Here is a 72,089-nt window from a genome sequence, read left to right as displayed (position 1 = left end):
GAAAGAAAGGGTTAGCCTTAACATACCTTTACGTCTCCTTAATTACTTAACGTTCTCCTCTCAAGTCTGCAAAATCTACATTTAAGAGGATTCATACTAAGATTAAGTCTTGAAAACACTCTTAAGTTCAAACTAGCATAATTAACGAGCTAACGAAATTTGGGCAGCACTTCCCCTATTTTATCAACTTCCACCATATCATAAAACAACTCCCAAACAACAATAACAACATCCACAATATCATAATCAAGAAGTTATATTCAATTTAGTCTCGAATTTATCCAAAATCCCCTTTTCGAGTTCATCTCATAGTCATCTTCTTCACTTCAACACTTATGGCTTCTTCACTTTAATTCTTTTCCTCTCCAAGAGTTAAGAGGATTCATACTAAGATTAAGTCTTGAAAACACTCTTATGTTCAAACTAGCATAATTAACGAGCTAACGAAATTTGGGCAGCACTTCCCCTATTTTATCAACTTCCACCATATCATAAAACAGCTCCCAAACAATAATAACAACATCCACAATATCATAATCAAGAAGTTATATTTTATTTAGTCCCGAATTTATCAAAAATCCCCTTTTCGAGTTTATCTCATAGTCATCTTCTTCACTTCAACACTTATGGCTTCTCCACTTTAATTATTTTCCTCTCTAAGAGTTAATAAACTCTTACATCAACTCAATCATATAAATAATAGGAAGATCATACCTTATAATATAGGACTTCACCTTCCTCAACTCCTTTCAAGACCAAGTTTATCACAACTTTGAAGAGAAGCAAGAACAATCTCCTTTCATGGATTATCTTTGGGTTTTGATGTTGGTCTTCTCTCTTGATGATATGGAAAGGTTTGGAGTGTTATATAACCTTCAAGAACTCTATATAAGTGTGGGGAAATAAGTGTGGGAGGTTGATATGAAAATGGGGTCTTTGGGGATTTAAAAAAGGTGGCAAAATCGCTCTCCCGCACCAATTTGTGATGGAGATGCGGCTCAGCATATTGGATATGCGGCTGCATCTCCCCTCCTATCCTTAGGGAGGAGGTTCGTCAGTGAGGGCTACCATTTTGGGGAGTTTCCTGCCCATATGCGGTCCAGCATACTGAGTATGCGGCCGCATATGGCCCTATTTTCCCCGGTTTAGCAAAAATGCGTTCTTTTCGATTCATTTGACCTCCAATCCTTATGGAACCGTCTTGGCACTTGTATAAAACTTCATTAACCATCTAAGGGGCCCTATATATCCCCCCTTAAGGCAATGCTAATGTTACATCTCGGAGATTTTGGATTTATTGCATTGTGAGTAGACCAACGCGAGCTTAAGATGAACATGAAGTCCTTATGATATAAAGGAGAGTATTTGATAACCTTAAGTGCGTACCATGAGATTTTGAAGTCATACGAATCGGTGGAGCTAAGTTTGTCAAAGAAAGTGAAACGCAAGTTATGTTGAGAAGGTTTCGTAACAATTGAGTTAATAATTATTTAGTAATGTCTTGAGGAGGAGCTATAGGGATCCTTAGATAGTTAATGAAGTATTACATAAGTTCCAATAAGGTTCCATAAGGATTGGAGGTTGAATGAATCGACGCGAGAAAGTTTCGGCTAGTGTTGGGTTGTACGACCACTTATACGGACCGTATAAGTTATACCGCCCGTATAATGGTCGGTATAACCCTTTCCAGAGAAGGGTAATTCCATGGTGGGATTATACAGTCTATTTATATGGACCGTATAAGTTATACGGACCGTATAAATGGCTATATAATTGGTCGGGCCAGTTTTTTTATTTTTATATATGGTCGACCCTTGCTCATTTATTTCATTTCCAACATTTCCCCAAGTCTTAAAAGCTCTAGAACCTTCTCCCAAGCATATTCCACACAAACCCAAGGGAGATTATAGATCAAATAGCAAGCAAGTGTTAGAAGGCTCACTAGGGTTTGTAGAACTCAAGATTTTCTTTGGTGTTACAGTTGGGGTTTCACTCAAGTGAATGATTTGATTCAAAGCTTGCTCTTGAGTGATTAAGGTGAGTTTTTATACTTGTTTCCATGTTATTAAGAATGTCTAGTTGTTGAATAAGTTGATTGACGAAAAGAAAGCAAAGGAGGAAGTTCAAATGTGGGTTTGATGATGTTATGAGTAATAAATTGACTTGAGTGGTAATTGTTGGAGTACTTTGGGTATAATCTTGCTATGAATGATAGTAATGATGATGAGGAAGTGTGGTATACGAGTGTATATAGAGTTGTATTCAAATTGTTGTTGTGTGTTGGTTATGAAAAGGAGTTTTGAGCATGTAATGAAGTCTCTCAACTACGAAATGATAATGTCATTATTGATTGGGAGCTGTTTTATGATATAATGGAAGTCGATAAAGCAGGGGAAATGCTGCCCAATTTTCGCTAGATAATAAATTATTCTAGTTTGAACTTAAGAGTGTCTTTAAGACTTAACCTTAGTATGATCCTTTTAAATGTAGATCTTGTGAACATGGAAGGAGAACGTTAAACGATTAAGGAGACGTTAAGGTATGTTAAGGCTATTCCTTCTTCATTTTGGCATAATCCTATGTTATGAGCCAACAAGCGATTAAATGAGCTTCCATATTACTCTACTCTTAGAAACACTGGGAGTATTTCAGTCTTTGATGTCCCTATACCCCGTATGATTGCTCCTTTTGTTCATAGGCCTTGAGATTACTTCTGTTGATAATATTAGCTCAAAGGTTGTCCATCGGAGGTAATATTACCTTATGTCACTCCGAGAGTTCTATGTATACCTTTCAGTTATGCATTACATTCATATACATATGTATATTGACCCATGACCAGAAGGCATTATATACGCGTATATTATATGTACATGGGGTATCGGAAAATAGATAGGGATTATATAGGCATTACCACCTAATCAGCTGGTGCACCTTGATGATGATATATGGATCGGGCCATACGTTCCTCGGCATTATTATATGATATATGGATCGGGCCGTACATTCCTCGGCACTATTATATGAGATATGGATCAGGCTGAACGTTCCTCAACATTATGACTTATACTTATATGCATGAGCATGATTATAATTGAGAGCATTCAGATTATGTGCCCACAAAGGCATTGTCAGTTATGCAGATACTTGTTCATATGAATCTATGCAGATAGTCAGTTAGCTTTGAGTTCCAGATTCCGTTCATGATTCTTATGCTTATACTTATGTTACTCATATACCTTACATACTCAGTACATTGTCCGTACTGACTCCCCTATTACTTGGGGGACTACATTCATGCCCGCAGGTTCAGGTAGACAGACAGGCGGTCCCGATCAGTAGGACCTTTACTCAGCAGTAGTTGGTGCGCTCCATTTGATCCGGAGCTGCAGTCTATTTTGGTATGCCATTATTTTAGAGATGTATATGCATATGGGTATGGCGGGGCCCTGTCCCGTCCTTTCTACAGTTTTCTATTCCACTAGAAATTTGTAGACAGGTGTATGTGTATGTCAGATGATGTAGCCTTGTCGGCTCCTATTATTTTGTGTACAATATATGTAGCGGCCTAGTTGGCTTGCACTGTTCTTTCAGCTTGTATGTACGTAAATGTACAGAATTCATGATGTCACCCCTTCATGAGGTAGTATGAGATCAGTTTAAGTCACATATAGACCCTTGATGTTTAGATATGAGTGCAGGGGTGTTTGGTCACTAGAGGTCAGACACTCGTCATGACTCATCGATTCGGGTCGTGACAGAAGTGGTATCAGAGCAGTTCCGTCCTAGGGTGTCTGCAGACCGTATCTGGTAGAGTCTTGTTTATAGGTGTGTTGTGCACCACACTTATAAACAGGAGGCTACAAGACATTTAGGAAATTGTCATTCCTTCTCTCTTAGATCGTGCGATAGAGTTATGTGTTAAGAGTTCGGCTTCTAATTATTTGTTCTGATTTCAACGATGCCTCGCAAGAAAGCTACAGCTGCCCAAAAGGGAAAGAGAGTGTTTGGTGAGGCCACTAGCCGTACCCCGCGGGCTACTAGGACTCGGGATGAGATTCAGAGTTAGAGCCCATCTCAGACTTCACATACCCCGCCTCCAGCACCTGCCCCAGTTCCTCAGCCAGATGCACCGGGCCAAGATGTGCGGGATGCTGTACAGTTATTGACTAGATTGGTAGTTGCCCATGCTCAGCGGCAGGGGGTTGATGTTGATCAGGAAGATAGGGCTGGTATTTCGAGGGTTAAGACTTTCCTCGGATTAGACCCGCCAGAGGTTTTGGTTATAAAGCAAAATATAGACCCCCAGGACTTCATTGATGGTATGTAGTGGACCTTGAGGGTTATGCACGCAGATGAGGTCGAGTCTGTGGAGTTGGCTTCGTATGGGCTTTGTGATATTGCAGTACAGTGGTATCAGACTTGGGAGCTATCTAGGGGAGAGAATGCCCCTCCAGCTATTTGGCGAGAGTTTTCGGATGCTTTTATTCACCTTTATTTACCTCCAGAAGTCAGACGATCCCGAGCAGATAGGTTTTTGCGTATCGAGTAAGGCAGTATGAGTGTCCGAAAGTATTGTGTGTATTTTGATTCTTTGGCTAGATACACCCCAGCCATGGTGGCTGAGATGGAGGACATAGTTCATCGTTTTGTGGTGGGTTTAGGGCCGCATTTAATAGATGCTTGTACGACTCCCGCATTACAGCCGGGCATGGATATCTCCCGTATTCAGGCATATGCACAGAATTTGGAAGACCGCAAGCGTCAGCGAAGAACAAAGTGTGACCGTGACCGGGGACATGGCAAGAGGGCCAGATCTTTAGATATCTGGGGTGAGTACAGGGGAGGACAGAGACAAGAGGAAACCCGATATCCATTCCATTCGGCAGGAGTGCACCTCCGCAGTTTTGAGGTTCGAGGTTTGATCGGTCTTTTTATTCCGGAGTGGGTCAAATTTCTAGAACTTTGAGTTCTCAGCATAGGCCGAATTCAGGCCTAGATGAGACCCCCTTTGCCATGGTGTGCCCAGTGTGGCAAGTTACACGCAGGTCAGTGTCGGCTGGGATGCAGCAGTGTCCGATGAGAGAGAGTAGGGGTATGGTTCAGCCTACAGAGTCTATGGCTGGTTCTTCTTCTGCAGTACTCCCTTCAGGACAAGTTTTCCATACACCAGCAGGATGAGATAGAGGGAGTGGAGCATCCAGCTCGAGCGGACCATCCAGCTCGAGCGGACCTCAGCACCGCGTGTATGCACTAGCCGGTAGGCAGGATCATGAGTCATCTTCTGATGTCATCACATGTATATTATCAGTCTCTTCCTATGATGTGTGTGCACTGATTGACCCAGGTTCTACTTTATCATATGTTACTCCATTTGTCGCCGACAAGTTTGGGATAGAACCGGAATCGATTAAACCGTTTGAGGTGTCGACACCAGTTGGTGATCCAGTTATAGCTAGGCAGATATATCGAGGTTGTGTAGTGATCGTTTGTGTTACACCCCGTATCTTCAAAGAAGCACTTATTAAATTTGAAACATAAGTACGTTGAGTTATGGTTAAGTAAAACCACTTTGGAATATAAGGAGCAAGCATTATTAATTATATTTAATGAGGAAGGATGTATATAAGGTATACCGGAAGGTTTTATAAGGAAATGAGTGGAAGAAATGGAGTAGTACGACTTTGAAAAAAGGATGGGTAATGTTTTGTGTGAAAATTTTGTTCCAACTTGGTGGACGAATATCTCTTAGCATATGAAGTGTTTTAAAGTGAAACAAAATCCTAAAATGAAGTTCGTCGAGTCTAGTTTCCAACTCAACAAACCCCTCGTTGATTGGACTTCGGAGTAGAGAATTATGGACGTTACAAGTTCAGTTGACAGAGCAAAAACGCGTGCTACAGAACTGCTACAGTAACCGACTTGCTACAGTAATTGCTACAGTGAACCCGACCCAAATTTGACCCCTATATAAATGGTAATAACCCCCTTTTTCCATCATATTTTGCTAGAAAATTCTAGAAATTGAAGAGAGAGAGTGAGGAAAACAAAAAGTGAGCAATTTTCAAGTAGCGGAGTAGTAGCTTAGGTTCGGGTAATGCATGGTTGTGATTCTAGTGTTGTTTTGCGGTGAATTTTAGCGTGGATACTGAGGATATTGCAGTCTTAACAAGAAAGAAGGTATGAATCTTTCTCTTTTGGTATTATTTAAGACTTAATTACGGAGATAAAGTCGTTAAATAATTGTGTAGTAAGTTTGTTAGTTATGGAAGTTGGAAAACAGCGTGTGGGCTGTTTTATGGTACATACTGGTGTTGGAAATGATGTTATTGATGTTGGTATTGTTGTTGTTGTTGTTAGTTGCTGAATTGAGATTTTGGGCTAGGCATATAAACAGGGGAGATGCTGCCCGATTTTCGGCAGAATATAAAATAGTTGATTTGAAAACTTAGGAAAAGTGTACGGTGATGAGTCTAACGTTGGTGTAATTGCTCTCAAATGTAGACTTGCGAGCTCGGGCGAATAAGTGTAGAGAATTGGAGGCTGAACAGGTATGTACGACTCGTCCCCTTTCTTTCAAAGGCATGATTCCTATGGTATGACTTCATAAATGCTTCCGTAACCTTCTTGTCTTCAAAAGCTAAAAGTCCATGGCTCTTAAAACTTCTGATAATGTCAAGGGTAGGAATGATTTTATGATGGTGACGACGATAATGATGATTTTGTATTTTAAGAACTCAAGTGTATGATTTCAAAGTGAGTATGAGAATGTGGAGCTACATCTAGATTTTCTCAATTTTATTCATTGATGATGACTCTACTTCTAAAGGCTCCAAAGTGTATGTAAAGTTACCCTTTCTTTCTTTATGGCATGAATTACATAAACTGAGCGAACAACGAACATATATGACTCCAAGGAACTCTAGGTCTCAATAGTGCTTGACATGATAGTTGTCCTTAATTCTCAAGTGTTGGTTCATTTTGATTATTCTATTGAGTCTCAGATGATGATTTAGTTTGCATATGGTTTCTCATGATATTCTACTCGTGCATACCGTTAATATGTCATTCACCGAGTCCCGGGCCGGGTACGTAATCGTGCACAGTTTTATTGCATTGTTCACCGAGTCCCTCACTAGAGGGCCGAGTATGTATATTATATATTTCACCGAGTCCCATAATGGGCCGGGTACGGTATATGACTATTTCACCGAGTCCCTCACTAAAGGCCCGGGTATGTATTATATTTCACCGAGTCCCTCACTAGAGGGTCGGGTACGGTATATATATGATTATTTCACCGAGTCCCTCACTAAAGGGCCGGGTACGGTATATTGTATATGTATGCATGACTCATCTTATAAGGCATAGATGCATTGGTATCTTTGATTATCTTACTCGTCTCCTGTCAACTTTTTGCTCAGTCATGATCTTCATTATTGTACTTCATGCTTTACATACTCAGTACATTTTTCGTACTGACCCCCTTTCTTCGGGGCTGCGTTTCATGCCTGCAGGTACAGATACTCAGTGTGGTTATCCTCCAGCTTAGGACTGCTACTCAGCTGCTTGGGGAGCTCCATTGTTCCGGAGCTTGAGTCGTTTGGTGCAGATTCTTTGGTAGAGGCTTTATTACACTCTTAGAGGTCTGTAGACATATGTGGGTTGTGTATATACGGTTTGATCAGCTATATCGATGTAGTCCGTCTTGGATGTCCTCGTGTATAGTGGCAGCCTTGTCGGCTTGCATATTTGTTATGTTTTGGTTAGCTGTGGCTCCTCAGGAGACAGGTTCATTCTGATATATGGCATTATGATTCTACAGCATGCTTTTACAGATTTCCACATTGTCCTTAGCATCAGTCTGATTATATCTAACAGGTTCGTATACGAATGTCCAACTCGGGCACTAGTCATGGCCCACCGATTTGGGTCGTGACAGTTTGTGATCACCGTACCTTAGAATATTTGATTGAGTTAGACATGATCGATTTCGATGTGATCATGGGTATGGATTGGTTGGTTTCCTGCTACACTAATGTTGATTGCAGGACGAAGGTAGTTCGATTCCAGTTTCCGGGCGAGCCAGTCCTTAAGTGGAAGGGCAAGGCTGCTTCGCCGAGGGGTAGGCTTATTTCCTACCTTAAGGCAAGGAAAATGATTAGAAAGGGGTACATTTATCACTTGGTTCGGGTTCAGGACGTATAAGCATAGTCACCGACCCTTCAGTCCATTCCTGTGGTTAATGAGTTCCCAGAAGTGTTTCCAGATGAGCTTCCAGGCATTCCGCCAGAGCGAAAGATTGATTTCACTATTGATTTATTGCCAGACACTCAGCCAATATCTATTCTTCCTTATAGAATGGCACATGCGGAGTTGAAAGAATTAAAGGAGCAGTTGAGGGACTTACTGGAGAAGGGTTTTATTAGGCCCAGTACATGGCCACGGGGAGCACCAGTATTATTTGTAAGAAAGAAAGATGGCTCCTTGCGAATGTGTAATGATTATAGGCAATTAAATAAGGTGACTGTAAAGAATAAATATCCAGTCCGGAGAATTGATGACTAATTTGATCAGTTACGAGGCCAAATATTTCTCGAAAATAGACTTGAGATCGGGGTATCATCAGGTTAGAGTGAAGGAGGAATACATTCCGAAAACGGCATTCCGAACCAGATATGGGCACTACGAGTTCCGTGCTATGTCATTCGGATTAACTAATGCTCCAGCTGTGTTCATGGACTTGATGAATCGGGTATTCAGGCCCTTCCTAGATATGTTTGTGATTGTTTTTATAGATGATATTCTGGTTTATTCGCCATCAGAGGTGGAACATGCAAAACATTTACGAGCAGTGCTTAGAATCCTTCAAGACAGAGAGTTGTATGCTAAGTTCTCCAAGTGTGAGTTCTGGTTGAACACTGTGGCTTTTCTTGGCCACATTATTTCAGATGAAGGCATTAGAGTGGATACTCAAAAAATTGAAGCTGTAAATAATTGGCCAAGGCCCATGACACCAACGGAGATACGTAGTTTCTTGGGTTTGGCTGGTTATTACAGAAGGTTCGTAGAAGGATTTTCTTCTCTTTCGGCCCCATTGACCAAGTTGACTCAGAAATCAGCCAAGTTCCAGTGGACAGATGCATGTGAGTGGAGTTTTCAAATATTGAAGAACAAGTTGGCCTCAGCACCCGTGTTGACTCTTCCAAAAGGAATAGATGGCTATGTGATATATTGTGATGCATCGGGTATTGGTTTGGGATGTGTATTGATACAGCACGGTAAGGTTGTTGCTTATGCGTCTAGGCAGTAGAAGAAGCACGAGAAGAATTATCCAATTCATGATCTCAAGCTAGCTGCGGTGATCCATGCTTTGAAATTGTGGAGACATTATTTATACGGTGCCCATGTTGATATCTATACCAATCACAAGAGTCTCCAGTATATCTTTAAGCCGAAGGACTTGAATTTACGTCAGAAGCGGTGACTAGAGTTGCTAAAGGATTATGATGTTGACATTCTGTACCATCATGGGAAGGCCAACGTAGTAGCTGATGCTCTTAGTCGTAAATCTATAGGTGGTTTGTCATATTTGCAGCCAGGGAAGAGGGAGCTAGCCCGTGATTTTTGCCAGATAGCTAGTTTGGGAGTCCGATTGATAGACTCAGGTGATACAGGGGTTACAGTTCAGGATACAGCGATGTCTTCTTTGGTGGCAGATATAAAGGAGCATCAGTATGAAGATCCTGTTCTTGTCCATTATCGGGATACAGTTCTTTAAAAAGAAAAGACACCTTTCGTGATTACAAGAGATGGAGTACTCAGGTATCGAGGTAGGTTATGCGTTCCTAACGTTGCAGACCTTCGTCAGCAAGTTATGGGGGAAGCCTATTATTCTCGCTATTCTATCCATCCGGGTACAACAAAGATGTATCATGATCTCAAGGAATTTTATTGCTGGGATGGTATGAAAAGAGATGTAGCAGAGTTTGTCGCTCAGTGTCCAAATTGCTAGCAAGTTAAAATAGAGCATCAGAAGCGTAGAGGTTTATTACAGGCTATGGAGATCCCGATATGGAAATGGGAGGTAATTAATGTGGATTTCATTACAGGGTTACCCCGTACTCAGCGGAAGTATGATTCAATATGGGTCATAGTTGATAGGCTCACAAAGTCAGCTCATTTCCTACTTGTCAGAACTACTTATTCAGCTGAAGGTTATGCGAAGCTCTATCTAAGAGAGATTGTACGACTTCATGGGGTCCCTACAGCCATTGTCTCAGATAGAGGGGCACAGTTCACAACTAATTTCTGGAGATCTTTTCAGGATGGATTGGGGACTCGGGTGAGTCTCAGTACCTCTTTTCATCCGCAGACCGATGGATAAGCTGAGCGTGCTATACAGACCTTTAAGGATATGCTAAGAGCTTGTGTACTTGATTTTCAAGGTAGCTGGGATGACCATTTTCCTCTTATTGAATTTGCTTACAATAACAATTACCATTCCAGTATTCAAATGGCTCCTCATGAGGCTTTGTATGGACGGAGATGTAGATCCCCTATAGGATTGTTTGATGTTGGAGAAAATCAGTTAGTTGGCCCAGAATTGATACAGCAAGTAGTTGATAAAGTGAAAGTAATTCAGGAAAGATTGCTAGCGGCTCAGAGTCAACAGAAATCCTATGCAGATAATCAACGACGCAAGTTGGAATTTGAAGTAGGCGATTGGGTTTTCCTAAAAGTTTCACCTATGAAAGGAGTAATGAGATTTGGAAAGAAAGGAAAATTAAGCCCTCGATACATAGGACCATACAGAATTATTCGTACAGTGGGTAAGGTGGCATATGAGTTAGAGCTACCTTCTGCGTTGGAGTCTGTGCATCCGGTTTTTCATGTGTTGATGCTTCGTAAGTGCATTGGGGATCCTTCCAGAATTGTACCTGTAGATGATGTTCAAGTCATCGAGCAACTATCTTAGGAAGAAGCTCATATTTCCATTCTAGATAGGCAAGTATGGAGACTCAGAACCAAAGATGTAGCTTCAATTAAAGTCTTATGGAGAAATAATAATAGAGAGGAAATGACATGGGAAGCGAAAGAAGACATGAAGTTCAAGTACCCAAATTTATTTCCACCTCCAGAGGAGACTCAGGCAGAGACACCATTTTTCTTCAGGTATGTAATGCTCTCTTTGATGTTTTCTTGGTCGTGTGTGGCCATGGTTGTTATTGTTGTTGTTGTAGCCCTGTGAGGTGATATATTTTGGGTTTTTGTGACAGGATGGTAGTGCCATATTATGGGAGAAACTCTGACGAAATTTTTGTAGAATCCCCAAGAGTCTATCATTCGAGGACGAATGTTCCTAAGGGGGAGAGAATGTTACATCTCGGAGATATCGGATTTTTTACATTGTGAGTAGACCAATGTGATCTTAAGATGAACATGAAGTCCTTACAAGATAAAGGAGAGTATTTGATCACCTTAAGTGTGTACCATGAGATTTTGAAGTCATACAAATCGGTGGAGCTAAGTTTGTCAAAGAAAGTGAAACGCAAGTTATGTTGAGAAGGTTTCGTAACAATTGAGTTAATAATTATGTAGTAATGTCTCGAGGAGGAGCTATAGGGCTCCTTAGATAGTTAATGAAGTACTACATAAGTGCTAATAAGGTTCCATAAGGATTGGAGGTTGAACGAATCGACGCGAGAAAGTTTCGGCTAGTGTTGGGTTGTACGACCACTTATACGGACCGTATAAGTAATACGGCCCATATAATGGTCCGTATAACCCTTGCAAGAGAAGGGTGATTCCATGGTGGGATTATACGGTCCATTTATACGGACCGTATAAATGGCCGTATAATTGGTCGAGCCAGATTTTTTTATTTTTATATATGGTCGACCCTTGCTCATTTATTTCATTTCCAACATTTCCCCAAGTCTTCAAAGATCTATAACCTTCTCCCAAGCATATTCCACACAAACCCAAGGGAGATTATAGATCAAATAGCAAGCAAGTGTTGGAAGGCTCACTAGGGTTTGTAGAACTCGAGATTTTCTTCGGTGTTAGAGTTGGGGTTTCACTCAAGTGAATGATTTGATTCAAAGCTTGCTCTTGTGTGATTAAGGTGAGTTTTTATACTTGTTTCCATGTTATTAAGAATGTCTAGTTGTTGAATAACTTGATTGAGGGAGAAAAAGCAAAGGAGGAAGTTCAAATGTGGGTTTGATGATGTTATGAGTAATAAATTGACTTGAGTGGTAATTGTTGGAGTACTTTGGGTATAATCTTTCTATGAATGATAGTAATGATGATGAGGAAGTGTGGTATACGAGTGTATATAGAGTTATATTGAAATTGTTGTTGTGTGTTGGTTATGAAAAGGAGTTTTGAGCATGTAATGAAGTCTGTCAATTACGAAATTGATGATAATGTCATTATTGATTGAGAGCTGTTTTATGATATAATGGAAGTCGATAAAGCAGGGGAAATGCTGCCCAATTTTCGCTAGCTCATAAATTATTCTAGTTTGAACTTAAGAGTGTCTTTAAGACTTAACCTTTCTATGATCCTTTTAAATGTAGATCTTGTGAACGTGGAAGGAGAACGTTAAACGATTAAGGTGACGTTAAGGTATGTTAAGGCTATTCCTTCTTCATTTTGGCATGATCCTATGTTATGAGCCAACAAGCGATTAAATAAGCTTCCATATTGCTCTAGTCTTAGAAACACTAGCAGTATTTTAGTCTTTGATGTCCCTATACCCCGTATGATTGTTCCTTCTGTTCATGGGTCTTGAGATTACTTATATCGATGATATTAGCTCAAAGGTTGTCCATCGGAGGTAATATGACCTTATGTCACTCCGAGAGTTCTATGTATACCTTTCAGTTATGCATTACATTCATATACATATGCATATTTACCCATGACTAGAAGGCGTTATATACGTGTATATCATATGTACATAGGGTATGGGAAAATAGATAGGCATTATATAGGCATTACCACCTGATTAGCTGGTGTACCTTGATGATGATATATGGATCGGGCAATACCTTTCTCGGCATTATTATGATATATGGTTCGGGTCGTACATTCCTCGGCACTATTATATGGGATATGGATCGGGCTGAACGTTCCTCAGCACTATGACTTATACTTATATGCATGAGCATGATTATCATTGAGAGCATTCAGATTATGCGCCCACAGAGGCATTGTCAGTTATACAGATACTTGTTCATATAAATCTATGCAGATAGTCAGTTAGCTTTGAGTTCCAGATTCCGTTCATGATTCTTATGCTTATACTTATGTTACTCATATGCCTTACATACTCAATACATTGTCCGTACTGACTCCCCTATTACTTGGGGGACTGCATTCATGTCCGCAGGTTTAGGTAGACAGACAGTCGGTCCCGATCAGTAGGACTTTTACTCAGCAGTAGTTGGTGCGCTCCATTTGATCCGGAGCTACAGTCTATTTTGGTATGCCATTCTTTTGGAGATGTATATGCATATGGGTATGGTGGGGCCCTGTCCCGTCCTTTCTACAGTTTTCTATTCCACTAGAAGTCTGTAGATAGGTGTATGTGTATGTCAGATGATATAGCCTTGACGGCTCCTATTCTTTTGTGTACAATATATGTAGCGGCCTAGTTGGCTTGCACTGGTCTTTCAGCTTGTATGTATGTAAATGTACAGAATTCAGGATGTCACCCCTTCATGAGGCAGTATGAGATCAGTTTAAGTCACTTATGGGCCCTTGATGTTCAGATATGAGTACAGGGGTGTTTGGTCACTAGAGGTCAGACACTCGTCACGACTCATCGGTTTGGGTTGTTATAGCTAGGCAATGAATAACTCAAATGATATAAAACCTTCCCAAAACATGACTCACTCCAATTTCTCCAACGAACTTGCTTCCATCGCTTCATATGACTCTGAAACCTTAAGGCATACACTTAAAATTATCAAATAACCTTCTTAACCTTATAAGGGCTTCATGTCCACTTTAGGCTTGCGTTAGTTTACTCATAACGCAAACGATATGAAATTTTCCAAGGTGTAACAAGAAGGAGTAGAGGTTTTTGAGTGAAAAGGTTTACCTCCATCTTTGGCCTCCATTTCCCTTGCCTTTATCATCTTTAGTTCTAGGCATGGATTTCTCCCCTTGAGTCGGCCAAGTCTTCTTGGGAGTATGTATTGTAGTGTGGCTTTTCCATGAACTAGTTGACTGCTTTCTCTTAATCCGCTTTTCTACGTTTACAGCAAGTTCAACTAATTCATCTAAATTTACATATTCTTGAAGCTCTAATACATCAGAAATGTCGCTATTTAAGCCATTGAGAAATCTAGCCATAGTGGCTTCCTCGTCTTCATTACAACCAGCTTGGATCATGGCCATATCCATAGCTTTAAAATAATCATCTATAGATATAGAACCTTGCCTAAGAGCTTGAAGACGTTGCTGAAGATCTCTTTGAAAGTGTGATGACACAAATCGCTTCTTCATAATTCTCTTCATCTCGATCCATGTAGAAACGGGTGGCTCTCTATTCTCACATTCGTCTTTGCTAAATTTCACCCACCAACTAGCAGCATAGTCAGAAAATTCAACCACAACAAGTTTATCTCTCACTCCTTCAGAATCGGCTATTCCCTCTTAGAACTCACCTCTCTATCGCTCTCTCTTTCACTCAAATCAACACTTGATTGGTAATATTGGGATTTATAAATAAACCCATGTCACAATCTCAAGGGTTAAGTTTAAGGAGATAGAAAAGAAAAAGGAAAGTGAAAGACCAAACCTAGGAAGAATAGGATTGGTTAGTAGAAACAAAAAAAGGAAAGAACTTACCCAAACCCAAAGGGATAAGGAAAAGAGATATTACCTTAACCTACAAGATCTTGGATTCCCTCTCTTCTTGTTTTCCTTTCTTGACTTGGAAACTAATTTGATTTCTTGAGGAAAGGGAATCAATGTTCTTCTTTTCTTTCTTTCTTTTTTTGACTAATTTTTTTTCTTACTTTTTTTCTTTCAAGAAATCTCCAAGATAATCAAGAACGAATCTTGATTGAACTCACTCTAATACCACTTGGTAAGAATCACATTAGGGTTCCAAGAACTTGGAAAAGAAAATTCGAGAAACTAAAAAGAAGTCAACAAACATGCGGCAGTTAAAAAGAAATATAAAGAAACGAAGATAAACAGACACTAAAGATAGAACAAATTCAAGAAAGTGATTCTTGAATTCAAGAACGGATCAAGAAGTTCAACAAAGATTCAAGAACTTCAAGATAAGTCTATTATTGAAATTGACTCCTAACAACAACAACTAGCCAACGAGGAACTAATCTCCTTTGGTAGAGAATTAATCTAAGAGATAGATTATGGATCCCGACCCCTTGTAGAATAACAAGAACAACAATAAGCCGAAACTTATCTAGAAGTAATCTAATATTTAGAAGCAATTAAACCTACCACCCTTAAGTTGATTCTTGAAGGTTGAAGAATAAATCCAAGAGTAGCCAATGCAAAAAGTTGAAGGAAAAAGTCCTCTCAATATAATTGATAATAATCTGAATTGTCCGTAAATAACAAAGAGATGACCCCTTTATATAGGCATAGGGCCACGAAATTTATTCTCCTAAAAGACAAGGAATTAAAATCTTAATCTACTTGGGATAAACAAATCCAACTATTCTAGGAAAAGGAAAAAGAAAAAACCATAACAACCTGGGAATAGAAACAAGGAAACCTTTCCATAACTAACTAGGACAAAATATGGAAGGTTTTGAATAAATTGGAGAGTACCACATGAAAAGGGGTTTGGGACACCCCACTTGAAGTGTTGAAAAGTGGTTTAGATCTCCAAATAGGCGCTCAACTCATGCCCTTCTTGTGGCTGATTTGGTGCGCAATTTTGAGCACATTTTGGGCTTGAACTTGGGCCCCAATCTACCTCCTCTTGGGCTTGAACTTGTGCCATAAAATAATGATAGCACTTATCCATTTCTTCACTATTAGTTTTGAGCTCTTCTTCCACAATCAGCACCTTCTTTAATTCCCATGAAGTCCAGCTAGTTGATCTTGCAATCGTTTAGCATGGGACCTTGTCATTGGCCTTCTAGGTTCTCTAATGACTTCGTCCTTGTCCTTGAACTATCAGTTATATATGCACTACCACCTGATCAGCTGGTCATATGATGATGATTATGCCTACAGAGGCCGATGTGATACAATGGGATGCCCGCAGAGGCTTGACAGGCGTTATATACGCATATATTTATGTATGAGCAGGCATTATGTATGCATATATACAGTACTTATGCATATCATTGGCCCTCAGAGGCTGTTCAGATGTATAGATTGCATTCATTTTATCCTATGTACTTTTATGTCTCCTTTACATTACTTTCAAGCCTTACATACTCAGTTCTTTGTTCGTACTGACGCACCTTTCGCCTGGGGGATGCTGCGTTTCATGCCCGCAGGTTCAGGTAGACAGAGTGATGATCCACTCTAGTAGGTTTTCGTTCAGCTGATATTATAGCACTCCACTCGTCTCAGAGTTGCTGTTGTGTCAAGCGAATCGAAGAAATTAAGTTTGTCGAAACTTTGGGAAAACTTGGCAGAATTCTGGATAGGATTTTTGGTCATACTTGAGGGAGGTATATCTCTTAGCATATGAAGAGTTATGGAATACATATCCTATGTAAATTCAAGTTCAGAGAGTCTTTTTTCCAATGCAACTGACAGATTGCAAATCAGAGAAATACGGTGAAAGTTACGGCCCGTATAAAATTATACGATTGATGATACGGACCGTATCTTTTATACGGCCAGTATACCTGGCCTTATTTTTATGGCGGTGCAGCCCTTTGTTTTTTATATATCTCGACTTCTACTCATTTTTATTTCATTCCAACATGACCCTAAGTCCATGAAAGCTCTAGAACTCTCTCCTAAACATATCTAACCAATCTCCAAGAAGAATCAAAGATTAAAAGTGCAAAGCAAGTGATCCAAGCTTAGGGTTTTATATTGAATCCTAGTATTGCTTCTTGTGCTGACCTTGGGAAGAATTTAAGGGTGAAGAAACTTCTGTGTTGGATCGTTATTGGGCTTTGGAGGTAAGCTACTACTTTGTTTTCATGATTATGGAATTATTTAGCCTTTCTACTACTTGTTAGATGAGGAAATTGTGAAGGGAAAGCTTAAACTTGTTCTTGGCTATAAGTTGAGATGTGGACTGATCTTGATCATGTTGTTGTTGTGTTTTTAGGATGATTTCCATGAATTTGGATAGCATTTGATGTGGTTAAGAAACTATTGAGGTTATACTTCATGGATGAGAAGAAGGGAAGTGTATATCATTCTTGTATGTTAGTATATTTGAGAGTTGATTGATGAATATCCTTGTATGATTGTTGAAGGAAGTATAAGGGGCTTATATGAGATGTTAGTTGTGTTGTTATGATTCTACTACATAGACATGAAAAAGAAGAAAGTATAAACAATCGTTTATGAAGTATATTTTGGGCTATTTGTTGTATAACTTGGGAATACTTGTTGACGTAAGTTTAAGGAACTTATGTAAACTTGTTACAGTTGTTGTTGGCTGATGCATATGTTATCGTGACTAAGGATAAGGGGAAATGCTGCTCGTTTCTTCGTGAGAATCTAGTTATCATTTGATATACTAGCGTCATCTAAGTTATGTATGCACTCTTTCGTTATAGGATTGGCGCGCTAGTTGTAATAATCTCATTGTTGGATTGCTTGGACGACTTGAGTTATGTTAAGGTTGTCCGTTTCTTTCTTATGGCATGATCTTATTAATACAAACCCATACAAATGATATCCATAATGTTCCTATTCCTAGAAATACTAGAAGTTTATGGTTCTTGATGTTCTTATAATATTATTGATCTTTATCTCATGATTATTGATCTTGTCTTATGGTTATTGATCCTATTTATTGATGTGATCTCATCTTATGGCTAATGTTCCTTCAAGGCGAGATGTGCTGATAATGATAGATCCATAATGGTAATCGGAGGTTTACCGACCTTACGTCACTCTGATAGAGTCATAACATTTCGTTGAGCTCTCATGCATGCTTTATATATATATATATATATATATATAGCTATTTTCTCATACCGAGCAGCGCTATAGTCGGCCGGGTATTGCACCTATTGTGCACACCACTGCAGTTGGGTACGGATAATACCGAGCCTTATTATGACCGGGTACGGATGACACCGAGCCTATTATGGTCAGGTATGGTATTATGAAATATATATATGTATGAAAAATGATTTTTTTTTAAAAAGGAAAGCATGCATGTTATCTTCATTAAGAGGTATCCAGATATACAAGTTATTCTCTCTTATCTCATGTTATTTCCATATCTTTAATATGTGGTTTCTCATGCCTTACATATTCGGTACATTATTCGTACTGACGTCCTTTTGTTTTTGGATGCTGCGTTCATGCCTGCAGGTAGACAGGGAGACGGTTCAGACCCTTAAGCTGCCTTCTTAGCGATTATAAAGGAGCACTCCACTTGTTCTGGAGTTGCAGTTCAGCTTGGTATGATTGTTTTGTGTACATTTGGGCATGGCGAGCCACACGATAACAGGCTCATCGGGAAAGGCGAACTAACTTATGGCGACAATCCACATTAGTATAACACGCAGACAACCAGACTATCCCTATAATTACATCAAAATCCACCATCTCAAGTTCATACAAATCCGCCACGGTCTCACGTCCCTTAATCACAACAACACAAGTAACACAAGTTCTATACACTCTAGAAGCAATAACAGGAGCACCAGAAGGTGTATCAACAGCAAAAGGTTCCAACAAAGGTTCAGGTTTCATACCCATATCAAGAACAAAATAAGGAGTCACATAGGATAAGTTTGAACCCGGATCAATCAATGAGTAAGCATCATGAGAACATATGGTAAGGATACCTATAACCACGGCGTCAGAAGCCTCGGTTGCCTCCCTACGAGTCAGCCCATAAAGCCAAGCTGTCCCTCCACCAGAAGTATTAGAAACTTCCTTTCCTTTGCCACTATTACGAGCATTCTGATAATTATTGATAGCATTACCAGCAGGCGAATTTTTAGCAGATGCAGAAGCAGGCGAATCATTCTTTTGATTAGACATAGCAGCCATCTCGCGTAGCCACTTTCGGCATTCCCTCTTAAGATGCCCCCTAATACTACAGTGATGACAAATACGATCTTCCCACACTGGCGGACGACTACTTCCCTGCGAAAACTTACTATTATTATGGTTTTTCTGTCCTTGCCTACTAGAAAGCACACTAGCATGGGAATGAGAACCAGACTGAGCCGGTGCAGAACATCCTCTACTCTGACCTCCCTTATAGTTATTACCACTGAAAACACCCGCCGAACGGGCCTTCTTGTTCTGATCTCGCTCCACCCTCTCTTCATTTTTCCAACTCTCTTGTTGTTCAGCAAACCCAACCAGAGATAAGAAAGTGCAAGTAGGAGACATAGCCACAGCAGCACATGCAGACTTGATACGTGGTACCAAGCCTTTCACAAAACGAGTCAACTTATGCTTTTCAGTCGAAATCATGTATAAAGCATACTTTGAAAGATGGGTGAACTCCAAACTATACTCACGAACCGACTTGTTACCCTGCTCTAGCTTTTCAAACTTCGTAGCCATAGCAAATCTTTCCTCATCAGACAAGAACCTTTCCATGAACGCCTCTTCAAATTCAGTCCACGTCGGAGCTAAAGCAGCGTCACCCCTCTCAGACTCCCACATCTTAAACCATACGTGAGCAATATCCTTCAACTGATAAGAAGCAAGCCTCACAGCATCGGAATCCTGGGCATCCATTGCCCTCAATGCCTTGAAGGTCTCATCTAAAACGTGTTGGGGGTCATCCACCTCTCGTGACCCGAAAAACTCTGGTGACTTCATGTCGAGGAATTGCTTAAATCTGCCTCCACCATAAGGTCCCACACCTCCCCGCTACTGCTGAGCCGCAGTCAATGCAGTCAACATTTGAATAGTAGTTTGCATAGTACCCATCTCAGGCACACCCGCAACATGAACAGCAGGAGCAGGCGGTGTTGGGGTGGGGCTTGATTTCCTGCATTATTTCCATTAACAGCATTTGCGCCCCCAAGATTTCGGTTAGCTCTCACGGGTTGTGCTCGGTTACCGTTTTTGGATTGCGTCAGATCTATTTCTGCAAGGCACGAATTAACGAGCGAATTAGAACGATCCTAAAAGGTTTTGAAGCTCTACAGCACAATCTAGAATCAAGAAGAATAGGAAACACCTATAAATGTCCTGGGAGTTTCTTAGTCATGCAGGTGATCAGGCTGCACAAGGAAAACTCCACTAGACATAGCTCCACAGTCACCGACAATAATCCTAGGACGTATTTAAACCTAGGCTCTGATACCAAGCTTTTCACGCCCCAAAACCCACCCTAGACGTGACTGGCATCCGACGTCATGAACAACATCGGAAGAACCTAAACGACACAATAATAACACTTGAACCGGCCAGGTTCAACATTCTCCTCCAACAGTTTATAAAATAAAGATAAACAAATCATACGTATATGAATTAAATCAGCGAAAGTCTTTATAATTTAAATAATTCAACCAAAACATGATAGTGTGCCCGATAGAGTTAGACAACAACTCTTCTTCTACCCACATTCGATTGTATACTAAGGAGCTTCTAAGAATAAGGAATAAATGTCTAATTCATCAGGACGCAGCCCGAAAACTAATATAAATAATTGGAATTAAATAAATAGGGTGTCCCACGAATGAATGTGTAGGCTCACCGAATCAGCAGCAACCGCAAGTCCTTCCTAAACGCCCAGAGTATCAAGAACTTGCTCTTCTTCGTTACCTAACATACCATCAAAAACAACAATGGTATGCCTGAGTACTTCGTACTCAGTGAGTGATTCGGGGACAATCAGTAATAAGAAAATAAAGTACATAATACATAAAGAAATCAGTCTTGAAGATCATGTGAAACTAATGTAAGAACAGTTATTCAGTTTGTGTATCTCAATAAGCATTATCAAAACCGATTATAAGGCCTCTTGTCAAGGTACAACTTCAAATATGCCTTTCAATTGATCATAATTAACGACAACAAATCCATGAGAAAATAAGAATATTACACATGCCAATACAGGCTCAAGAATCAAGCACATCAAAGGGGTGACCGTAGAGGTTCCCTTGTCACAGCGCACCACACCGGAATATGGAATTATCGGTGGCTATCCTTCCTCCTGAATAGATAGGCATTAATCGCACTCCGAGTAGCGAACCCGGTAGTGGACACTCTTCCTCCCTAATGGCTAGGAAATTACCACACTAGGATCCATAGTGGCTACTCTTCCTCCCGAGGAGCTAGGTCAAACACAACAACAAAGTTCATAGCATAGAAGTCAATTCACAATTTGTCTCAAGGTATGTCACACCATCAATTAACATTAAGGTTCATTATGTCATATCGTAAAGATAAATCATTTCAATGAATGTCTTGAAAATATTTACACTTCTTTAACCAAGATTTCAATGTCATAATTCATCATAAAAACATTAATACCAATCCTTAGCCATAATTATTAATTATCTCTTATAGAGGAAAAACGATTATGATTTCATATACGTATATAGAGGATAATACAATCCAGGTTTAATGTGGGCTTGTCCCCTCATGCACACCAACCATAATCAAAGCAAGGAATTAGGGTTTTGCATGAGAAATTCACCTCTTTATTCAATAAATAACCTTTGAGAAGAAAACATATGTCCATGATGAGGTTTTTAAAAGAGAGACATACAAATTACCTTTATTTTCAAAAAGGATTTTATTTTTAAAGAGACATACGTTAATTACGTTATTCACAGTTCAACAAATTACTTTCCCAGAGAAGAATCACCCAAACCCTAGCTTGCATTCTCTTGAATTAGATTATACAGTTACTCCCTTGAATTTGGAGGTTTCGAGAAGTAATTTTCGTACTTAGGGTTTTTGAACAGTTGAAAAGTGATAAAATTAACTGAACCCACGCTTTTATAGTTTCTGGTCAACGCGGGAGAAGTACGTCCAAAAAGGACGGGACATACTTCTAAGTACAGGCCGTTCTTTCAGGCCGTACTTCCAAGAATTTTACAGTGAACAATTGTTGAGACACGGGGACAGGACAGGCAGAAAGGACGTCCCGTCCTTTGAAGTACGGGCCGTACTTCTAGGCCGTACTTTCCCTAAATTTCCAGAAAGTTCAGATTGTTGCAGATCAAAGGACATCCACAGAGTACGAGCCATACTTTTGTCGTAAAATCCCCCAATTACCGTTGAAATGGGATTTTCATCCCAACACTCCCAAATTTGATTTCTAAGTCCCAAATTGTGAACACAACCTAACTTATAAGGTTCAAAACAACTCATATAACGCTTTCATATTCCATACGAATTTACGGGAGGTTACAGAGGTGTATCTCCTAGAATATGGGAAGTTATCGAATGCATAACCTATGTAAATTGAAGTTCATTGAGTCTAGTTTCTAATTCAACAAACCGTTTGTCGATACAACATCGGAGTAGAAAGTTATGGGCTTTTCAAGATGGGCTGCCAGTGGCTTCTCTGCGAACGCGAGCCAAAGGCCTCGCGAACGCGAACCAAAGGCCTCGCGAACGTGAAGGCCAATCTTGGGGTCAGTGGAACCGACTTTAAAGAGGTATAAATACGCCTCCCCCCCCCCCCCCATCAACCCCATTTTTTCATTTTTCAACACTTCGAAGAGCTCTTGAAACCTCCAAACACATCCCCTAAACACTTATAGCCCATTAGATCAAGATTACGCTAAACTAGTCAGTGGAAAGTGATTGTTCTTGCTTCTATGTGATGTTATGGTGAGTTTGGTTTTGAAGCAAGTTGTTTGAGTTGAAGTTCTTCAAGTATAAGGTATGTTCTTAATCTTTACTTTGATATTAAGTTATTTTTGGAGGATTTTAATGGTTTAAAGTAAAGGAAAACGTGGCATAAAGGTCGTAGTTTGATATGTTGATGTTGTTGGCCTATGGACTGATTTTCGAAGGAAGTTTTGGACGGATTTGTATATGTTTGTCATGTAGTATTTTATTATGTTGTTGTTGATGTTGTTATTGATATTTGGGAGCCGTTTTGGAAATTGGAGGAAGTAGATGATATAGGGGAAATGTTGTCCGATTTTTGTTAGCTTACCAATTAAAGTAGTTTGATCTTATAAGCGTTTCAACGACTAAACCTTGTTGCGAATCATCTTGAATGTAGATTTTCAAGTTCGGGAGGATAAGTGTTAAGTAGTTAAGGAGACCACAAAGTATGTTAAGGTTGTTCCTTCTTTTCTTGGCATGATTCCATATATGGTAAGAGCGTAATGAACCTTGTGACTAGAGATTTGCCAAAGTAGAGCTTGTCATATTGTCGCATAGCTTCCGAGTGTTATGTTATTCTTTCTGAGGGGCCATATCCCCTCCCTATGTTCTTGAGTTCATAGAGAGACAGAAGAGACATGTTACAGTATCGTTATTTTTCAACACATGCAAGATATAAATATATTTTTCTTTAGCCTGGCCACTTGGTCAGTGAGACAAATATGCCTGGCCTACGGGTCAGTGAGACATTTTATTTAGCCTGGCCACTTGGTCAGCGAGACATTTTATTTAGCCTGGCCACTTGGTCAGTGAGACATTTTTATTTTGCCTGGCCGGCGGTTCAGTGAGACAATTTTCCTAGCCGACGGGTTAGTGATATTTTACAGTTGCCTAGCCACTTGGTCAGTGAGATATACGACATTATTGTATTGCATTTCATTTGAGACAGATCATAGAGCTATTCTGGGCATTCTTTGGCCTCCAGATTATATTGTTTAACTCAGTTTCAGTTTCAGTTTCAATTATTCTCTTGCCTTACATACTCGGTATATTATTCGTACTGACGTCCTTTTTGTTTGGGGACGCTGCGTTCATGCCCGCAGGTAGATAGGGAGACGGTTCGAACTTTTAGGCTGCCTTCTCAGCGGTTATACAGGAGCACTCGACTTGTTCCGAAGTTACAGTCCAGTTGGTATGGTTCTTTTGTGTACAGATGGGTATGGCGTGATCCTTTCCCTTCCTTATAATATTATGCACTCCAGTAGAGGCTCGTAGACCGATAGGCATAGTCAGATGTTCCATGACCTTCTCGCTTTATGTTTAGTTGTATAAACATTTTGATAGCCTTGTCGGCTTGTATACTTGGGATCAGCTTGATGACATATGCATATTATCTTTTGGGCATGTGTCCCATACAGCTTATGGTATCTATGAGTTAGCATTGTGGCCCACTCAGGTATGGATATGACATGCATGTATGTGTTATGGTGCTCGGTAGGTTAGCTCCGGGTGCCCGTCATAGCCCTCCGGTTGGGTCGTGACACCCCGGATATGATATTATGTTTATAGGTTGGCCTCTTTGGCCTAATTTGTCTTTCGAGACATAGATGATATGAGTTACAGCTTGGTTCGCTCGGGCATAGCAAGGCACCGAGTGTCTCAGATCTGGCGGTATCACTGTGGTGTCTCAAATCTGGCAGTGTTGTCGTGGTGCTTTACATAGTGGTGTCGCCGTGGTGTTCCAGATCTGGTAGGAAAACAGTATGTTTTCAGATTTGGCCAACTCAGATCTGGTCGGACTTGAGTGTATTTTACATTTTTTTTAATGTAAATACAGTGTATTTGTTGCATTTCGACAAATCTCTGTAATTTTTTTTGGAATTTTTGTTGTTGCCTATTGAATACAGAGTAAAAATAGTTGCAAATGAAAGTGAATTTAATACAGCCGAATTGAATAATCTCTTCTCCCTCACCCCTCTTCTCAATCTGAGCTCGAATACATTCAAATACAGTCAAAACATAGTTGAATACGCTGATAGTCGTTGTATTTCAGACCTGAGATCTAGTCGTTGTGAATACGCAGGTGGTCGCTTTATTTTAGAGATCGGATACATTCAAATACAATTGATACATTCAACCAGTTTCAGATCTAGTCGTCGTCGAACGTCGCAACGTCAACCTTGTTGATCGGAGCTCGAATACATTCAAATACAGTCAAAACAAAAGGATACATCAATTTATATACTCATGTATTTAAATACAATGGAATACATAGCATAGATGGTAAATACAAGCTACGAAATGTAATAACCAAAATTATAGTTATATCATGTTAGGCGCCTATAAACAGTAGTTATTTATGTAAATTACCCAATATAATACCCAACACGAGTGAGATTGAATCCATCGAAATATTATACTAGGGCAACTAGGTAGCTAAGGAATTATCACCAACTATGCAATGTCGAACACTTAAAATTTAAAGATAAAACTAATACCTACTAAAAATTTAAACTTAGCTACTAAAAATATAAACTTAGGAAAGTAAGTACTCTCTCCGTCTCAAATTATTTATCGTGATTTTTTAAAATAATTGTCTCAAATTATTTATCGTTCTAGTAGTTCAAGACAATATTTTTTTATTGATCTTGAAGACTTCAAACACCTTAATTATGAGATGATGCTATGATTGTTTACATATCAATGAAGGGTAAAATAATTAAAAACTTCTCTTAGTTAATACTCTCCATTCCATAATAAGTGACTTTTCAGGCTTATGCACAACCCTTAAGAAAGTGCTCACTCCTAGAAAATTAGGAGTGTTTTTACTAACTTACCCCTAATTAAATGCCTAGAAAAAGAAAAGCTTAATGATTCTTGATTATGTAAATAAGAGTCATTTTGGAAGAAGAAGATCAATTTCTTCTTTAAATCCTAAAGCACCACTTATTTTGAAACAAAATGAAAAGCCTAAAAAATCATTTATTATGGAATGGAGGGAGTATGTCTTAAAGGGCATGTAAAAGAGAATCATGACACATAATATGAGAGAGGGGTAGTAATTAAAAGTAATCAATGGTGGGGAAAATGATATGCTTAATAACTCTTTTACCCTTAACATTGAAAATAATATCCTCTTAATATCATGTTTTATCCTTAACATTAATTACTTATTCCCCAAATTATTTCTCAAGACCTAAGACTAAAGCTCAATTAATATGGATATTATACCCACATCAATTATTGTTTCTTAAATGATGTGCAAAATCTAACTGGACAAATAAAAGTGAATGCGGGGGATATAAATCGCTTAATTAATCCAAATCCTCGTCAATTAATTTACATCCAACTTCTTTAGTTTCTCTTTCCAAGCCCAAATAAAGGTAAATTAAAAGTTTTTTGACTTGATCAAACTCTAAGAAGCAATGCAAAACAAGAGTAGCCAAATAACAACTAACCAACAAATAAGAAACAAGAAACTAGTCAACACATTCAATAAACAAGAGATTTAAATCAAATTCTAGTCATACATTTTTCCAACTACTATGTCCAAGTCCAAATCCAAATCCAAATAGTACACCAAATTTAATTAACTACTCCCTTCGGACCAAAAAGAGTGTCCACTTATCCAATCAAGAAAGAATTAACCTTATTTTTTCAGATTTGCCGCTATTAAGTGTTATGTGATCAAATCTAAATACCTATTTAATTAGGGACAGTTTAGTCAAATTACATATGTTTTTCTAGGAATTAGTATTTTCTTAAGAGTGTACAAATGGCTAAGTGGATACTCTTTTTTATCCGAAGGGAGTACAAAGCAAGGAATTACATATGGAGGAAAATAGATGAATAAAACTCGAAGGAAAATGCTCCAATTAGCAATCCAAGGTTGTAGGTCGAATCTTGCCCCCCGAAACTTTTTGTTTCAATCAAAGATAACCCTTAAGTCGTGAAATTAATCTTAGTATTAATATGATGGGAAAAATCTCCAACGTGTTTTGCCCAAAATAACCTACAATTACCCAGAATTTGCAATTTTGTATTTTTGGCCTTATTTTCAATTTGTTTCCACTATTTTACTCTAAACTTTTTACCAAGCAAACAAAACCTGAAACTAGATCTTAATGAACACTTCACGTATATACATTGACACCTCAAAAGTTTAAGCAAAAGATAGTGAAATATCAAACTTATCAATATTCATACACAGAGGCGGAGCCATGATTTCAACTTTTTAGGATTCTGTATTTTTGAACGATGACCTTGAGCGTTAATAATTGGGTTCAAAATTTAATATGTATATGTTAGTGTCAAGTTTTTATGATGACAATTTTACTTGTGCAGGTATAGTAATTAAATCACACAAGGAATATATGTGAGCCCACAAAACAGCCCAACAAATTGGAAGCCCACAGAACAGCCCCAACGAGCTAGGGCTCACTCGACAAATGGCTTCCCAGCCCTAACGGTGCAAACAGCTGTAATCTTCAGCCGTATAAAATCCTTCAAGAAAGGAAAAGATATCTGCCAGCAGCATCAAATCGTTTAAGCAGGAAAAGCATCAAAGGCATATCTCATGAAGGTTAATAAATCTGTTGCTGCCTCAACGCACAAGGAAAGCAGTAAAAAGCTCAGTCTTATTCTTGGAAATAGGATCTCTGATTTTATTTCCAAGGATCAAATCCCTTGGGTTGATCTCTCTGCGTGAAGAGCCTAAAACACTATAAAAAGGGCTGCTCCACAAACGCAAGATTCATGCAACTGTCTCATTACCTCCATTGCTCTGCTTTACTTTCAAATAAACATTGTTAGTCTGAGTGATTCATAGTGTAATAAGAGAGAAAGGAGAGTTATAGTTTGTGAGGCTTTGTATCAAAAAGAATAAGAGTGTTTTGAGTGTAGACGTAGGAACTTCATTCAAAATCTTCATTGTACCAAACCTTATTAAAGAGCTGCAGAGATCACCCTTGCAACCCAAGGGGACTGGACTAGGATTCATATTGAATCTGAACCAGTATAAAATACGTGTGTCATTTATTTTCTGCACCTTACCTTAGTATTCACTGAGTAGGTAGTCGACTAACAGATCGAAAAATTTTAACAATTCACCCCCCCCCCCCCCCTCTTGCACTTTCAATTGGTATCAGAGCAAGGTCTCACCTTCAGTGCTTAACCGCACGTAAGAAAAGATCAAAAGGCTGGATATCAAATTCCTGGAGCAATATATCAAGATGGGCACTCCACAACAAGACCACCATACTTTAATGGTGAACATTATGGCCACTGGAAGGAAAGGTTCAAAATATTCGTGCAATCAACTGATTATCAAGCCTGGGTCGTGATTAAAAAAGGACCTAAACCCATTCCCAGAGCGGACACTGAAAACAAAGAAGATGCAGAAACTTCAACAACTGATCTAGAGTCACACGACATTACTAAAGAACAACAAGAGACACTACAAATAAATGCAAGGGCAATAGCTTTGCTCTACTGTGCAGTGAGTGGGGAAGAGTATGCAAAAATTTCAAATTGTGATACTGCCAAAGAAATGTGGGATAACCTTGAGGTCACTTATGAAGGAACATCAAAAGTAAGAGAAACAAAAATTGATGCTCTAAGACACGATTATGAAGCTTTCATGATGAAAGACGATGAGAACATCGAATCAATGTTCACAAGATTCAGCAAGATTATTGGAGAACTCAAATCGCTTGGAGTAACCTATACCAACTCACAACAAGTTAGAAAGCTCGTTAGAAGTCTGCCAAAGACTTGGGAAACCAAAGCCATTGTTCTTGAAGACGGAAATCTGGATAAGTTCACCTATGATGAATTAAGAGGAAATCTTATAGCTTTTGAAAAGAATCATATCCAAAGATACCAGAAGGACGAGAAGAAGAAAGTGGTCGCTTTCAAGGCTCAAGTTGAAGAATCTGATGATGATTTTAAAGAAGAAGAAGTAGCTATGATTTCGAGGCATGTGATAGAAGCCATGAGAAGATCAAGGAGTAACAGAAAAGGAAGCTCAAACTTTAGAAAAGGCAAGACCCCCACTGGATAGCAAAAGAATGACGGAAAATGTTATGAATGTGGAAAATATGGCCATATTGCGTCTGAATGTCCTGAGATAAGAAAAAAGCCAACCAGAGGCTATCAAAAACAATGAGCCTTCAGCAGTTGGAGTGAAGATGAGATCTCAGATGAAGAATCTGAAGAAGGTGAAAATATGTGTTTCATGGCTCTCGAAGAAGGCAGTAAGGTAAGTTCTCATTCCTGTGCTAAATGTGAAGAAACTCAAGAATTATTAGATCAAACTCTTATAGATCTAAATAACGTCTTTGATGAATATAGAAAACTGAAGAGAGAGAAAAAGGAATGGGAATCAAGATTAGAAATTTGTGAAAAAGAAAAAAATTCTATTCAAAATGAAGTTTACAATCAACAATCCAGATTAGATATTTTATTGAAACCTTCCAACCACAACCATGTCAAGTCAAACCAATCAACTTGTACACATAAGTTCACTGGAAAAAAGGTTGTGCAAATAACTAGAAATTTTGAAGGAAAGAAAACTGGTCCTTTGAACACTGATAAGTCGACTGGAACTCCTAAAAGAACTAAAAGGAAATCTGGAATGCACAGTTCAGCCGATTCCTATATTGTGGAAAGAAAACCTTTTCAAACATGTTTCTGCTGTGGAAAACTCGGGCATAACTATTATAACTGCAGATTTCGTTTTTCAACTGCACCTGGTTGGATATGGAAACCCAAGAAAATTAAATACTTTGAAACTAACCATCAAGGACCCAAGAACTCTTGGGTACCTAAACAAGAATAAAAAATTTGTCTTGCAGGAACACCACAAGAAAAATAAAAAGGGAAAATGGTATCTAGACAGTGCGTGTTCAAGACATATGACAGGCGACAAAAATCTATTCAAATCAGTCGCTGACTTTGATGGAGGATTGGTAACTTTTGGAGACAATTCAACTGGAACGGTAATTGGTATTGGTACTATTGCTTTTAATAATTCCTGTGACATTTCAAATGTTTGGTTGGTGAAGGGACTTAAGTATAACTTGTTAAGTTTAAGTCAGCTGTGTGATTCAGATCTTGAGATAAGATTTAGTAAATCAGGTTGTGTCATAGAAGACTCCTCTGGAACAAAGATTCTTCCTGGAAGCAGAAATAAAAATGTGTACACTCTGGACTCTGTCAAAAATCCTAAAGGTCATATATGCCTGGCATCAATGGGAGAAGATCCGTGGATGTGGCACAAGAAGCTTGGGCATGCTAGTATGCGATTAATTGAAAAACTAGCAAGACTTGATCTTGTAATAGGATTGCCAAAACTCAACTACACAAAAGATCACTTATGCGATTCGTGTCAAAAAGGTAAACAAACTAGAAACTCCTTTAGTTCTAAAGATATTGTATCTACATCAAATCCCTTGCAATTACTTCATATGGATCTAGTCGGTCCTACTAGAATTGCTAGCATTGGAGGAAAAAGGTACGCATTTGTTATAATCGATGACTTCTCTCGTTTTACTTGGGTAATATTTCTTGCTCATAAAGATGATACTTTAAAGAATTTTAAGTTTTTTTGTGAGAAAATTCAGCGTGAGAAAGGATATTACATCACTTCCATTAGAAGTGATCATGGAGGAGAATTTGAAAATAAAGCTTTTGAGGAATTTTGTAATGATCAAGGATACACACACAATTTCGCCTCACCCCGATCTCCGCAACAAAATGGTGTAGTTGAACGAAAGAACAGAACCCTTCAAGATATGGCAAGAACAATGATCATAGAAACAAGCCTACCACATCACTTTTGGGCAGAAGCGGTAAGTACAGCTTGTCATATTTTGAATAGATGCCTAATTAGACCAATTCTTAAGAAAACTCCGTATGAGCTATGGACGGGTAAGAAACCGAATATTAGCTACTTTCATCCTTTTGGATGTAAGTGTTTTGTTCACAATAATAGGAAAGCAAATCTTGGTAAGTTTGACCCTCGAAGTGATGAAGGTATATTTCTTGGTTACTCTCCTACTAGTAGATCTTATAGAATTTATAACAAACGTACTTTATCTATTGAAGAGTCTATTCATGTTGTATTTGATGATACTAATCACCTGGCCGGGAAAAGGAAAATTGCAGATAAAGAAGACAGTCAAATACTTAATGCAGTGGTTACAAAACCCACTGAAGAAAAGGCATCCTGTGAGTCGACTTCTGATGAACCTCAGTCGACTGATGTTACCATTGGAACAGTTCCAAACGAATGGAGAAGTGAACCTGACTATCCAAAGAAATTTGTTATTGGAGACATCCATGAAGGGAGGAAAACTAGAGCATTTACTAAAAATAATGTAAATCTTGCTCTTATTTCTCAATACGAACCAAAGAAAGTTGGTGATGCCTTAAAAGATGAATACTGGGTCAAAGCTATGGAAGAGGAACTTGATCAATTTGAAAAGAACAAAGTATGGAATCTAGTTCCCAAACCTGAGTATGCTTCAATCATTGGCACAAAATGGGTATATAGAAACAAGCTAATGAGGCTGGAGAAGTAGTTAGAAACAAAGCCCAACTCGTTGCTCAAGGATATTCACAACAGGAAGGTGTTGACTATGATGAAACTTTTGCTCCTGTTTCCAGGTTGGAATCCATTAGAATTTTGCTTGCATATGCTTCTTTTAAAAAATTCAAACTTTTTCAAATGGATATCAAAAGCGCTTTCTTAAATGGGTTCATTGAAGAAGAAGTGTAGGTCAAACAGCCGCCAGTTTTTGAAAACTTAAAACTTCCCTATCACGTTTTTAAATTAAGTAAAGCCTTATATGGTCTTAAACAAGCACCTATGGCATGGTATGATCGCTTAAGCTCCTTCTTGGTAAGTCATGGATTTTTTCGAGGAACGATCGATACAACTCTTTTCATTAAACGATCCTTCTTAGGAAATCTTATTATACAAATATATGTTGATGATATTATTTTTCGAAGCTCTAATCCCTCTATGTGCAAGGAGTTTTCTGATCTTATGCAAAGCGAGTTCGAAATGGGTATGATGGGAGAATTAAAATTCTTCTTGGGACTACAAATCCATCAAACTAACACTGGAATATTTATATGTCAAGCTAAGTATGCTAAAGAACTTGTCCAAAAATTTGGGATGTCTGACTCAAAAGCTATGGGAACTCCCATGAGTCCTACTTGCTCTCTTGATAAGGATGAAAAAGGAAAACCTGTTGATGAAACCAAGTATCGCGGTATGATTGGATCACTACTTTATCTAACTGCTAGTCGACCAGATATTATGTTTAGTGTGTGCAGGTGTGCTAGATTCCAAGCTGCTCCAAAGGAATCTCATCTTACTGCTGTTAAATGTATCATTAGATATCTTCACGGAACAACTAACTATGGTTTATGGTATCCTAACACAACTGATTTTACGCTTGAAGGTTTTTCAGATGCAGACTTTGCAGGTGATAAAGATGATAGAAAAAGTACCAGTGGTACTTGCCAGCCTCTAGGAAAATCTCTTATTTCCTGGAATAGCAAAAAACAGGGATCAGTCTCTCTATCTACTACTGAGGCTGAATATATAGTTGTTGGTCAATGCTGCACACAGCTAATTTGGATGTCTTATCAACTAAGTGATTATGACTTATTTTTTAAACCTGTAAAAATATTCTGTGATAATTCGAGTGCTATCTGTCTATCCAAAAACCTGTGCATCATTCTAGGGCCAAGCATATAGATATTAAGCATCATTTTATCAGAAATCATGTTGCTCAGGGAGATTTTGAAATAGTTTTTGTAAACACTGAAAACCAGCTGGCTGATATTTTTACTAAACCCCTTCTTGAGGAACGTTTCTGCATGCTAAGAAGCTCTTTAGGAATTATTGATAAATCTGTCTAAATTTTCAACAATCCGTGCCAAATTTTCGACTACTCAAATCTTTGCCATAAATTGTATTCCCATCATATTTATGACATTCCCATCTTCCCATATTTACTTTTTACCTTTTCCATAAAACCTTTTGTTTTTCCGTATCCCCATAAACCCTTTCCATCTTCCTCTTCACCTTTCCCTTCCAAACCTTCCGCCCATCCTCCCATCTCTTCAATGGCGAAAAACGCGAAAAACCCTACTCCCTCCACTCGTCAAAGCTCAAGGCTTCAGGAAATGGGTAAGAATCTCCCCTCTATTCCTCATGACCCCGTCATCTCCGATGACCCTGCTTCATCTGACGACTCCAACTGTGTTCCCATTTGTAATCTTCGTAAGCGAGCCCTTTTTGAGGCTGCATGCTCCACCTCCTCCAAGAAACTCAAAACAATTTGTGATAAACCTCTTGATCTTCGGAAGAAATTTTGGGATGACAATCATCAAGCACTGTTCTCGTCTCTTGAGGACAAAACCATCGTTTCTGGTAGGAATGTCGATCTTGACCTTATGCTCTCTCTAAGTTGTAAAGTTAAACAATTATTTGTCTATCAAGGATGGGAAAACTTTTTTAGAACCCCTCCTCATGTCTATGAAATTCCTGTTCGTATGTTCTATGCCAATCTTAGGTCTTCTAAAGCTAATGAACTTGAAACATTGGTTCTTGGTACTCACATTTGTGCTAAATTGCTCTGTCCTTGACTCTATTTTTGGTTGCACCTGCTCTGGTTTTTCGGAATTACCCAAAAACGTTTGGCCTGAATCTCTTGAAGTGTCTTTTGACGATGTTAAGAAAACCATCTCAAATTCCACCTCTGTTCCTGCTCAAATTGGTCCGACCAATATCTCGTTTGAGGCTCGTGTGCTTGCTCATATGGTTGCAACTACCATTGTTCCTCGTGCTGGGTCCTACTCTACTATCTCCCAGCATGATGCTATTTTTGCATTTTGCCTTCTGTCCAAGAAAAAAATAAATTTGTCCTCCATCATTATCAATTACATGATTGAGTGTGCTTCTAATCCTTCTAGTCTTCCATATGGTATGCTTATCTCCCACATCCTAGAAGTCCACAAAATCGACTTAGTCGACTATCCCGTCACTCCTGTTAAGCAATGCTACAACTCTAGGGCGTTTGGTAGCATGGGATATGTTTTGAGAAATGATTCCTGGGTGTTAAAGGACGTCTATGAGGCATCTCAGCCTGGTCCCTCCACCAAAGAAAAAAAATCAGATCCCTCTGCTGTTTCCACTGAATGCTATGAAGAACTTCTCGCCAAACTTTCTTCTATGGATGACAAAATTGAGTCCATCAAAGACTTAATGGCATCCACATTGTTTCAAGTAGAGAAGATTCGTGATGTGACTAAGGAAACAGGTGCTGATGTCTCTAAGCTGAAGCAGAAACTGGATGCTGTTATTAAGGAAGAGGTCAAACTGTCCACCAAGCTTCAAGACAGTGTTGCCGCCATGCCTGAACGTCTTACTACCCTATTGACGGAAATGAAGGATGTTATTGTGAATACATTAGCCTACTTTCTTCGTCGTCCAGTCTTCCGCCGTCAGGAATAGTTTTTAGTGGTTTTTTTTTTGAACTGTTTAAACAATGTTTTTGTGGGACTTGTGCTTGGTTATGCTGCTAGTTGCTATTTGTTCTTTGCTATTTGTTCTTTGGTTTAGCCTGTTTTGTTGTGTTGTTTGTTCGCTGGTTCTTTGCCTTTGCTTTTGTTTTGTTGTGTTGTTTTTTTTTAGTGATGCCAAAGGGGGAGAAGGACAGTCAACTGCTCAGGGGGAGCCTACAAGGACTAGTCAACTAGTCAGGGGGATCCTCCACCTATTCAGGTGGAGCATCCGTTACAGGGAAGTTGACTACACTTTGTCTAAAATTGTCATCCTCAAAAAGGGGGAGATTGTTAGTGTCAAGTTTTTATGATGACAATTTTACTTGTGCAGGTATAGTAATTAAATCACACAAGGAATATATGTGAGCCCACAAAACAGCCCAACAAATTGGAAGCCCACAGAACAGCCCCAACGAGCTAGGGCTCACTCGACAAATGGCTTCCCAGCCCTAACGGTGCAAACAGCTGTAATCTTCAGCCGTATAAAATCCTTCAAGAAAGGAAAAGATATCTGCCAGCAGCATCAAATCGTTTAAGCAGGAAAAGCATCAAAGGCATATCTCATGAAGGTTAATAAATCTGTTGCTGCCTCAACGCACAAGGAAAGCAGTAAAAAGCTCAGTCTTATTCTTGGAAATAGGATCTCTGATTTTATTTCCAAGGATCAAATCCCTTGGGTTGATCTCTCTGCGTGAAGAGCCTAAAACACTATAAAAAGGGCTGCTCCACAAACGCAAGATTCATGCAACTGTCTCATTACCTCCATTGCTCTGCTTTACTTTCAAATAAACATTGTTAGTCTGAGTGATTCATAGTGTAATAAGAGAGAAAGGAGAGTTATAGTTTGTGAGGCTTTGTATCAAAAAGAATAAGAGTGTTTTGAGTGTAGACGTAGGAACTTCATTCAAAATCTTCATTGTACCAAACCTTATTAAAGAGCTCCAGAGATCACCCTTGCAACCCAAGGGGACTGGACTAGGATTCACATTGAATCTGAAGCAGTATAAAATACGTGTGTCATTTATTTTCTGCACCTTACCTTAGTATTCACTGAGTAGGTAGTCGATTACTGGTTTAACTTAGTCGACTAACAGATCGAAAAATTTTAACAATTCACCCCCCCCCCCCCCCTCCTCTTGCACTTTCAGTATATATATTTACTGAGTTTTCCAACACATACATAGTTTGAGAAAAAGCTATTAGGTTCAATCAAACTCGTAATGGAGCTTCTACCTCTGCCACTGTTCATACATTATTTTTAACTCCTATACTTAAATTATTTGATTTAATATAAAGGGAAAAAGCTCAAATATGTCATCGAACTATTAGAAAAGGCGCATTCATGCCACTCGTTAATAGCTAGGCTAAAAAATGTCACCGCCGTTACCATTTTGGGTCATATATGTCATTACTTACTAACAGAACTCTACTACTATCAGATTATTATGCCCCGTGGAATTAATTAAACCCTTCATTTTACGAGTGGCATATATGAGCCTCCGTTAAGTTCAGTGGCATATTTGAGCCTTTTCCTAATTCCTACATAAATCTCCATCTTTTCTAATTTTATGTAACAAGCTTATAAGGACAAGTTTGTCCCTTATACTAATAACATTATTATTTTACATGGAAAAACTATACTATCTTATTTAATTGAATTATTAATCTAATCTTATTCTACATCATTCACAATTTTTACGTACTTTATGGCTCTGTCAAAAGATTTTTAAAAACATATAAAATTTGATTAAGGAAAAAAAGAAACAGATTTAAAAGAGAGTATAATTATGAGGTGTAGATGGATATAGAAAGTTACTTAGGAGTGAAATTTGCGATGTTAATAGTGACCGGGAGAAGGCTCAAATATGTCACACTCATATTTACTTTTCATACCTATCTACACCTCATTAGTGTACTCCCTTTTAAGTCCGTCTCTTTTTTTCTTAAACAAATTTTTTGTGTTTTTAAATTTAAAGAGCCATGAGGTACGCGAAAATTATAAGTGATGTAGAATAATAAGATTAGATTTATAATTCAATTAAATAAGAGAATATAGTTTTTCCATGTAAAATAATAATGTTATTAATACTAGGGACAAACTTGTCCTTATAAGCTTGTTGTATAAAATTAAAAAAGATGGAGAATTATAATATATAGGAAATGGTAAAAGACTCATATATGCCGCTGAACTTAATGAAGGCTCATATATGACACTCGTAAAATGAAGAGTTTAGTTAATGTCATGGGACACAATCTGATTGTAATAGAGTTCTGTTAGTGAGTAATGATATATATGACCCAAAATGGTAACGCGGTGGCAATTTTTAGCCCAACAATTAGCGAGTGACATGAATGAGTCTTTTTTTATAGTTCGATGGCATATTTGAACATTTTTCCTGAAATAAAATTGGATATGATAATTATTTATACTAGTATAAAAAGACTACTTTCATTTGCAAATTATTCTTCTTCTTTTTTTTTGATAATTTTACTATATTCTTCAAGGTTGTTATGAAACTGAAGTTTCAAGTCATGTGATCAATAAGGTAGCGTATTTTGATTTCGGAATTCTACGTGGCAAGAATGATAAAGAAACACGGAACTACGCAGATATTTTGGTACACATTCGATTAGAGATTATTTCTATGTTAATTAGACCTGTTTATGAAAGGGGTGAATAATTTAGTTGTAGCATAGTCATTATCACTAATAAGTTATTATACTAAATTCTGCCGTAATCCCCATTTAGCTATCCTGGGAACATATTTGGTAGCAGCTACTCCAATTAACATATTTTGTTAGCCTAGCGGTGTAGTCAATCTACAACATTGATTTTTTTTATTTTTTTTTTTATTTTGTTGTTGTTTTCTACCCGGTGTTTGGTACCCGCATTGGAACCGACTATATTCGGATACAATATTGATTGAATGCATATAATGACATCTTTTACTCTTTCCATAATTATTATGCATATTTCCTGTTACTTTTTTATATGCTTGCTATTTTATATTATGCATATTTCCTGTTACTTTTTTATATGCTTGCTATTTTATACGTTTGCCTTTTCTCTGCATTGGTATTGCGCGGGAGAATTGAGAAAGATGTGAGAGTACCTTATTTATTTGACTAGGAGAGCTACTAAGACATTTGTCACTCCAAAGAGGATCATTTAAGTCAGCATCATGATGATCCAGATCACATGTAAATGAAGGCATCCTAACATTTTCAACATGAATTTATGATATCCGGAATAGCTAACATTGCAGTATATGCCCTTTTTCTTTTTGCCGGATGATCCAGATCACATGTAAATGAAGGCATCCTAACATTTTCAACATGAATTTATGATATCCGGAATAGCTAACATTGCAGTATATGCCCTTTTTCTTTTTGCCTTTATGTTCGTAGCACATAAATGAAGGCATTCTTTTTATATTGTTCAAAATTGAGGGGAGATTTTGATATTTAATGTAAAGTTAGAGGGTGTAAATGATTTTCGCCAAAAGATAATTCTATACTCGGCTACATATATTAAGTGTATAAAAGAATAACCACATTTCAAATTTTATCTCGCATATACCTACATAAAGAGACCAATTTTTTTGTTGGAGTTTTTCGTTCTTTACATGTCTTTTCAAGAAAAAGAATATAGTATAAACCTATATAGATTATACAAAAATTCAAGTAACCCGATTCTAGAAGACTAAAAACTTTTAAGCGGTGAAAAAGTAGAAGAAAAAAAGGGGAAAACTAATTGAAGTACCAATAGCACAACAATTCCAAATTCTTGTTTGGAGAAGTCATTCTTACAACAACCTCTTCTAACAAAGCACGACATAAAAAATGTTTAGTACGGAATGCAAAAATATTACAGTGAGTTAGAAGTATAGCATCAGTCTCCAACTTTAGAAGGAAAAACTACGAAGTTAAAAGTAGTGCAGCCATCTCCATAGGGTACATGCAACTGAGCCATCTTCCTACGAATCCATAAGTCGAATGATAAACTCAATGTTCAATGGTAGTATGGCACAATGCTACTACAGGGAGTCTATCAGCAAATGCGAAGAAGTTGAAGTGTCTTGGATCTGTTGAAACAAACGCAATGTAAGAGTACATATAACTTCATAAATTGAATAGAATGAGGTGAACATAAAGTGTTTTCAACCAAAAACATCAAAACATCTTTCAGGGATCCTAAATTAATTATTTCTATCTCGTTAAGAAAGCAAGCCGAACCCTTGCCCATCTTTCTGAAAGGCTGAGCCGGAAACCTGCAGTAAATATGGACTATGATGTCTTATACTTGAAGATACCATGATTCTGCTAAACTTGGAGATGTATGTTAGTCCCTCCAATCGAGGCAGATCACTTCGATTGCGTGTGCCCGATGGGTAAATTATAAAACTATAGACAAAGCAAATAGTAATGGAGCCAGATAAAAACCACAAATCTACATTGACAAAATATACTAATTGGTAAAGAATGAAAAAGCAGTTACCTTGTGATCACCACCACCAGTGGCAAACCTGCTAAACTTGGAGATGTATGTTAGTCCCTCCAATCGAGGCAGATCACTTCGATTGCGTGTGCCCGATGGGTAAATTATAAAACTATAGACAAAGAAAATAGTAATGGAGCCAGATAAAAACCATAATCTACATTAACAAAATATACTAATTGGTAAAGAATGAAAAAGCAGTTACCTTGTGATCACCACCACCAGTGGCAAACCTAAGGTCACCAGGCCGAATATCAATGGAGAAGAAACCAGTCAAATGCATTTACCGGCATTTCCCTCTTTCAAAAGTTAAGACATCTTCAACACTTCGTGCAAGAATATATATAGACAGTATAATTACAAGCTCCCTATATATCACAACACATTGCATTCAACCTTTTTAACATCAGAAATTGCCAAATACCTATAAGAGCTAAAGCCATATCATCTTCAATTTCTGCAGAAGTACCAGTTTCTATAGTTTCCACAGGAAAATAGATCAACTTTGTGTCTCAAATCTCAATAACCAAATGTCTCTTCCTGCAAATTAGCTCCAGAATCACTTCCTGCAACCTTGGTACTTCTCCTCTGCTAGTGGAACAAAGTAAACACTATGTCTATGTGCTGAATGCCGAGTACAACTCAGTAAACATTATTTACTTGGCAATAGTAAAATTTTGGAATTGATTGGCAGAACTACACCTCATATGCTGCCTTTTTAGTTTCCTCATCCATTCATGTAGTTCCCAAAGTAGGGAACACTTCTTATATACACCTAAAACACCTAAGAAGGATTGAAGAAAACAATGTTCGATTGTTATCGAAATTGTTCAGACTATTGATGAAATTACCTCTTCATCTTCCAAAATCAGATTTTGGAATCTGATTCTATTCTCAGGGCTTTCTCGCTCACGACTCATGTCCACAATTTGAACTTTGCAAGTTCAATCAGGTGTGTCAAGTGCCATGTGCATGCAAGTGAAAAATCCTACAATAAACTGCCAAAAAAAATAATCTATCATATACCAACCAAAGTACTGGAAATAAAAAGACAACAAAGATTTTTTATCACCACAATCTGTAGAAACACCAGAGAAATTGTAAGAGTGTACTGAGAAGCTTACCAGAAGAGGAAGGGACACTTTGAATCACTCAAAGAAAATGGGATGGAAGCGAATGAGACTTGGGCCCATCTTCATATGCAGAATATTAAAATGGTCGGTTTATGTGGCACTGGACAATAGAGTCTGTGATTTGATGATGGAACTTCTACGCTCTATCATTCCGGATCCAGCCTCTGCTTTCTAATCATAATCTATCAAATGAGCATATTTTCAGTTCTTCAACTGCAATCATGGTCTGTAGTGAAGCTAAATTTGAAATTTTCAATTCTATATATGGGAAAGTAGAGTATATCTGGTGTAGATGTATCTTGGATAATATAGATCATCACACCATTAAATTTGCATTATATTCAAGTTCAAATATTCCAGCAATAATTCAGTCTTAGCTAATAAGAATCAACTGAAAATAGGTGCAGAAAAGCCATGTTTATCCAAATTGAAAAATTAGAATAGACCTAATATGATCTAGTTCTTTAGATTTCTTGACAAAGCCATTTCTTAGTTTGCACATAGGCTCGTATCGGAAAATGACTTAGTATTACGCAATTTTGTTACTGAAATTCTGTATATTTTATTGTAGCGTGATATTTATATATTGACATTGGGAAATTCTTTGTATAAAGACATTTAGTTTGTAATTGGTTACGCGAAGTTTTTTCTATTATTTATTTTATTTTGGAAAGTTATAGCAACCATTTTTAATGTTTTTTTACCTCCAAAAGATAAAGGGATAATTGTAGGAGTAATTTCAGTTTCCCCCTTACAAATAAAATAGGAAAAGCGTCACAATTCTTCTATTCAAATCACCATAGCTTCCGTCTAAATCTAAAGCTATCACATAATTTGTTAAAACGAAGCTTACAAAAGATAGTAGAGAATAACAGAGAGGAACGCATAGAAGAAAAAGCTGACCTATAAAATCTCGTCCTCTGCATTTGTTGAAGCCTGCAGACTTCAGTGAAGGTAATCAATTGGCTAGATGAAAAATCTCCCCCTAATGTGAATATCGGGAAACAAGTGAAAATACAGAAAAAGAAAAATAGAGCGAGAAATACAACATCTAAGGAAGATTCCCCATTCTTTCTGAAGATGCTGGGACTAAGAGAATAAATGCTCTCAAAAAAGTGCCCACCTCAGCAGTCACTCTTGCTATTCTCAAAATAGCAGGATATGTGAACAAATTAGCAGCATTGGGGAAGTTTTAAATTACTTTCAATAGCAAGTAAACACCAATCAACTATGAAAATACAGATACATGAGATGAAATACAAAAAGGAGAGAAGAGCGCTCGGATATATCCAACTGTTTGTGGTAATTTGATATTTTGATGTATAAGATTGAGTGGTTGATCCTTACAATCTTTTTCAAGTTTCTGATCAATCAAGAGGTACATGAAGAGGACACGCTAATACTTTTAAAATTGTATGTTGTTTTAAGCACCTAAATATGATCAACAGATTCCAGATTTTGAACCTTTTTACTGCAAAAGTAACTTCACTGTTAGTGATGTGCTAATCACACCATTTACGGTTCATTTACTTGTCCTTCTTAATTAGGCCTATTTCATGTGTTTTATGTAACGCCTGCCAATATTGTAATTCTAGGAATTGCGTGAAGTGAGTTTCTTCTTCTCTTTTTTTCTTGTCCTTCTTTCTTAAATACTTTCAAAATTCTTTTGCCGTCTTATTGAGTGTCGAAATCAGAAATTTAAGTAAGGAAATTTAAAATATCACACCTAGGTATAAATCTTTACAAAGGAGATTCAATAGCTAGTGCAGTAGGTAGGGCAATCCTTCATATTTCTTGGCGAAGCTCATTTAATTTAAAACTAAATCCGCTCCAAGGGAAAATAAAGAAGCAAAATATTGTTTACTTTGGCATTGCAGAATCTTACATCTCCCACTAATACAAGAAAGTGACTTTACATTCAGATATTCAAGACATTTTTGGAGAGCAGAGGACACTTGTGGTTGACTATTATAAATCCATCTTTCGGAAACATAAAAGTAAGCAAGTAAGAACTAACCTTTAGCATTCCAGTTCTATTGTCACATACTATATCTCTGCGTCATCCATCCCTATATAACTGTCAATACAAACAGAACAAAGATAAGCAATCCGACTTCTAGAAATGGCAATAATTCAGTCAGCGAGATAAGCACATGTATGTATTAAAGAAGAAGAAGATTAAAACATTTCAATATCGTATTGTGGGATCCTAAAGTGAAGATCTCTTAAATCTTAGATGTTACCTTCAATCAGGAAAAACTGAATGAGGAAACATTGTACACTTCAATTAGCAATTCATGAGAATGCTTTTCGAATGATTTCCTGACATACTATATTATATGTAGAATGATCATCCGTATCTTCCACTGTGGGTGGACGTATTAATATTTTTACATTTTTTGAACTTTTAGCTCTGGATAAAGTGACATAAAGTTGGTCGTGTGAAAGACAGGTTCACGTAAATAAATTCCCACAAAATCCAGTGTTTGACCTTGAGCTTAATTTCTTGGAATGAATACATGTGTATTTTTGAAGTCACCACTGGGTATAGTAGCACTAATAACATGCTTGATGAAATTATGACATATTAATCGTGTTCCATTACATAATTCTTCCGAAGGATTTAAAATCCGCAGTAGTATAACTGGACAATCTTTTTTCATAGTCAACTTGTAAGGTGGTAAATTAGCAGGATTTAAGGTGTGTAGAAAATCCTCAAATTGACATCTGTCACTTGGTTCTACAGTTTATCAATTGCAGTATAGACTTTAGCATAGTTAGGAAGTCGATGTATAACAGTGTAATCATATCATTATTTAAAGGGGAAGATGTAGATACAGTAGAAATCACACCTGAAACTCTAGCTTTCTAACTTCCTCAGGGAAACAGAATTTGAGCAGTTGAATTTATTTCGGAGCAACCTGTTTCAAGCATTGACGTCATTTTTCTAACTCCTCATCAGAAAGAGATTTCACTCAACAGCACACAAAGTACATAAAAATTAAAATACTAACCTGGTTGATTCATGAGTAGAAACCTTGCTTCAAGTCATTAAAAATTCAGCATAGCAGCAAATTAAACCATGTCGTTGTCTCCTTCTCCTCTAAGACATTTGTTTTCATGCCTATCCTTTTATCCCGAGAGTTATGGTCTCCATGCTGCAAGCTGTCATTAAATGCAAAAGTTGTGTATGGACTATGATGTCTTATACTTGAAGATACCATGATTCTGCTAAACTTGGAGATCTATGTTAGTCCCTCCAATCGAGGCAGATCACTTCGATTGCGTGTGCCCGATGGGTAAATTATAAAATTCAAGAATATATCAATTGCATTTAGTTCTGAGACTTGGCAAGGTAAGGAAATTTTACTTCTACATAAGATGTGAGAGGTAATTAATCATTTACCAATTACAACACATACTGCTACAAGAACAATTTAGCATTAAATTAGAATATTAGTATATATGTTGGTTGGGAAAAGTTTACTTAGAAAGATCTAACTTCCATGAGGATAATGTTCTAATTAAACATATTAAAAAACAGCACTTTACATTAGCTGAATCACAGCCAATACAACCAATTGAGATGTTATAGTACCTTCTACTTTATAACTTACTAATATCTCTTTTCCGAGATCCTTTCATTTCCAACTTCTTTTAGCGATTGGTGTTTACTTGCTCTATTAAGGTGCTCCAAAACTTCTTCCTATGTTGTGATTTTTAGAATGGAAAAAGTTGACTACTCAGCTGATGACTATAGCTCCCGGTAAAAGAATCATACCGTGATGAATAGTGCTTGAACTAATTTTTTTTTTCTTATGCATTGATCATAAAGGGAAAAAATAAAAGAGCACTCCTAAAAATTAAAAAAAAGAATGAAAATAGCCACCATTGAATTGGACACACTGAAGAAGAGAGGGTGAAGAGAAGTCAGAAAAAAGAAGAAAAACAACTTAAATAATCTGAATTGAGGAGCAGATCCGGGCTAGAAGCAGAGAAAGAGAAGCGAGGGAGAATAGATCTCTTGACCGGGTAGATTCCAGAATCTGAAGGAAGAAGAACCGTATGGGGCAGATTCTAGATCTGAAGAAGAAGAAGAACCGTATTTTATGGGGTATGATATACAGAAGGTCTTCAGTCCCAAATTTGCCCCAAACAAATGAAACACGAAAATTACAAAACTGCCCCTTGTTCGTCCATGTTCGTACCCCAACTGTCGTTTCTAATATATACTAGCAAGTCTAGCACTGGCCCAACATGGTTAATTTGATTTCCAGTTTAGTTAAAGTCTTTCGAAAAATTCTGATTGTCATTGTATTGTACATAACATGTACATAAGGTATAAAACAAAGAGGAATTCAAAGACTAAATATATCTTCTAACGTTCCTTATCAAAGAAAAAATATATATCTTCTAACGTTAATGCAAGCAAGTCCCAGTCATTTCAAACCATATTCCATTTGAAATCTCAAATACACGTGGTGGAAGTCTTCAAACAACAAACTGACATATCCACAACCACAAATACACATGAACTTGAGGAAAAAAAAAAAAATGATCCCAGATAAGGTTCTATTTAGTTTTCCTTGAATGGCTTCATAAGATGCTCCCAGATAAGGTACTGTTTAGTCTTCCTTGGAATTTGAAAATCATTCCCATGGTTTGGACACTGTCAATAGAACAAGGAATCCATTAGGAAATATAGAAGGCAATCTGGGTAGGAGAGTTTAGTAGAAACACCTACATGTTTTTGATAAATTCTGAAAATCTTTCAACATCTACAAGTTCGTGCACCAAATGGTCATTTCCCTCCATTCCCACACTTCTTCCCATTGTTTCAGTGTCAAATAAACTGGACAACATTGGTCAATGACATCCAACTAAACTATGAAGCAAAATGAATTATATATGTACCTTGTAAAAATGAAGTTATACAACACATAGTTTTTAAGTTTCAGAGACAAATAAATCAGGCGTACGCATTGGCAAAATGACATCCAACTAATTAACTATGAAAAAAAATGGATGTTATATATACCATGTAAAAACAAAGTGTTATTTAGATGATTAGTTAACTACCTGCATATGCATGAGTAAGTTGGCACCACGTGAAAGAACCTATTGTTCTTGATGTGTTGACGCATCTTATCAACTTCCATTTCAGGAGTATCAGCCTCTGCATCAAACTCCTGTTTTTGTATTCCAATGTGATTGTTTAAGGTTAGCATTCATGGCCCTTTTCCTTTTGTTGTCTTTATTTCACATCTCCCTCAGCTCTCTCCTTTTCTGCTTGTGTTAATTAAGGTCGTATGGAAATTTTTTGCAAAAAGTAAATAAACAGTTTTTATTTTGTAGGCAAGGAAGCAATGAGAACTGATGAACTGAAGATGCCAAAGGATTGTAAATATATAGTTTAAACTACGTTCATGCTTGAGAGGCCTTTCCATGACTTTGGATTAGCCGAGCAAAGAATTATTTCCTGGAAAGTAACTTATCTTGTAACCATCTTTGAATATAACTATACCCCTCGATGAATTCTGCCTTGATAATCAATTTTTTAAAAAAAAAAATCACACATCAATGCAGCAAGTGGAAACTAAGTTGAAACTATTAGAAAATACTTCAAGTTCTTAATCATGTGCTTGTCCAGCACCACAGTGTAAAGCAGCTGAAGTATAATCCATCTTGTTATTGCCATCTTGAGTTCTTAAACTAAGAGTCAAGGTACAATTAAAACTATCCTATGCATCTCCAATACACCAATTAATAAAAGGAAAGGTAACATACCTGTTTTATACAATCCAAGCTGTTGTCATACCCCATACTCAAGAGTCATAACATTCTAAAGAACCATGATCTCCATAGTAGTATTTATCACAATCATCAAACAGCTTTCACGCTAGCAATAGGTTAATGCAACAAGCTGATGAATACAACAAAGTAATATCAACCTGCGCTTTTGCGATAGGCATGATAACAATATATCAGTGGTCCTGAAAAAATTTATGGAAGTTTGGAAGATTTTGAACCATAATAAAATAATCTAATTTTGTGACACCAATTGTGGCTTAGGATATCAATCTAGAGAATTTCCTGATACTAATTTTGCAAGCCTTGATACAACGTAAATTCATTACAGAGTTTTAACTATTATCACCTGATGTTTTATTTTTCTATCACAATGTATCAACACATTAGGTTAAGTAGTCTTAAATTATTTCTTCATTTTTTCAACTACTTGGTGTCTAATTGCTAAAAGTTCTGCTAAATCTACACATATTGCTATCAAAGATTACATCTTGAATAATAATATATTTCAACTTTTATTTAAGATGCTTGTAAATTAATTCATAAACATGATGGAGAGAAAAAATGCACGTAAAAATTCTTATGATCAAAATAGCAATACTAAGTTGCTGAAAGTAACTATAAGTTAACGAACATAATGACCATGAACCCCAAGCGATGGAGTGCTCTAGGATTCTCTGGTCTCATCACACAAATCATTCAACTGAAAGACTTTAAACCTTCTCTTTTCCTTCTCAAGCCTGAACCAAACAATGAAAAAAATTATTACAAATCACAAAAAATATATGCAAAGTAATAGCACATGTGCATGTAAGAATTCAGCTAATGCAATATTTATATGTTAGCTTAACATGCACATATGAAATCTGTAAGCAGATGCCCTGCAGATATTAAGTTTCCAGCCACCTATAGAAAAACTGATAAGGTCACAATCTGTTTGTTTCATGTTTATACTTTAAGGGGAAAACATGCAGAATAAGTGAAAAAGTAAGTTACAAACATTTATTAAAGACTGTTATCCATGCTCTATGTTCCATTGTTTGACAATCATCCTCATCCTCATAAAATGGCCGAAATCAGTTCAAACAATAGCTACGCTTGTCTCATCCAAGTTGTTTCACTTTCACTGTAAATGCCGGAAATCTCTTTACTCGTGCAGTTCAGGTAAACCAATTTCAATTGCTGATTTTCAACCGTAAAGAGCATGAAAGAAACATCAACACATTTTAAGTAAACATCAAGCTCTTATTGTACACTTTGTCACAGTAATTATGCATCAGTGTTGATGTCTATGTTGCTCATCCTCCTTTTGTCCTCTCCTTCTGTAACCATGCTTAACAATGTACTACTTTCATTAATTATTATTTCGGTAAAACTTGATCCTCTATTAGTTTAGCATATTTCCTAAAGCACAACAAATATTGTATACAGGTCCTTATGATGACACATTGTAGCTATGTAGTTTCACTTAGCTAATTCTATGGATTACTATTTAGGAGACAATAGTAAGAAAATTGAATTGAAGTTCACTTAATATTAAAGTCACGTAACAAATCAGCAGCTACACTACCTCTTTCTAGTAGTACACTGCAGGTAGTTAATAAGGCAGAAGTTACAAGAAGGAATTAAAAAGTTACCAGAAGAGTAATATTTCTAAAAGTTCTAATTAGAAGTGGCATGAGCAAGAGCAAGTGCATATACCAATTTAAGATCTATTGACTTTATTCATTGGCGGTACGGGGAAGGAATTGTATTTATCCATCATTCACCAAAATAAGTATTTAAGATGGACGAAAGGCTAGTCTCCAATACCAAGTTTCCAAACATATACAACATAATGACATCTAAAAAACGACATGATTGACAGTTTATTGTTTTGGCTGTTGAGAACCTATATTGCAGATTCTTAGATTTCTTTTTTGGTTTTGGCACATATACTATGAATTCTTAGAGATGCATTCAGCTTTTGGAATCTCACATGTGACATTATAAGCCGTAAAAGAAAACCTTCTTGAAGTAGCATAGTCAAAATTAAAATTTTATCTATATGCAATTTTATTTAAGGATTACGGATTAACATCATTTTAAAGAACTGCATATAATCTCACAAGCTCGAGAGCAGGGGAATGAAGTTTCTTGCAGCTTCAATTCTAAAGTAAACCATAAGAAAATTATTTATTTCTTGTGTTAATTTGAAGTTGCTAAGCGATTAGTTTGTCACAACTTCACTTTGCATGAAATAATTAATCAAGTAAAGTAGAGAATGAAAATAAAAATAAAAATAAGTAAGATGTCGTCAGTAACTGCACCGCATTCCACAATCAGAAACCCAAAGAAGCCTGACGGATAGTCCCGGTTAAACAGAGTGGAAGTAAATGAAGGAACTCTATGCGGGTCGGCCAAAATCCAATTTCTTGTTTCAAAGATTTCTGAGTTCCAAATCCAACTTGGTAATTCTTTATTTTGGAAAAACGACCACCACAAAAAATCAGAGGCAAAGGTTAAGAAATGGAGATCAAACAGAGGGAAAAATCAAGCAAAACAACGAAGTCGTCAAGCTACAAGATTCAGAAGGGCAAAATTGATAGTAGAACAAACCTGAAAATTGTATAGATTGTAACACCTGTGAAGAGAATTGGGAAGAAACTGAAAATACCAATTGCAAATTTTCAGTCTCACATCTTCATTTTGATATTGTTTCCGGTCAAAAGATATTTCAATGAAACACACGTAATTGAGAGAGGAGGAGGAGGAGAAGCGAGGAAGAAGGCGGCAAAGGAAATTAGATAAATTGGTAAAGGAAATTCAGTGAGAGAGGAGAAATGTTTGAAAATTTTCATAATACTATACACGTGGCTGGAAAGCGTGATTTCAGGAACACCATTCCGTACAACTAATACTACCTTCTGTACAACTGGTAGATGCTGTGTTCGTACTACTTCCGCGTTTATATACAATAGAAAAATATATATATATATATATATATATATATATATATATAAGTATAAGTATATAAGTAGAGATAATACTAGCAATTTAGCCAATCTTTAAGGTTTGTATTTTGAAAATAAATTTTAAAAATATTCGAATTATTATTATATATAGCAACATGTATAGTATGTATTTTATGTACTATCACTTTAGCTATAATTAAAAAATTAAGTTTAAAAATTAAAAGTATATGATGGAATTAAGTCTTTGAGATGGAAAGAGTCGAACCTTTTTCTCATTGTCATGATAATGAAAGTTATTCATCAATGTAAAAAAGAATGGGAATTTTACATAAATGACTACATTTTGGGGGTTTAAATTTTGTGATAGCTACAGTTTCAATATTTACATTGCGTAGCTACAGTTACCCCGCTGTATTCGAAAAATGGCTTGCTGTATTCATAAAACGGCCTAGTTGTATTCATGAATACAGCGAATAAAAAAATTTCAAAAATTCTTTTCACTGTATTCAACTCAACTGTATTCATGTCAAATGTATTCATCTATAGCTACTTTTACATTGTATTTAAAACCGATTGTATACAAAAAAAAAAAAAAAAAAAAACCTTCAAAATACACCCCAAAACACAGAATTTTGCACTAAAAAAATTAATGAATACACTAAAAAACTGAATACAAAGAAATAAATTTCACTATATTCATTTGTATACACTTCAAAATTCACTGTATTCATTTGTATACAAGAAATAAAATTAACGAATACACTCAAAACTGAATACAAGAAATAAAATTTCGTCCAAATTCTGGCCAGATCTGGTTGTTTCCATCCAGATATGACCGCTGCGGAGTTGTAAGTCATCGTCGTCAGAAGAGAGAGAGACGACGAACAACAACAACAACCACGGCCAACAGCAACAACATAGAACTCAACAACAACAAAGTTAGCGTAGATTGGCCATCTGTTAAAGACACAAAAATCAACACAGATCCAAAAAATCAACACAGATCCATACAAATCCGAGAATGAGAGAAGGAAGAGAATTCGGTAGAACATAGACCAGTTTTTCAAAATCTTCTAAATCACCATCGATGGCAAAATCAGGGACAAAAACCCAGAAATCAGTTTTCAAAAACACTAACAGTAATCAATTGGATCTCTCATTGGTGAATCCATTGTTGAAAAGAGAGAAAACTAATAGTATTTTAGAGAGAGAGAGAGCAAACGTTAGAGAGAGAGAGACAGACAGACAGACAGACAGAGAGTTGTAGACGTTAGAGAGAGAAGGAGGAGGAGGGAGTTGTGTATTTTACCTTAATAGCTAATAAGTGTCATTAACATACAACTTTTAGCTATGGGATGTAATTATTTTAAACTATAGCTGTTGACACCCAATTTTGTCCCGTCTCTCCCCCGGAATACCTATTTACGCTTCCAATATTTTCGGCATATTAGAAATATATTTATATTTTACTATAATTATTAGCCTCTTATCAATACCAGCGTTTCATTATTCTATTACAGTTACTAGCTATTATTATTATTATTATTATTATTATTAGTTCCAAATACAAGCCCAATTCACCTCCAACATTTTCGGATTGACCCAAAAACAATTTTCATAAGCCACTACCCATTTTAATTCACCCCAGCCCAAATAATTAACCAACATTTCGGACCAGCCCATTACCCACGATCCGACCGGCCCATTCCCCTTTAACAAAGATGAAACCTCTAGGGTTTCATCTTTTTCATCCCTCAGTCGCACCCCTTCTCTCTCTTCTCTCCCTTCCTCTCTGCTCCTTCTCCCTCCTCTCTCCCTTATCTCCCCCACGTTGCCACTGCCACCCCCATTCCTTCCTGTTCCCCACGCTCACTGTCATCCCCATTCCCTCTTGTCCCCCCGCTCCTCTCTCTCTTCTTTACAAACAAAACCCTATAAATGGGATCCGAAGTTGAATCTAAAAGGGGGGGGGGGATTTCTCAGGTTTTCGGAGGATACACAAGTTTCCTGTCCTCAAGTCTTAAGTTTCGTTTCTACTCTAGTCTTGATTTTCTTTTAAAATCAGAAAAACCTTCTGTTGAAAATATAAGATTTGGGAATGAAATCCTCATCGAAAAAATAGCCTCGTTCTGAAAAATAGCCACATATTACTCTATTTTCACTTTCCAATCTGAATCTTTAGTTACTTTAATCGATTTCAAGCTCGTCGTGTTCGAGTAGATTCGAGACGTCGACCCCCAGTTCACTGCACCCACAAAAGGTCAGTGTGTTCTTTTCTTTCAAATCTGAAGTTTCTGGTATGTTCATGTGTGTTGTCGTTTCAGTCGGTTTAATTTCATTTTAGCAGCTTAGTGTCATTATGCATGTTCATGTTTAATAAGTCCAGGTTCGATTTAGTAATTAATAATGTTTGTATGTCCATGCCTTAATTCGGTTTAGTTTCAGTTTGGTAATTAACAGCATCTGTATGTTTATGTCTTGCTTTAGTTTAGTTTTCAGCTTTGCTTAGTTATATGGTACTTTGGGTTAGAATATATGTCGTTTGATAATTATGCCTTTTCGATCCGATCTCAGATTAGCTTTAGCTTAGTTTCCTAATATAAGTTGGTCCAGTTGATCTGTGTGTATGCAAGATTGTTGGTTATATATACAAAATGCTATCCACGTTAAAGGAGTAGTTGACTGATTTTGAGCATGTTTTGGACTACTGTATGCTATGATTGATATACCTAGATGGTTTGAAAGTATAATCATACTTGTTTGGATTACATCCACGCATATAAACCCATGTGATAGATCTGTTAACCCATGCTTATGTGTGTATAGGACCTGGTTGATCTTTCCCTTGTGTGCTAAGTGTCCAGCAATGTGATTTTGATTGCCACTCAAAATGCTATTTGATTTCTTTCCCTGACACCCTGATTGCCATCTGAAAGGAAAACATTAACATTAAAAGAATCCAAATTTGCCATGTTCTTTCCTTATACTTTCAAACTTCAGCAGAGAGGATTTAACTACTCTTACCTGCATGTGTATCATTTGAGATATGAAAAGGAGTTAACTCTGCCTATAGTCAATATCATTCAAATCCTATCACTAATGTGCTGCATAGAACCATAGGAAGGCCTGAAGCAAGTTGTTGTTCTATATTGTTGGCTTTGGTCTTAGCTAGTTGAATCTGTAATTTCCTTAATTCTAAACATTATGGTTTGAACCCATATATTGTCCCCTGTTTGCTACGGGTATGTAGTGTATTATACACAATTTTAAGAGAGTCTATCCCTATTTGTCTTATTTTGTGTTGAAATTAGTTGTGGCTATGAAACCTGTCTGATTAAGTCCAATTATTATCTATTACTTAAACTGTTACTCTATGGCTAAGCATTGTATGACAAGTCCTTTATTTAATCAAAAGCATGTGATTATAACTCCCTATGGCTTATACTACTCTGTTAAGTATAGCTTAATAGTTCTGTGTTGAGTCAATATGCCTTTACTATAATTTCTTGATCAGCGTCCTCCTTATTTATCTCAACTCGCTTAAGCTTAGTATGAATATAAGGGCCTGTCTAGCCTTGCAAATGTCAATGTGTATGTTAGTGCTGGTTTGTATAACTACGTAATGTCCCCTTGTACCCCTGAATCTATCACTGACTTGTTCAAGCCATTCAGATTGGTCTGTGTGTTGTCATGTTCTTGTAGGATTTGATAATGACTCTGCTCTAAGATTTTGTTTATTTTGAATTGAAATACTTGTGTCTTAGTCTGAGTATATGGTTACTGGACTTATAAAACTGAAAATGATAGGAAATCTGTGTTAGTTCATCACATAGGAACTATGTCCACTTTGCACTTCATGTTAATGGAACTATGTCCACTTTGCGCTTCATGTTAATGTTTGAAAATGTTAATAAGGCTAAAACCACCTAGCTTAAATATTCATTTGTCTAAAAGAAGGTCTAAAAGAGGTTATAACGTTGAGAAAATCCTTGAACAACTTGTACTTTTCTTTGAAAGTCATTTAGAATTAGAATGGTATGCTTTCCTTGCATGGTGTTTTGTTTTGACTTGGATGAAGAGATCTGGTCACTGTTGTTTTCATCCTCATTACACGGAAAAAAAATATACTTTACATTCCATATTGTCCTCTCTGTCCTGCCCCCTGAGGTTGTGATATTTTGGGAACTTGGCTTAGTGAAAATGCGATGATAGTTGTTGTTTGGCAGAAGCAGTCATCAGTGTCTATTTTTTTTTATCTGAAAGTTGTATGATCAGTATCGTGGTAATTTGGAATTAACGAATAAACATAGGCTGACCATTCAGCTTTTCCAATCTCACAGTAGGCTGGTCAAGATATAATTCCCATTTATCATGTTATTATAGATACAAGCGTATTGTCCTCTTTTAGTGTGAACGAGAGCATCTTTAACTCTTTCGGTATTCTCAGTAGGAATTAATAAACCAACTACTAAAGGTACCATCTTGTCTTGACTTTGCCATAATGTCTACTCTGTCCGCGTGTATGCTTTGGCTCATAAATTGTGGTGCGTGTTCACTTGATCTCTTTCATTAGGGGAATTGGTCGTAACAATTCAAATTTGTTCCCTCTTTTGAGTTTACATTGTATATGCTTAGTCTTATTTATGGATCACATACTAACCCTTTTTTCCTTTCATTTTATGCATGACCATCGCATACGAGTCCAAGCGACTCGTCTTCTTCCACATTTGGCGTTGGGTTAAAAGCCCAACATGACTCATCCCGTGTCCAGCCTCTATCCGCAGCAAAACAAAAGAAACGGAAATTCTGGGCTAAGGCCCAATAGCGTGAACAGTTTTTCAGCAGTCCTAAAGTGGGCTGAGCCCATTTTAATATCATTTGCTCCTTTATTTCATTTCATGTATTTGATTTGTATTTGTGCAACTAACACTTTACTTGTTTGCTTCCTTAGCCAAATGAACCTTACTAGATTAATATGAGACTTAGTTTTTAGTGAAAGGGTAGTTAACTTAAGAAAGACCAGTTAATTCCATAAGCTTCATTTTTCTTTTATGTCAAAACTATTTATAGCATCTAATATTTATTTTATTTACTAATTTGCAAATAGCATAACGATGTATTCTGAGTTAATAGAATCATATTTTATTCTTACTATCATATACATTTTCTAAAGCGTCATTAATACGCAAATATAAACTCAAGTATATTTTATAAATATTATTTTCAAGATTAATTCAATTATACATATTCCTAGCCGAATATAAGTAAATAGTGTTGACACCTAATTTTGTCCCGCCTCTCCTTCGAAATACCTATTTACGCTTCTAATATTTTTTAAAAATTTAAAAATATATATTTATATTTTTTACTATAATTATTAGCCTCTTAACAATACCGGCGTTTCATTATTCTATTACAGTTACTAGCCATCATTATCATCATCATCATCATCATCATCATCATCATTATTATTATTATTATTATTATTATTATTATTATTATTATTATTATTATTATTATAATTCACAATTTTTTATCATTTTGGCATTTTACCAGCTTACGCACACGCATCGCATTTATCTTTGCATAATTAAATAATAGTGTTTATCGCACGGCTATTACAACGCCATTTTTTATTATCTGAGCACTAATGATTGCATATTTTATATTGAGTAATATTTTAACACAAGTTATTTAAATAGGTCTTTTATTTAAATGTAGTAGCCCAATCAACTCATACTATTTTCGGACAAATTCACAAAACCAGTCCACATTTTAATTTACCAGCCCATTTTAATTCACCCCAACCCATTTTAATGCCCAATCCACATTTCAAATACCAGCCCAATATTTCAAAACGGACCAGTCCAACCCAATACATTACCCGACCCGACCGCCCCTTTCACTTAACAAAGGAAACTCATTAGGGTTTCCTTCATTTTCTCCTCAGCCACGCCACTGCCACCCCCACGCCTTCCTGTTCCCCACGCCACTGTCACCCCCACTTCGACCTTGTCCCCCCGCTCCTCTCTCTCCTCCTTTCGAACGAAAACCCTAATCCACCCTATAAATAATCTGATCTTGAATCGGTTAGAAAAAAAAAAGAGAAGAAAAGGGGACCAAGGCAAGAATCCCCTTACAAGAAAGAAAACGAGTTCTTGAACCCCCAAGAAATCCCCTGCAAAGTATTTTTTAGTTGTCACAATATCATAAAATATCGAATCAAAAAAATACTCAAACAATTTTTTTCGTCTGTTCTGTGGTTGTTGTGAATCCGAGTTTCGCAACCTCGAATTTGAAGTGTTTCGAGTGTATATCGAAGGCTTCATATCCACTTCGCTGCACCCAAAGAAGGTGTGTTAATCCCCTTCTGTTTATTTTCATCTTTTGCACTTTTTGGCTTCTTAGTTGTTATGTCTTAGCATTAGTTTATCGGCTTCATGATTTAGCACATTATTAGGTTAATTCAGTTTGGGGTTTGCGAAGAATGTTATATGCTAGTCGGATTGGATAAAATTCCTATGTCTTAATATTGCTTAGTAGTTAACAATGTCTGTATGCTTATGTCTTGACGTGATTTAGTTTCATTTCAGTTTTTTTTTTTTTCTGCGGCTGATTTTCCTGCTGTTTGATCCTCACTCGCGTTTAATTGATATATGTGATCAAATGAGCTAGCTATGGTTTCATTATGTTTTAATGTTTGGTGCGTAGTTTTCAGCTCCTGTTTCTGTTTGTTCAAAATTAGTATCAACAAACACGACAACAACCACATCAATATACCTAGTTGAATGTTTAAATTAGTATGGGATCGGTTAATTAAATTTCATAGATATTTAAGATTTACATTGGCTATGGTGTGGGTATGAAATATGGAAACAGTCTTTTGGTCCTCTATTTCGTTTAGCTGTTATATGAGTTCATCAGCTGCTTACAGATGAGTTTCACCTTCTCTACTTTAATGTGTCTGAATGAGATTGTGAATATTTGAGCCTAAATACAGGCACTGCATTTTGTTTATACCCTTAGTTGAGTTTATGTACCAGTTTGAACTGCTAGGACCATTTTAGTTTTGTTGTTGTTGCAAAACATGACCTTAGGAATTCGACATTAGTAAGTTAACTAGTAAATGTTTTGTCATGTTGTTTTAACGTACAAAGAGGATCTTGTGTTTGCTCCTGTTTATTCCTATACCCATGTTGTTTGTTTACCAAACTGCTCTTCTCCGTGATCTGCTGGTCTAAGCCCAGCCATGAAAATGTTGTGTTGGGCTACTAAAGTGAAGTATGCCTAGCTAAGTTTTCAGGATATCATCAGACTTGCTCGACATGTTGTTTGCTTCTGTTTCAAATGTCGCTGTATGAGGTCCTTGTCCCATCTGTGTCAGAGGTGCCTGTATATCCCATGTTGTGTCGGTCTCTTTGTTTATCTTTCGCTTAAAGCCTGAACCTTTTGTCGTTAAACCTGCGAAACTGCCATGTGGTCTAGAATGAGTCTCATAGTGCATGTCCTTACTCGTCTCCTCCCCTGAAATATCATATTCCTCTTATGAAAGGTAGCTTGCATTGTTTTGAGAGATAAGAGTATAGTATGATAATTGAATTTGAGGTTTACTTGTTTGTATTATTCTTTTAGTGCTCTATGTCTAATTATAGAATGATATACTCAGATATACCTGAAGTATACAGTCTTGTGGTGCCCTTCGGTATAATGGGACTTGTATATTTAAGGTATACCGAGGTATACTATTTCTAGGAATGCTGATCCAAATTCTTTGTATGACCTTACATGTTTCGATTTAGGTAAGATTTGTCATTGCACAAGATTGATGAAATTTGGGAAGTTGGTGATTGTTTAACTAAGTTTGAGTCTTGTGTTTTTCGCTTGTCTGTTTGAAGTGTATATTTTTTTTTCTCTCTTGTCTGTTGAAGTTTGGGGAAGTTCTTTAAGACATTAAGGCATAACCAAACGACGGACAGACCTTTATTAATTTGGAAAGAAGCAGAGATCGATAAGATATTGCCCTGGTCATTACATGTATTTGATCATGCTCAGTATGTGCCATTGCTGTCAACTTTTCTTAAGATTATTGGTTGTTAAACATTTGAGAGTCGGGTAATGAAATGAAAATCCAGTAGAGGATCACGGACGTTTAGTGTACTCATTTAAAATACTTCAAAACGTGAGCTGAAATCTGTGTGATTATGTATACATGGTGTTTATTCAAATATACATAGTATGTACACAAGACGCTGGTTCGCTTGTTTTGAATTTTATATTATATATGGCCTTATGTATTGATTATACACTAATCATTTTCTTCTGTTTTGTGCATGACTATCGCGCACGAGTCCAAAGGACTCGTCTCCCTCCGCATTTGGTGTTGGGTTAAAGCCCAACGAGATAATCTTCTCGAGTCATCCCTCATTCAATCCATCCGCAGCAAATAAGAATTCTGGGCCGAGGCCCATATAGCAAAAACAGAACTGCAGTCCATTTGAGGCTGTGTTAAAAGTTTCTGGGCCAAAGCCCAGAGGCAGAAAAGGATTGCAACAGTGGCCCAAATGGGCCAGATCCATTTAACAGCAGCCCTTCTTAAAAAATGGGCTGAGCCCATTTTAAATTATCTCATCCTTTATTTATTTTGTGCATTTAATTTGTATTATGCAACTAACTCTTTGTTTGTTTTATTTTATTAGTTTATATAAATCCTAATTAATTAGTAGGTTTAGTTTTAATAATGGGTAGTTAGTTCAAGGAAGACTAACAACTAATTCCATAAGCTTTATTCTCTCCTTTCCATGTTTTATTTTATTTGGTATAGTTGATTTGCAAATAGCATGACTATATATTTCGAGTTAAGAGAATCATATTTTATTCTTACTATCCTAGAAATTTCAAAACATTACTAATATGTAAATATAAATTCAATTATATTTTATAAATGGTTCCTCAAGTTTAAATGAATCACGCATATTTTAGCTAAACGTAGTTAATAAGAAATAATAAAAAGGAAAAAGAAAACTCACTTCCTCTTGAATCCTATTCATAAGTCTAGATTTTTCTACATTGCTATATTCATATAACATAATTTATTCAAAGTTCAAAATTGCTAAATCTCTTCTCAAAAGCTATTATTTACGGGCAAATCATTATATTTCCTACAAGTTTTATCTTAAATAGCATTTACTATATTTCATATAAGGTCTTAGCAACATTTTAAGCTCTATTTAAATAGCATTTAAAATCCTCTTTTATTCAAACTATCTTTTATAAGTTTTATTTCTAAACAACACTTTATCTAAAGCCTTAGTAATATTTACAAGTTTTATTTAAAATGGCATTCAAAGTCCTCTTTTATACAAATTCTCACCTTCATTAGTTAACCTAAGTTTGGCCAGATAACCGTAGTTAGCCCCTTCCCTTTAAGATAATATAGAGCACTTACCTAGAATCACATTAGTTAAGCAGACTATTAACAGGGGTTTAGTTTTAACTCTACCTTAGTTAAAATTTGGGTGTCCTAATTCACCGTTAAATTAATTAGGTGGCGACTCCTTAAATAAAACCAATAGGAATCTCCAATATGTTGTACTCCTAATTTAACCCGGTTAAAATGGGGTATAACAGCTTGGCGACTCCGCTGGGGACTTTAGGCTCTAACCATAACAACTTAGGTTAATAAATAATTTGTTGGATGGTTTGTTTGTTTTGCTTTATTTTGCCTATATTGTTGCTTTATATGCTTTTAAGTATTTTTATTATTGTTCCATTCCTTATGTGCATTTTCTATGTAATATGTATATTACTGCTTTCCTTAAACTGGCATTCCGTTCATATCTCCTCCATTTCTGGAAAACTCACACTATCACACGTACACGCGAGGTGTGTTTTGCGCACCCGCAAATTTCTTCAAAAATCCAAAATTTTAGGAGAGTCGGCATATGCGCGGGGTGCCCGAATAACGGGGACCGCGTAGCCTTCTCACTCGAGCAGTCCGCTCGGGAACCTTGTGTCTAGTAAACCCACTCTTAGTCCACCTAGGATAGAGCGAAAACCAAAACCTTGTAAGGACATGCATCATTTTAAACCTAGGAGGCTTAATACCCTTGGTGTATTAAGTTCATTAGTCAACCTTACCAAATGTCCAAATGAGTCTATGGCTCTAAGTGACACTATTCACTATCTATGTGCATTATCTGAAGGACAAATATGTGGAATATGTGGACCTAGGACTCTATAGATAAATATTTCAGGAAAACTGACATTTTGTTGCAGGTTGGCATGGAGCATCCAATTAATGCCAGAGGGTTGAAGACAACTAAAGGAAATCAATAGAGATGAAGTATTAGATATCTTAGATTAACTTTGAATTGTATTATTAATTGACATGTAATAAATTTTTATTATTCTTGTAAATTAGTTTTAGGAAGAGTTATGGAATGATACATAAAAAACATATTTGTCCTTCAAATGTTCGTTAGGCCTACCTCTGGCAATAAAGAGGTCTCTTTGCATTATAGAACGCGATGTATTATGTGCAATAACATGTCCTTACCGTATACTGACTCGTTTTTCTTTTTCTTTCTTGTTTTATCTTTTTTCTTTCAAACTATTTTTCAAAACAAAAAAGGTTGACTTGTGCTAAAGGGGAACTGGCGGAGCATCCATATTTCACACGGTCTAGAGCCAAGAAATCAGACTCATTACTAATCACCTGGTTAACTAAAAAGACTCGTTCTAAAATGGAGCAAAGTTTGATCAATGCAACCACTTCATTTGAACCATCTCTTAGTTTACCGATCACGAGTGATCCCACATCCTCTAATGAACCAGAAACACATTTGGAGATCATTGCTCATCTAGAGCGACGAGTTGCTAAATTAAGTCACATGGTACTTCAAAATCGGTCATTTTCTCAAACTCCGCCACATATGACTCCATCTCAGGGGGTTCGTCAGACTTTGCCTATGCCACCTCCATTCCCAAACTTGGATGAACTTAACCAAGCAAACTATTTTAACACTTCTCAACCAGCTCATTCCGAACCCCTTGCCCACCTAGTTACTCAAAATGCTCCTCTTTTGTTTACAACCGCTTCTTCAAAGGCTCAGTTCATACCGCCGACACATGATGTTACCAATGCACATCAAGTTCCGCCGGTATATACTTATACCACAGCTCCACCCATGACACAAACCCAAGGACAATGTCACACAGATGTTGATCATTATGTCGAAGTCGAGAAGGAGGCAAGGGCAGTTAATGATGAAATGATAAATAGAAAGCTCAAAAGTTTAGAAGATGCCATGAGAAGTTTGCGCGGACTCGGAAGTAATCAAAGCGTGAGATATGAAGAATTATGTGCATTCCCAGAGGTTGAATTGCCACCAGGTTACAAGATTCCAAAATTTGAGAAGTTTGATGGGTCGGGAAATCCTTTCTTCCATTTGAAGGTCTATTGTGAAAAGTTGATTGGTGTGGGGAAGAATGAAGGGATAAGAGTCAAACTATTTAATCAGAGTTTGAGTGGAAAAGCTTTGGAATGGTATTCCAAGCAAGATACAACCAAATGGCGTACTTGGGATGACTTGGCAAATGCTTTTGTGGATCATTACAAGTTTCATGTTGAGATCGCTCCTGACAGAATCTCAATTACAAAGTTAGTTGGTTAAAGTGTTCAATATATATATATATATATATATATATATATATATATATATATATATATATATATATAAATTTTGGTACAAATTTGCATTGCTATTGTTCGTCCTCTCTTCAAACGTATGGACAAAGAAGGAAAACGGGGATAAAATTTACTCCCTCCGTTCACTTTTACTTGTCCACGTTGACATATTAAGAGAATTTTTTTTTGTTCTTATTATTAATTTTACCCTTCACATTAATTACTCATTTTCAAATGATTTTCCAAGGCTATTGAGACTTACACCAATAAATATGAATATTATGGTAAAATATATATTCCCTCCGTCCCATATTACTTGTCACTTTCCTTTTTACACGCCCCTTAAAAAATTATAAATAAAAGATATATTTTACTATCTTACCTCTATCTATCTTCAATAAATACATTTTAATCAAAATTGACTATTTTCAAGAACATTTATTTCTAAGCGTAAGATGAGAAAGATTTAATCAATTTTATCTTTGTTTTGTAAATGAACAAGTAATTTGGACATATATTTTTAGTAATGTGGCCAAGTAATATGGGACAGAGAGGGTAAGTGTTACACCTTGGAAATTTCATATCGTCGTGTAGTGAATGAACCAATGCGAGATTAAGGGTAACAGGAAGTTTTTAAGACTATAAGACGGATATTTAGTGGTCTTAGAATGCATACGTTAAGATTTTGAAGCCATATGAATTGATGGAATAAGGAATGATAAGGACAAGTGGAGTATAAGTGGGGTTTAGGAAAGGTTTTGTAAAATTATTGCGTTAAGAATTGTTTGGTAAGGCCTTGAGGACGAGTTATAGGGACGTTTAGATCATTAATGAAGTATTAAACAAGTGTTAAGCAGGTCGTATAAGGATTGAAGATCAAACGAAACGACGAGGACAACTTCGGAAAAAAACCTATGAGTTACATAAGCACATTATACGGACCGTGGAACTTTATACGGACCATATAAGGGTCCGTATAACCCAACAACAACAATGTTTTCCATGGTGGTGAACCACGGAAACTTATACGGACCGTATAATGTTATACGGACCGTATAAGTGGTCCGTATAATGCCCGACAGACTGATTAAGTTGCAACTATAAATACATGTTCCCACTTTATTTTCTCATTCTTTCCACTTCTCCACTTCTCTCCAAGTTACTAGAATATTCCATACATATCACTTTCAAGAATACAAAGGGAAATCAAAGGTTCATACCATAAATTCAAGTGAATAGAGTGCAAGGAAGCTCTTTGGAGTTGCTAGAGTCAAGAAATCCCTTGGAAGTTGAAGCTAGGGTTTTCTTCAAGTGAAATATTGCCAACTAAAACCCGTTCCTACACATTCAAAGGTGAGTTTTATGATTATTCCATGTTGTTTAGGGTATTGAAAAGTTGAAACACTTGGATTATGGAAGAAGATGGAAAATGGGTTACAAAATATGAGATTAGTGGCAATTGTGAGTAGTAGATTAATATGAATCATGATTCTTGATACGTTGTGATTGTAATTACGTTATGAATAATGTTAGGAGCATGAGAGAACCATTAGATGAGAATGAATGTGACGTTGTATTATGATTATGATTATGGATGACCTTGAGAGGAAATTGTGGGGATTGAATAGTGATGAATTTGACTAAAGTCATTGATGATGATATTACGAATGTTATTATTGACGTTTGGGAGTTGATATATGATACGGACAAAGTAGTAGAAACAAAGGAGATGCTGCTCAATTTTCTATAGCTTTAGGTCAAACACACTTATGTTATCGATTATCTAATATGAATATAAACCCTCTTGAAGGTAGAAACGTGAATATTGGAGAGGAACGTTCAAGCAATAGAGTAGCTAAATGAAAAGGTATGTAAGGCTAGTCCCTTCTTTCTAAGGCATGATTCTTATGACATGGAATTCCCTATCTTTGCATGACTTTCCTACGTCCCGAAAATTATGAGTCAATCTTAGTAAAGAGCTTCATACGAGATAAGATAAGAGATATGTCATGAGCATGATAATGATGATGATGAGTCCAAGTCTAAAGAGTCTAAGGCCCGTGATACTATGTTTCTACAAAGCTAATGATTCTTATTATAATCCATTGATGTTGTTCATTGTATACACTCACCTTATATGCTAATTCTTTCAAGGTGAGGCAGAATGCTTATGAATGCTCCATAACGGAATCGGGGGTTCACGACCTTATGTCACCCCGATAGAGTATAATTGTCTTAGGTTTCCAGTCATGCATTATGATAATAGTATGATGAGAATAAGATAAGTCATTGAGATGTACATGATGCTATCACACCGCGCCTACATGGCCGGACAGACACCGCTAAAGCGGGCAGCGTATACACCATGTCTAGATGGCATGGGCAGACACCACTAGTGGGCGGCATGAGATGGTACCCCGGACGCGAGAGGCCTGGACGCGGGCTAATGATTATCACACCGTACCTATATGGTCGGGCAACATATACATATATGCATACATGATATGATGATGACTATGAAGTAAGTTAGCATGCATTATTTCAGTTTTAAGTGACAGTCAGTTACAGATCGCTCTTCACTCGATGTCTCCATATTTCATTGATGTATCATTATTGTTTATGCCTTACATACTCAGTACAATATTCATACTGACGTTCGTTTTCTTTGGACGCTGTGTTCATGCCCACAGGTAGACAGGGAGACGGTGCAGATCCATAGGAGCCACCAGCAGATTTACAGGAGCACTCCATTATTCCGGAGGTGCTATTTGGTTGATTCTTTTGTGTGTGTGTGTGTGTGTATGTATATATATATATATATATATATGTATATATATATGTATATATATATGTATGTATGTATATATATATATATATGTATGTATATGTATTTTGGGCACGACGGGATTTTGTCTCGTCCATATGTCTAGTACTCTAGTAGAGGCTCGTAGATACGCAAGTGTGGGTAATATGGTCTCTGGATGTCCTCATTGTATAAATACATATATGTATTATTTTGATAGCCGAAAGGCTTATGTATATATAAGTAATTATGTTTCCAAATGAAAAATCATTTTCCTATGAATTTAATAAATGAACGCTTAATGAGTTTGATGAGTAATAGAATGAGTGGTGCTCGGTGGTTTGCCCCGAGTACCCGTCATGGCCCTTAGTCGGGTCGTGACAAAAGTGGTATTAGAGCAGTTCAGTCCTAGAAAGTGTCTACGAGCCGTGTCTAGTACAGTCTTATTTATGGTGTGTTGCGTGCCACACTAATAAACAGAAGGCTACGGGGCATTTAGGAAAAATGACCATCTTTCATCTTAAGAGATCGTGCGCTAGAGCTGTGTTATAAGATTTTCTCCTCTTAATAGTGTGCTATGATTTCAGAAATGCCGCCAAAGGGAAAAGCTACAGCCGCCCAGAAGGGCAAGACTACAATTAAAAGGCGGGTAGAAAGTGAGCCGCCAATGAATGTAGAAGAGGGCGAATCACATAATGAGGCCCCATCTAATACTTCTCCTACTCCGCCTATTATAGAAGAACAGGAAGGGGCATCAGCTCCAGTTCCTATACCTCCAGTTCCTCCACCGGTTGCTTCGGGTCAACAAGTGACCGAGGCTATCCACCTATTGACACAGTTAGTTGCCACCCAGGCACAACGGCAGAATGCGGGTCCAAGTGATAGGGCAGCTAGTACCAGAGCTCGTGATTTCATGAGTCTGAATCCTTCGGAGTTTTTCGGGTCAAAGCTGGATGAAGACCCACAAAGTTTTATTGATGAGATGCTGAGAACATTGAAGATTATACATGACTCCGAAATCGAATCTGTGGAGTTGGCATCTTATAGACTCCGAGATGTGGCGGTATTATGGTACAATAATTGGTTATCATCAAGAAGAGAGAATGCGCCTCCTCCCGTTTGGCAAGAATTTGTAGATGCCTTCATCCGCTACTATTTGCCACCCGAGGTCTGCTGAGCTAGAGCGGATAGATTTTTAAATTTGAAGCAAGGAAATATGAGTGCCCAGGAGTATAACTTTCAGTTCAATTCATTGGCTAGATATGCCCCGACTATGGAGGCCGATATGGGAGATAGAGTGCACTGATTTGTGAGTGGCTTAGGGCCACATTTGTTCAAGGACTGCTTAACGGCTTCGTTACAAGATGGGATAGACATTTCCCGCATCCAAGCCCATGCTCAGAATTTAGAAAGACAACAACATCCGCAAAGGAGTGATCGTGATATTGATAGAGGGTAAAGCAAGAGGGCCAGATGTATGGGGGCAGGTAGTGATTATAGAGGGGGATCAAGGCAGATATATCCCAGACATTCAGGTCAGTCGGTGACTAGTGCGCCTCCACGGTTTGCAGGTAGGAGATTTTATCGCTCCTTTCGTTCAGGACAGGGTCAGAGTTCGAGGGCCTCAGATTCTCAGTTTAGGGGAGATTATAGTCAGAGGAGACCCCCAGTACCGCGATGCAGCCAGTGCGGTAGACTACATTCCGGACAGTGTCGCCAAGGTTCAGATGCTTGCTATGCCTGTGGCCAGGTTAGGCATATGATGCGAGATTGCGCGTCGATGAGTGGTAGAGTTGGAGTCCAGCCCACAGGATCAGCGGCCGGTTCTTCTTCAGTGCGCCCGGTAGGGCAGACTCCCCAGATTTCAGCAGGCAGGGGGGGAGCATCTACTTCAGGTACCACTCAGCCTCGTATATATGCTTTAGCCGGACGACAGGATCTTGAATCCTCCCCAGATTTGGTTACGGGTACATTATCAGTATTTTCTCATGATGTGTATGCATTGATAAATCCGGGTTCTACCCTATCTTATATTACTCCGTATGTTGCTGGTCGTATTGGGGTGAAACCTAAGCCAATCAAACCTTTTGAGGTATCTACCTCGGTTGGTGATCCCGTGATAGCTAGACAAGTGTATAAAAATTGTGTAATTATGATATGCGACCGCCGGACTAAAGCTGATTTAGTTGAGCTGGAAATGTTAGATTTCGATGTGATTATGGGTATGGATTGGTTGGCCTCATGTTATGATAATGTTGATTGCCGAATGAAAGTGGTTCGATTTCAATTTCCGGGAGATCCTGTGCTTGAATGGAAGGGTAATACAGCATCTCCAAGAGGTAGGTTTATTTCCTACCTTAAGGCAAGGAAGATGATAGCTAAGGGATATATTTATCATTTAGTCCGAGTACATGATTCTTGATACGTTGTGATTGTAATTACGTTATGAATAATGTTAGGAGCATGAGAGAACCATTAGATGAGAATGAATGTGACGTTGTATTATGATTATGATTATGGATGACCTTGAGAGGAAATTGTGGGGATTGAATAGTGATGAATTTGACTAAAGTCATTGATGATGATATTACGAATGTTATTATTGACGTTTGGGAGTTGATATATGATACGGAGAAAGTAGTAGAAACAAAGGAGATGCTGCTCAATTTTCTATAGCTTTAGCTCAAACACGCTTATGTTATCGATTATCTAATATGAATATAAACTCTCTTGAAGGTAGAAACGTGAATATTGGAGAGGAACGTTCAAGCAATAGAGTAGCTAAACGAAAAGGTATGTAAGGCTAGTCCCTTCTTTCTAAGGAAAGATTCTTATGACATGGCATTCCCTATCTTTTCATGACTTTCCTACGTCCCGAAAATTATGAGTCAATCTTAGTAAAGAGCTTCATACGAGATAAGATAAGAGATATGTCATGAGCATGATAATGATGATGATGAGTCCAAGTCTAAAGAGTCTAAGGGCCATGATACTATGTTTCTACAAAGCTAATGATTCTTATTATAATCCATTGATGTTGTTCATTGTATACACTCACCTTATATGCTAATTCTTTCAAGGTGAGGCAGAATGCTTATGAATGCTCCATAATGGAATCGGGGGTTCACGACCTTATATCACCCCGATAGAGTATAATTGTCTTAAGTTTCCAGTCATGCATTATGATAATAGTATGATGAGAATATGATAAGTCATTGAGATATACATGATGCTATCACACCGCGCCTACATGGCCGGACAGACACCGCTAAAGCGGGCAGCGTATACACCATGTCTAGATGGCATGGGTAGACACCACTAGTGGGCGGCATGAGATGGTACCCCGGACACGGGAGGCCTGGACGCGGGCTAATGATTATCACACCGTACCTATATGGTCGGGCAACATATACATATATGCATACATGATATGATGATGACTATGAAGTAAGTTAGCATGCATTATTTCAGTTTTAAGTGACAGTCAGTTACAGATCGCTCTTCACTCGATGTCTCCATATTTCATTGATATATCATTATTGTTTATGCCTTACATACTCAATACAATATTCGTACTGACGTTCGTTTTCTTTGGATGTTGTGTTCATGGCCACAGGTAGACAGGGAGACGGTGCAGATCCATAGGAGCCACCAGCAGATTTACAGGAGCACTCCATTATTCCGGAGGTGCTATTTGGTTGATTCTTTTGTGTGTGTGTGTATATATATATATATATATATGTATATGTATATGTATATATATATATATATGTATATGTATATGTATTTTGGGCACGACGGGGTTTTGTTCCGTCCATATGTCTTGTACTCTAGTAGAGGTTCGTAGATACGCAAGTGTGGGTAATATGGTCTCAGGATGTCCTCATTGTATAAATACATATATGTATTATTTTGATAGCCGAAGGGCTTATGTATATATAAGTAATTATGTTTCCAAATGAAAAATGATTTTCCTATGATTTGAGTATGAATTTAATAAATGAACGCTTAATGAGTTTGATGAGATGAATTTAATAAATGAACGCTTAATGAGTTTGATGAGTAATAGAATGAGTGGTGCTCGGTGTTAGCCCCGAGTACCCGTCATGGCCCCTAGTCGGGTTGTGACAGTAAGATGAGAAAGATTTGATTAATTTTATCTTGGTTTTGTAAATGAACAAGTAATTTGGACATATATTTTTAGTAATGTGACCAAACAACATGGGATAGAGGGAGTACTTCATTTATTAATTCTTAAAATACGTGAAAAGTAAAAAATGAACAAGTAAAAGTGCACGGAGGAAATAAATATGTGTCGGAGAATTGAAATGGGAAGTGCATACGTGTATACATGAGAAGAGAATAAATATTCAGTACTATAACATATGTCCGTGTGGGATAAAAAAGTAGTATAGTAACGTGACGAAGTAATATGAGACGGAGGGAGTACTTCATTTATTAATTCTTAGAGAACTTGAAAAGTCAAAAGTGAACAAATAAAAGTGCACAGAGGAAATAAATGTATCGGAGAATTAAAATTGAAGTGCATACGTATATACATGAAAAGAGAATAAATATTCAATAATATGACATATGTCCATATGGAATAAAAAAAACGCAATTGGTTAAAGTGTATACTTTACGTGCCAAATGAAGGAAATTTCTGAGTGTGAAAACTGGAAATTGTGTGTGTAGAAGTGCTTTGGTGAAACACATGTACTGTACACGTGTTTGTCCAAAAGCCACAAAAATTCAATGACCAATGAAATTTGGCCAAGTTTATGGTGCAATTAATACTGCTCCCAGTACAAATATAAAGTGCAGCGTTCGTACTCTCTTTTCCCTTATATATAATAGAAATATACTAGCAAACTTTGCCCGTGCGATGCACGAGTCCCAACATGATTAATTTGGTTACTCATTTTAGTTAATTTTTATGGTTTGTATATTTTGCAAAGGATACAGAGATTCTCCTTAGTGAGTCTCCATATTTTGTTTCTTTTCCTCTTATTTCCCCCCTTAATTTCTCAATTGTTGTTAAAATTTATCTTATTTTGGTGATGTCCGCCTCTTTTTATATTTAGTAAGTTGGCAATTCAAATATCCTACATGTCAAGTTTATAATCACAAGATTCAAAGGATATTTTATTATATTATACACATTTTTAATTTAGAACCACAAGATTCAAAACTCTATCTTTATTTCTTAAAATCCCTGTCTAGTAAAACTTAGACACTTAAATTGAGACAGAGGGAGTATATGCCAAATGAAGGAAGTGAAAGGACAATTAAGACATTGCGTTAGATCTAATTAACAAAGAAATTTGTAGAATAAACTCACCAAAATTAATAGCAAAACTCTAATTTAAACAAGAAAAATTAAAAGAAAATCTCAAATTCAGAGTACCAACTATATGAACTGTCACGCCCAGAACCATGGCCTGGGCGTAACACGGCACTCGGTGCCTGACTGTATGTGACCGAACAAACCACATGACTTGCGGAATCATCATGAGGCATACATGAGCGGAAATATAACGTGAAGTGCATGATGAGCTTTTATAAAACATTGTAAGTAATAATATTAAACATAAGTACTTGATTAAGTCATGCATGCCGACAATATCATAAATGAGCCAAACCGGCTAACCAACTCTGGAAGTCTAACATGATACTTGTCTTGTCTATGAAACCTCTAACATGAGTCTGAAACACGTAACATACTTGCTGGGACAAGGCCCCCAGCATACCTTTAGATGCAAAAATAAATAAGAAAGACAATGCCTAAACCCCGAATGAGATGGGGCTCACCAATAAGCTGGTACGTGCAGATCCTAATGAGCAGAGGCGTCGTCCTATAAATCCGTACCTACATCGTGAAATGCAGGCCCCCGGGCAATAAAAGGGGACGTCAGCACATTGAATGTACTGGTATGTAAAGCAACTGAAGAATTAACATGGGACATGAAAATAACATAACAGAGACTGAGCTGAAACATGATCATGAACATGAGTACATATACATATATAACATGTGTAAAGTATCGTGAGTAGGGAAAGCAGTAAATATAACCGACAACATGGTCTGGTACTTGCGTCCTACCAGCAGAACACACATACCTTGCCAGGGACATGAGATTTAATAATATTATGAAAGGATCTAGTCATTATGAGAGATCGTCCTAAGCATGGGTGGAGCAATCCTCATCCTACTGTGACTACGTAGTTTCAGGCTGTTTGAAACCTTCTCGGTAATTAATGCAACTACATAGTTTCAGGCTGTTTGAAGCCTTCTCGGTAATTAATGCAACTCCCAAAAACATGAACATGTAAAATAAGTGGCACTTGCTGCCCATGGTTTTCATGAATATACTTGCTTGTACATAGATATCATGAAAAAACTTGTAAACGTGGTCTCATGAAATAACTTGTATTTAGCATTTATGTATCTTGTATCATAGCATGAAAGTAATAATATAATATAGTTGCATGAAAAATTGTAGACATGTAGGATATTCATGAAATAAGCATTTTAACTAAAACATGCATGCAAGAACCAATGGAATACAAGATATGGGTTTTCATGGATTATGGACTGATTCTCAATAATCATATGGAGTTATTAAGAATACAATGATAGAATAATAGCAATTCATACATAATATAATCATGGACATGGGCCTAGGGTTATCATGAGCATGGTATAAAAACCCTAGTTTTAGTAGAGAATCATAATTTATGGATTTTGAGGCGTGGGGAAGAACAATGATGTTCCCACACATAGATAGTAACTCTACATACCTGGTAATGCTCCAAACTTGAATTAAAGATTTTAACTTTGAAGAAGATTCCCAAAATCTTGAATTCTTGAACCTTGAGATGGGTTTTCTTGAAAACCCTAGTTTAGGAACAATGATTTCTCGCTTAGATTATTAGAGTATATGTTAGAATTGAGTTGGGAGGGTTTGGATTGACTTACCTTGATGTTTTGGATTGTTGCTAGGGCTTGGAATTGTGAATAATGAAATAAAAGAACTCAAGGCTTGAATTTATACAAAAGTGAGGCGGAAGTTATATGGGCATATTATACGGTCCGTATAATATGACCATATTTTATCATGGCACAAAACAGAACGTCGGGTTGAGGTTTCGTGAAGTACGAACGACTTATATGGTCCGTATAAAATTATATTGGCCGTATAAGTAGTTCGTATAACATGACCAGTGAACGGACTGCTCTGTACTCCTTCAGTAAAATGACCATAACTTTTTGTACAGATGTCCCCTTGACCCTTATAATATACCGTTGGAAAGGTATTTCAAAGGGCTACAACTTTCATTCAGGAAGTTTTCCCAAATGCCTAATTAATAAAGGGTTATGGTCGTTGGAAGTAAGACTTTCTACAAACTCACTTGCAAACATGCCCCATAGAGTGGCTTCCAACTTTCCTTTGACCAAAGACATTTCTTATGACTTGATTATTTTTCAAAACACTTCCTATAACCCTCATATTGGTTCCATTATATTATCATCTTATGATTCAAACATTCGCCCGAAGCTACGAGGTGTTACAATATCTCCCCCTTGGGATCATTCGTCCTCGAATGATGGGTCATGGTTAAAATTATGGCTGGACATGGCTTGACTACATGAACGTGAAGGAAACATGACATGAAACATGGAGACTGAAGTAATATGACATGATTACATGGAAACGTGAATACTGAGACATCGAACATAGGCACCGGATACATGACATGAGCGTGAAACATGAGACATAACATGACATGGGCTATGGAAAGTTACCTTGAAAGTTCTCTAGTTGCTCTTCAAACAAAAATGGGTACTTGGTTTTCATATCTTCCTCGGCTTCCCATGTAGCTTCCTCAACTTTCTGACTCTTCCATAGGACTTTCACTGAGGCTACTTCCTTAGTTCTTAACTTGCGAACCTGACGATCAAGAATGGCTACGGGGATCTCCTCATAGGTCAAACCATCCTTAACTGTTATAGTATCAACAGGAACAACCAACGACGGTTCTCCAACACACTTCCTCAACATGGACACATGAAACACGGGATGTACAACAGCCAAATCTTGTGGCAACTCAAGTTCATAAGCTACTAGGCCAACCTTCCGCAGAATTCTGTAAGGTCCAATATATCTAGGACTGAGCTTCCCTTTCTTGACAAATCTCATAACACCCTTCATAGGTGAGACCTTAAGGAACACCCAATCATCAACTGAAAATTCTAAGTCCCTTTCGCCTCACATCTGTGTAAGACTTCTGGCGACTCTGAGCTGTTTTCAAACGCTCCTCTATTAACTTGACTTTCTCCATAGCCTGATAAACCAAATCTGGTCCTAACAACTTTGCTTCACCAACTTCGAACCAACCAATTGGTGATCTACACCTTCACCCATACAAAGCTTCAAACGGTGCCATCCCAATGCTAGCATGATAACTGTTATTATAGGAAAACTCGATGAGAGGTAAATGGTCATCCCAGTTACCCTTGAAATCTAGGACATATGCTCTCAACATGTCCTCAAGGGTCTGAATAGTGTGCTCTGCTTGGCCATTTGTTTGTGGATGAAAAGCTGTGTTGAGGTTCACTTTGGTACCCAATCCTTTCTGAAAGGATTTCCAGAAGTTTGCT

General features: G+C 37.2%; 1 long non-coding RNA gene across 23 annotated transcripts; it reads right to left on the bottom strand.

The window, feature by feature from the left end:
- Window positions 1–38,299: 38,299 nt before the first annotated feature.
- On the bottom strand, window positions 38,300–48,894 carry LOC132618470 (uncharacterized). 23 transcript variants are annotated; one of them, XR_009574135.1, is made up of 12 exons: window positions 44,921–48,893; window positions 43,583–44,845; window positions 43,191–43,421; window positions 43,029–43,097; window positions 42,194–42,253; window positions 41,080–41,161; window positions 40,168–40,358; window positions 39,895–40,041; window positions 39,513–39,583; window positions 39,249–39,411; window positions 39,044–39,155; window positions 38,300–38,630 (listed from the first exon to the last, which is right to left on the bottom strand). It is a non-coding gene; the product is annotated as an uncharacterized LOC132618470 (long non-coding RNA). The 23 variants fall into 23 exon arrangements; XR_009574130.1 differs by having other exon boundaries at window positions 39,249–40,041; window positions 44,921–45,028; window positions 45,256–45,365; window positions 45,964–48,892; XR_009574133.1 differs by having other exon boundaries at window positions 39,249–40,041; window positions 44,921–45,001; window positions 45,256–45,365; window positions 45,964–48,892.
- Between the last annotated feature and the right edge of the window lie 23,195 nt (window positions 48,895–72,089).

This window comes from Lycium barbarum, chromosome 11 (assembly GCF_019175385.1).
Source record: "Lycium barbarum isolate Lr01 chromosome 11, ASM1917538v2, whole genome shotgun sequence".
Lineage (NCBI taxonomy): Eukaryota > Viridiplantae > Streptophyta > Magnoliopsida > Solanales > Solanaceae > Lycium > Lycium barbarum.
This window is presented reverse-complemented; position numbering and strand designations above follow the sequence as displayed.